The 72,089-nt window shown below is 33.8% G+C and overlaps 4 protein-coding genes and 1 non-coding gene across 6 annotated transcripts; 3 read left to right on the top strand and 2 right to left on the bottom strand.

Moving 5' to 3' along the window:
• The first annotated feature begins 2,574 nt into the window (after nucleotides 1-2,574).
• LOC114165088 (suppressor of disruption of TFIIS-like) lies at nucleotides 2,575-5,796 on the top strand. Its single transcript, XM_028049742.2, has 9 exons — nucleotides 2,575-2,730; nucleotides 3,478-3,549; nucleotides 3,645-3,710; nucleotides 3,805-3,902; nucleotides 3,996-4,033; nucleotides 4,155-4,242; nucleotides 4,350-4,688; nucleotides 5,201-5,266; nucleotides 5,398-5,796. The coding sequence occupies exons 2-9, from the start codon at nucleotides 3,486-3,488 to the stop codon at nucleotides 5,548-5,550; spliced, it is 912 nt and encodes a 303-aa protein (XP_027905543.2). The 5' UTR covers nucleotides 2,575-2,730; nucleotides 3,478-3,485; the 3' UTR covers nucleotides 5,551-5,796.
• An 8,239-nt stretch (nucleotides 5,797-14,035) lies between these two features.
• On the bottom strand, nucleotides 14,036-16,892 carry LOC114165838 (protein FAR-RED ELONGATED HYPOCOTYL 1). Of its 2 annotated transcripts, none has more exons than XM_028050436.2 (3): nucleotides 16,687-16,892; nucleotides 14,681-15,351; nucleotides 14,036-14,340 (listed from the first exon to the last, which is right to left on the bottom strand). In XM_028050436.2, exons 1-3 carry the CDS (start codon nucleotides 16,722-16,724, stop codon nucleotides 14,264-14,266), a joined length of 786 nt encoding a protein of 261 aa, XP_027906237.1. In that variant the 5' UTR covers nucleotides 16,725-16,892; the 3' UTR covers nucleotides 14,036-14,263. The 2 variants fall into 2 exon arrangements, with proteins under 2 accessions (XP_027906237.1, XP_027906238.1); XM_028050437.2 differs by having other exon boundaries at nucleotides 16,693-16,883.
• A 3,033-nt stretch (nucleotides 16,893-19,925) lies between these two features.
• On the top strand, nucleotides 19,926-21,746 carry LOC146882088 (uncharacterized). Its single transcript, XM_085667267.1, has 3 exons — nucleotides 19,926-20,085; nucleotides 20,188-21,062; nucleotides 21,426-21,746. Exons 1-3 carry the CDS (start codon nucleotides 19,926-19,928, stop codon nucleotides 21,744-21,746), a joined length of 1,356 nt encoding a protein of 451 aa, XP_085523393.1.
• A 15,645-nt stretch (nucleotides 21,747-37,391) lies between these two features.
• Nucleotides 37,392-37,498, bottom strand: LOC114167972 (small nucleolar RNA R71). The gene has a single exon (XR_003600571.2). It is a non-coding gene; the product is annotated as a small nucleolar RNA R71 (small nucleolar RNA).
• Nucleotides 37,499-41,065: 3,567 nt separating this feature from the next.
• LOC114165893 (DHHC-type zinc finger family protein) lies at nucleotides 41,066-45,790 on the top strand. The gene is made up of 7 exons (XM_028050517.2): nucleotides 41,066-41,495; nucleotides 43,851-43,943; nucleotides 44,024-44,125; nucleotides 44,436-44,516; nucleotides 44,603-44,701; nucleotides 44,790-44,885; nucleotides 45,185-45,790. Exons 1-7 carry the CDS (start codon nucleotides 41,211-41,213, stop codon nucleotides 45,293-45,295), a joined length of 867 nt encoding a protein of 288 aa, XP_027906318.1. The 5' UTR covers nucleotides 41,066-41,210; the 3' UTR covers nucleotides 45,296-45,790.
• The last annotated feature ends 26,299 nt before the right edge of the window (nucleotides 45,791-72,089 follow it).

Below are 72,089 nucleotides of genomic sequence, written 5' to 3'. Positions count from 1 at the left end.
GGGCACAATAGTACCAACATTTTCCTTTTCCTCCTTGAAATTCATGCGGCTAAGTTATCCTCATATCACTTTTGAGATTGTCAAATTTTCTTAGGAAAATTACACATGGAGAATTTATAAATAATTATATTCACGACTTGCACCAAAAAAATAAAAGAAATGAAAGTGTTTTAGTAAGTTAAAATTAATTCTATACACAAGTAAAAACTAATTTTTTTTATCAAAAAAACACTTTTGAACGACCCTATGGAATATACAAGTAAAATTCATTATAATTAAGTTTCTTTTGTTTAGTTTGAACTTTTTTATACAATGAAATATAAACCCATAGACAATATTACATTTTTCTTATAATAATTATCTAAAGATCATATAAAATTTACACTAACTATGCATAACTATTAAATTTTAAGTACATGTAAATGGATAAATGAAAAAGAAAAAAAGATATGATGCATGAACAAGGTGGGATGAGATTTGTGGGACAACTCAATACCATGGGCTAGGTGTCTTGATTGTTTTCCAACAAATCCACGTGTCCCTTCTTTCAGAAATGTTCAATTATATTAAGAACTTGTGTACAAGAGAGGTACAATAAGCAAGATTGGGAAACTTATTAGTTTTAAATAATGCTAAATTGAGAAAAATAAAACATAGTTGGGTTGAGTGAAATAAATTAAATATAAGTACACAAATTTTGTATTAAAAGTAAATATTGATCATGTATAAAGTTGGTGATGATTCATCAATATCAAAATTTCTTCACTTTAAAAAAAAAAATTCAAATATAAATTCATGATTCATGAACATTCCATCAAGGTGGGGTGGCTCAATTTTTTAGGGACAAGAGTAGGATTAGGTTAGTCTTCCTTCCAAAAATTTTTTGTCCTTAAATTTATTGCTTTTGACGTTTTTCTTTTAAATGTAGAGTGAGGAATCATTCAAGAATGTTGTAGGAAAAAAGGAATTTTAATAGCTTTTATGAAGATTAGACTTTAAAATTGTAATAAATTTAAACATATTATTATGACAAGCTCAAAATTTGGTTACTTGGAGTCTTGATGGATTTTAAGCAAAAGATATGAAGTCTCACAAAAATAAAATTAATTTTTGCATTAATGAGGTTTTGAATGAAAAAATATTAGGACTTGGTCATTGTGGGAAGCAAAAAAGAAGCTAAAAAAGAAGAGCAAAAGTGATGACTTAGGCAACATTTTAAACATCATTGTCTCACCATAATTAGGAGAGCATTATTAAAACTTTCAAAATCTTTACACCTGTATCGCAATCACTATTATTATTTATAATGACATCATTGGTATTTGCATTTTTTTTTATGTGAAAATTCACAATTTTTTCAATCGCAATGGTCTAAATTTAAAATTTTGGAACTAAATTAATGGGATTTGGATCACTTGATGCAATAAGAAGAACAAGGGTTACTATTTTCCACTCTCTATTCAAGAAAGGTATCGACAATTTTGTTAATTTCTCCATATAAATTACTCATTTGGTAAACGTTTAAAATGAGAGAGTAGTTTGTGAATTTTAAATTTCTGTATTGATATGTGAACAAGAAAAGTTTAGACATGATAAAACTATAACATGACAACTCAAGTGTCTAAACTACAATTAAATTAATTATCAAGTGGAAGTTATTAATAAAGACGAGATTATAATCTCCTCAATATAATTAGAGAAGAGAATATTATTTATCAGGGATGGATTAATATTTTGACATTTCATAAATTTTTATATGCATTTTATGTTAATATTTTTTTATAGGTCTTTTACCCTTTCTACAAATACAAGTTATTTTCTTTTTAATTATTATATGGTTTAATATGTTTCTCGATCTTAAATTACTATGCAATATTTCGTTTTTCTATTCGTGTAAAACATTCTTCTCGTCACATTACATGGATGAAATACGTATAATTTAGTTTAGAAAAGAAACACAGTTTCTTATATTAATTTTGTGATTAGAAAATATATTTAACTTACTGTTATGTCTTTAAAAGTGGATTTTCGAATGAATGATAGAATATGAAAACATTATTTCTCGTTATAATGAAAATGTGTTATTGATTTATAAACATTAAAAAAATATAGCTATTTGGTTTATGGAGAAGCTATATTAAAAAAAAACATAGAGTAGTTAATTTGTATATAAATCATGTTTAAAATGTGCATATGATTAGCTAGGAAAATGAAGGTAAATGATTTTGTACCAAAAAAATGGGAAAGAAGAGTGTTGTTTGTTATCTAAGGTGACAACTAGCATGAGCCTCCACCTCTATTTGGTGGTGATGCAGCTGGCACATTCCCCTTTTGTGCTTTATTAATTGGTAATGCAGAAGCAAAGTTAAAGGAAAAATCAGATTTTGGTTCTTAAATTCAGTCAAAAACAAAACACCAAATAAAAAGAAGGAAAAAACCTTAACCAATTATATTAGTTGTCACTTTCTTGGAGAACTGAAAATTTTAATATTCATTGTACATGTTCCATTGGTCATCTAATTTCAATATTAAACGTAATTGTTGAGAAATAATGCACTATTTTATTCACACACCCTGCCACAGAAGCAACCCTTCTCTATATAAACCAACTCTTCCCTCTCTTCTTTCTCCCCCTTCTCCCTCTTGCTTCCTTCAACAACTTTGCATTCTCTTCAAACTTTGCTTCTTCTTCTTCTTTTTCATTTCCCATCATTCATTATACCCTCTTTGGTAAGCTAAAGGCTTCACCTTTTCTTTCATGCAAAGCATTTTATTTTGGTTTTTTTTTTCTGCACCATTGCCCTCAATCATTATTACCCTTTTGATTTTCATTCACCCATGTCTTCGTTAGTACCATGATCATGATTTTGATGTTTGGCCCTGAAATTTACCAGCATGGAACCGGATTTTGGAACAAAGAACAACCTTAAATTAAATCTGTTATTTTGAAATTTATGTGATGATTTTACAAAATATGCATTGCTGTAAAGAGATGTCTTTTCAGCTGGATCATGGAAGTTTGTTGAATGAGCAGATTTTATGCTTTCAAAAGTTTATTCGCTTTTGGAAGTGCTTTGCTCTGTCACATGAACTCTGTTCCAAGGTTTTTTTGATGGGTGTGTTCCCTTTCACACAAGTCCATTTCTTGTGTTGCTTTTAAGTTTTATAATTTAAAGCAAGTTTTCTTTAAGTTGGCACAGTTTCACTGCTTCTTTTGTTAATTCAATCCATTCCACTGGTTGTGGATTGTCCACTCAGAAACTTCACAAAGCCTTATCCTAAATGGTTTGGATTGGCCCTTATTTGTCTCCCCTTATGGACACTTTAACCACTTTTGATGCTAATCAGAGTAAAAAAAGCACCTATTTGTGGTTCCATAAAGCCATGAGAATCAAAATGAATTGTTCTATAAATTTTGATTGGTTCAAATAAAGTTTTCATGGAACTTACACACTTTTTTTCTGATCTATGTTTAAGGCTTTGAAATGGAGTTTGAAGACCGTTTCAGACACCAGGCTCAGAGACCAAAATATGATTGCCTTCTTTTTGGTGAGCCTTGTGTTGCTATCAGAACAACTTTAACATACCAAATTTAATCTCCTTATTCATGTGTGCTGTGTTATAACTATGAGATTCTTCTGCAGATTTAGATGATACTTTGTATCCCCTCAAATCTGGTCTTGCAGAAGCATGTCTCAAAAATATTAAAGGTAAGCCACTGTGCCATACGCTTATTATGTCACAGCATTCTCAGAAATAACTCTGCAATTTGTACTCATATGAGTGGTGTATCATTGATCACAGACTACATGGTTGAGAAGCTTGGCATACACCCAAGCAAAATTGATGACTTGTCCAACCTCCTTTACAAGAACTATGGAACAACTATGGCTGGTCTAAGGGTATGTTTCCTCATCATCATTGGTTTGTTTCCATTATTAAACTCTTGAAACACTAGACACCCCATAATTGTTTTTGTTTCATTTTCTATTCAGGCAATTGGATATGACTTTGACTATGATGAATATCATAGGTAACTTACCCTTTTTCTCTTACCCCCATCACTTTCAAGCTCATAAAAAAGTGTTTTTTCTTTCAAAACTTGTGTTTATTTTGAAATGGTGTGACATTGGTTTCTTAATCACTGCTTGCAGTTTTGTTCATGGGAGATTGCCTTATGAGAACCTAAAACCAGACCCAGTTCTGAGGAACCTCTTGCTGAGCCTACCCTATAGGAAACTTGTAAGTTGTTCTATGACCAATATTGAAGCAGTGAAATAGGTCATACAGAATGGTGCATGCATAATATCTAATGTGACATTTATTGCTTCTCTTGTTTTTGTGAATAGATCTTCACAAATGCAGACAAAGTCCATGCTGCTAAGGCCCTTAACAGGCTTGGATTAGAAGGCTGCTTTGAAGGAATCATATGCTTTGAGACCCTTAATCCAATCCACAAGAGCACTGTTTCTGATGATGAAGATGACATTGAGTTTATTGGTTCAAGGTCAACCAATCCAACCACTAGTAGTAATGCTTCAGCCACTTCTCAAATCTTTGACATCATAGAACATTTTGCCAAGCCCAACCCCTCTTCAGTCTTGCCAAAGACACCAATTATCTGCAAACCATCAGAAAATGCCATTGAATTGGCCCTCAACATAGCCAACCTCAAACCTCAAAGAACAGTAAGAAATTCACCCTTTAACCTTCATGATCTCAAGCTAAAATATACTTTTAAAAGGTTTTAACTTAATCAATAAAATGGTCTTGATCTTGGTCCTGTCCAGATTCTCTACCTGGTTTTTCTTTGTATTGTCTTATGAACATTAACAATACACTGATATTATATTGGTATTTTAAAAATCTTTTTAATATATTTTAAAACATCAAAATGAGTATCCATCCATATATTTTAAAAACACAACAACAGATAAACAGATCAGAAAACCTAATAGAGAATCCAAATTCGTCTTATTCCTGGTCTTGGTCTTCTTGTGGTTTATGACATCAATTTATTCCACTTAGAACACATAATAAATTGTGAAAAATGTCACATCAGATTAACCTTTGTCACCTCAGTCAATTAAGGACAGTTTATTCTTTCTGGTTTAATAAACTAAACAAAGTAAGTAGAGAGACTTAAAATGTTGTTCTTTGCTGCTTGGCTTAATCTTTGTTTGTTGTGTTCTTATATCAGTTGTTCTTTGAGGACAGTACCCGTAACATACAAGCTGGAAAACGTGTGGGGCTTCACACTGTGCTGGTAAGTCATTGGAAATTTGTCATGTAGCAGAAACTGAGTTGCTTCCAGAAGCTATTATTGGTTGCATTTCAGTGTAGATAAACTCTGCATAATTTGATTCTATAGATACTCATTGATTGCTACATATACAGGTTGGTACATCACAGAGATGCAAAGGTGCAGATTATGCTTTGGAAAGCATTCACAACCTTAAGGAAGCTGTGCCAGAACTATGGGAAACTGATATCAAATCAGAAGTTGCATACCCTGGAAAACTAGCTGTGGAAACATCTGTCACAGCTTGAGATTTATTATTATTATTATAAATAATAATAATATTATTATTATTAATAATATTAATATGTCCATCAAATTATGTCCCTTTTCCTTCAATATTGTTCATTTAATCAATTGAAATCCCACCACCAACCAAAGAAAAAAAAAAAAAAAACAAAAGAGAGAAAGAAATGGGAATTCCCCAACTTGAGATGTAGTAGTTGTAGTTGATGTAGATGCTTTGTAAGATTGCAATAAATTAGTCATTAAAATAAGTGCTTCTTTTTGGCCTTACTATGTTAAGCATCTATAACTAATTGTCTTCCTCATTCACCAAAATTTCCTCAAGATTTAGATCATAATTTCCCTTTCTTACATTATGATTATTGTTAAAGAGGGTGTGGCAAAATAAACAATAAAATTGGTATAAAATAAGATATCAAACATTGTGAAAAAGAAAAAATTCCATCCAAGGAAATTATTAAATTTTAAGTTTAGTAGTTTTTTTTTTCATAACTTTTTTTAATTTCATTTTATTATTTTGAATATTCTTTATTTTATTTTAAAAAGGGCAAGAAAAAACTTCCTCAAATACTAAATAATAATATGTTATTAACTTGCCCATAAACAAATATATTATTAACTAAATTAATATATGTTCTTTGATAAAATTAATCTCTTAATGGAGTCAATATACGTTATGAATATCAAGTATCACAACAAGTATCACCATAGTAACACTATAATTATGAACTTAACAAAAGAAATTTAATTAATTAAAAAATATATATCAAATAAAAAAAATTTAACTAAGATAAAATTGAAAATAAAAATACTCAGGTATGCAAATGTCATAGAAAGGAGATATCAAACCGAACTCGTACAAAAATCAACTAATACTTCCAAAGAACAAAACAACCAAGTAAATCTAAACTAAATAAATGAGACAAAACATTAAACCAAGTAAAAAAAATTGTTTATTTCCAATCCCAAAATTAGGTATCCACACATTTATTCTCTTCTCCATAAATGTGTGAAACTTTAAAATACATTTTTCCACATATTTGAATGCACTTCCACTATCTACCTCTCAAACTTCATTTCCACAAATTGTAGTCATACTCACAATTTAGTGACCAAAGAACATTCGAAGAAAATGTGTTCTAAGAGTCTTATCTCAATTAGCACAAATATTACACATAAAACAAAGAGTGGTTCTTTTTTTCTTGAAAATCAATATGAGTGGACAATCTATCGTGTAAAAGTTTCCACAAAACTAAAGTTTTAATTGGAGAAATAACTTTATTCCAAATCAAATCATCCCAAGGAACAAAAAAAATGTATGAGATTGACAAGAGACAATGTAGCTTCTTGACTTAGAATCTCACATTCTTCCAAAACCGAGCTAAGACTATTTTATTGGTAAGAAATACTAAAATTTTGTAAAATCTTCAATTTCAGAAACATTTTGTATAGAATTAAGCAAGCGTCAATTATTACCATTCCAAGTTTGATCCACAATAGCAAAAAGTTTGGTTTTCTCAATACTAGAAATTAATATAGTCGTTAAATTTGGACTTGAAATTGAAATTCGACTTTATCCAAATTTTGAAAAATTTTGCTTCTAAATTTTAAAAATTAATAAATATACGTATTTCAATTCAATTATATTAATTTTGTTACGTGCTAAACGGCGTTTTAGGTTAACATTTGAATTAAGACATGTCAAATAATGTAAACAACTCAAACATCCAAAATATTGTTCAACACGTTAATAAAATTTAACGTAGTTAAGTCACGAGGACTACATATATCCATTTTTTAAGTTTGGATACCAAATTATATCAAAATTTGGAATAAAGATGAATTCTAATTTCATATCAAAATTTAAGGACTAAAACATATTTAACCCTTATAAGATTATAAAAAAATAACTTACTAATTCTAATTGAAAAATTTAAATGAGTTTAAGTCTCACACAAGTAAAAAAAAAGATAAAGTTTAACACCGTAAACGAATGAAAACTCATGAGTTTTTGTTTTTAGATTTTAGATCGAAAGTGAAGATAGTTTTTTACGTTAATGTCTAATAACACACAAGTCTATCTAATAATTTTCTCGAAAAACTCATCGGTCTAAACTTTATTATATAATTCTTTAAATTTGGGAGATAAGGAAAGGTGGTAAAACTCAATTATTTATACTATATAATACATGTTTGAAATAAATTATGGTTGTTGAACCCAATTAAATAAAGTGTGAATGGTGAATATTTTACATTTCACGTGAACTGTGAGGCAATTGGATGATAGCAATCATAAAGCAAAGCTGTGAAATGGTCAAATTCCACATTATTGTCATGCTCTATATTTTTTATATAAAACTAACTTCGAAGTAAAGTGGGTTTGACTCATACAAAGACTTAACATATGTTTAAAGTGCACAGTTTTTAATCTTAAACCATAACTTCTTGTCCCCATCAAGGAAAACAATAATTAATTCAACCCAAAGAGAAACAAAAGGTAAAAGATTGAAACTATTAATGTAAAAACATATTAAACTATTTTTATTACCAAAATAGATAAATAATTAATTTAGTAGAATAAATATTGACATATTTTATTTGTAATATAATAAAAGAAATTATATTATAACAACTTCAATTTTATTTGTTCTATTTGAAGTAATTGAAGACGTGATCTTTAATAATTATCATGTTTTTATTAAAAAAATATTAACATTAATATAAAATTTAATTTAATTTTAAATTTATAAAGTAAAAAACGAATGGTAGAATGGTTTTGTTAAAGTTAATTATGTGACATCCCATTTAAATAGAATAATCTACTCAATAAAATATTGCATAATTATAATAATGAGAAGCAATCAGATGAACATAGAATATAAGGAAGGTAACTATTACAGTCATCCAAGACTATACTGTGAAAGTAAATTTGGGCATACCACCATGCCATAAACACACTCAAAGGAAGTTGACAGTTTTACAAAAAGACAACGCTCCTCAAGAGCTTTGAATTGCAAAAAGTATTGGGAATAGTCCAAGTGTGAGTCAAAAAAGGGTATCAGAGCCGATGGTTCGGAGTGACTGACCGTATAACCATAACCATAACAAAAAAGGGGTCACCTAAGTGACTGACCGCATAACCATAACCAAAAAGGGGTCACTCATACACCTGAAGGGAAAATATATCATATGAAAAAAGAAAAAAAACAAGGGACTCACCCTTGAGGGGAGATGTTGGGAATAGTCCAAGTGTGAGTCAAAAAAAGTTCCACATTGGATAGAATAGACAAAGTTAAACATTATATAAGAATAAAGACCCATAACAACATTGCCTTAAGGTTTTAGTGTAAAAGTGGTGTCTAAGATCTTATATGTGTAAGACTAATGTCCTATAACCATATGGAACCACAATCTCTCAATAACCATAACCATAACCCATATATGAAAAAAATATATAACCTATCAAAAAGGCACTAGGGCCATAGAACTGCTCCTGAGAGTCACACATACAAATCCACTAAGCTGCACCACTGCTACCACCAGGCCTATTTCCAGGATTTCCCCCATCTGCTCCCACCAAGGGTGATCATCGCAAAAGAGAAAACATAACAGGAACATATACAAAAATGCAAGGGTAAGCTAGTGTAATATAAATTTTATCATGGTATAACAGACAAGTACTTAAACAGTCCAAGCATGCAACACAGTAGGCATAAAGAATCATGTTATAGCAAACAAACAGGACACTATGACTCAATTATCCGGATAAATATACTAAGATCGGATTCACTAGACGCTAGTACTTGTGGTGGCCTCTACTGCTCTGCAGAGCCATTGCCAATGGGTTTCACCCTACCACACACAAGGTTAGCCTTTAAGCGTCTAAGGCCATTATCCTGCCAGAGACTAGGGCCTCCCGCCACTGTTACCACTTAGGTCAGTTTGCTCTACCTGAGACTCACTGACCCATTAGAGTTTCGGGATGCGGTCCTTACTTGAATCCATATCTTAACATATACACTACACACCACCATGAGGTCCCCCCACAAGACTCATGGAATTACGCCTATCACACACCAAATTCATGTTTCATATATTGCAACCACCACTTTCATTTCATACATTCAATTCTCATTTCACCAAACCATCATTCCACAATTCCATGCCATAGCTCATGTCAAACATACTACTTCCAGTACATGCAGATCAAACAACCAAGCATATTTAATACATACAGCCAAATCATAAATAAATTCAAGGAACCAAGATCATTTCTGCCTCATTCTCACTTAGGCTAAAAGCCTTCGCTTAAGCCACAACATCTGTCTCGCTTAAGCTAGGCGTTGTCGCCTGAGAAAGTCCTGCAACAGTGGTCCTTCTGCGATCCCTCGCTTAGGCGAGCCTCGCCTGAGCGAGACCACCACTCGCCCAAAACCAAACATCTCGCCTGGACGAGGACGCAAGCAGAGAACATCGGGTTTTCCTCGAGGACTCGCTTAGGTGGGCCATTCTCGCCTGAGCAAGATAATGCGTCGCTCAAAACAATAACTCTTTGCTTGAGCGAGATGCTCAAGCAGAACCAGGGCGAGCTTCTGATACTCTCGCCTAGGCGAGACAGGCTCGCTTAGGCGAGAATGACAGTTCTCACCACTGTTAGCACACATGCAGCAGAGAAACAATTCAAACCAACATCCAACAATGCATACAACCCAGCTTTATTCGATTAAACATGCTACTCAAGCTTATAAACATGGAACAAACCAAAAACACACCAAAATGACCTTGAACTGGTAAATCTAGCTTCCCTTACCTCACTTAGATGCTAACAAACGCAACAGACCCGCAACTAAGGAGTACTTCAGCTCCAAGGGCTAGAGCAGTGAGCTGAAACATAGAACGAAGACCAACCAGGGTATGAGACTAAACCCTAACCAGACCAACACACTTAAACGGTGAAAAGATGAGGAAAACAGATTCAAAACCTTAAGGTTCAACTTACTTGAAGGAGAAATGGTCTTTGCTAGCTCGGAGCTGAACGAGTATGGTGCCCTAACAAAGCACTTACAAGAGATGAAGGGAGGGAACAGAAGCTGGTTTCTTTTTCTGAAAGAGTAAAGTGATATTGTGAGGGGGCTGGACAGAGTATTGGGGTCCCCTGGTGGCTGACCTTAGGCCTACAAAAAGGTCAGGTCCATACACTTAGGAAAAAAAAAGGGGCTTACAAATTATATATTAATACTATTTTTTTCTTTAATGAATATATTTAATAATTATTAAAAAATTATCTTAATTATCATTGAATAAAATTAAAAATTTTGTATTAATACTGTAATTTTTTTTATTATACTAAAAATGAGATATGTTAATATTTATGATAATTAAGTAACACTTTACCTAACAAAATATTACTAACTTAAAAAACATGAGTTGAATGAAACAATTAATATTTTAATGTGTAAATGTAATTCGTTTGCTTTATCATAGTTGTAACTTATTACTTTAGAAAAAGGGTAAATTTATGTATCATGTTAAATTTAGTTTTAGTTCCATTCAACTTTTTTGGTCTTTTGTCCACTAATTTTCAAAAGCACTCCTTTGTTTCTTTTAAACAGTTTAGAAAATGTTGGGAAAAAAGTACTTTAGATAATGCTTAGAAGACTAAACGTAACATATTTCAAATATTGAAAGGACAAAAAATATTGGAAAGAATTCGAAGCGAATTTACAAAACTTTAATATGATAAAAATAATTTTAATATTTTTCTAATGATACTTCATCTTGCGAGGTTCTCTTATAAAATCTTTCAATTTTTGAATCTAAAACTCATATAAACATGAAAATAAAATAACAAATTTTCAATTTCAAAAAATAATTAACTCCCATGTTATGACTACAGAAAATATTTTATGTGCAACAAAGTAAGTTATTATGAAATATATCTTTACATTTTAAAATACTAATACATTTGGGATCTTTTATTTCTTCACTTTATATATAATAAAATGTCAGAATGGCTATTAATATAAATTTTACTTCATTATTAATTAATTTGTATCCTATTAGAAAAGTTAAACAATAACAAATCAATGGTCAAAGTCTCTTTAACACAGTAATAGGAAACTACTTTGTGGAGAATGCATTCCGTGGAAGTTATATAAATTGAGAATCTTTTAAATTCATACGTAGTTATATTCAAGACTAATTTTCTTTGACTGTTATGCTTCCTTTCTTTTCAAAAGTAACTTTTGATATATAATAATATTATTATTAGCGATAATTTCTTCTTTGAGAAATATAGCTAAAAACATTTTTGTTTTCATATATTAATGATAAATTATTTTTATGTAAGTATTATTTATTAAAATAATTTTTTTAAATGTTTAAATTATATATTTTATTAAACTTATAGTTAAAATGTACACATTAACTTTTTTTAGTTTATAATTATAATATATAAAAGCACCCACTTTGTATCTTTTCTCCGCGTTTCTTCATCTACCATTGCGCCACCTCCATAGCCAAAAGGGCAACCCCTGCACTTACGCCACCCCTGTTTGAAGTTGCTTATAATTATTTTTTGTAAATAAATTTATTTTTGGATCTTGACTTCAAGGATTTTTTGACACGATTTCGTTTGCTTGAATTTAATTCTGTAACCGTTAATGTTAATTCTTTATCTATATATATATATATATATATATATATATATATATATATATATATATATATATATTAAAGGGTTACGTATGTTTATGCTCGTTGAACTTTCAACAAATTTAATTTCCAATTTTCGAAATCTAGTCCTTTGAATTTATTTTACATTTAATATATGTTTTACAATAGCATTTTAATTAACACTGAAATGGAGATGTGTCAAATAAATGCTATCATAAAACACATTTGAAATTTATTAACAAAATTTGGTTGAAAAGACTAAATCAACGCATTTATAAAGATAGAGAACTATATTAGATCAAAATTTTCGATAGGAACTAATTTAAATATTGAATAAAAATTAAAAGACAAAAACATATTTAACGACATATTAAACTGTATGGGTGCTACAAACAGTATATTGTCATATAGTTTCTTAATCAAAATACAATTCTTATTTGATGTTTTTGTCAAAATATAAGTGATAAAAAATGAATTTATGAAAATGAGCTACAAAGAATATATTATTTAATTGGATACATTGAATTGATTCTCGATATCAAAAGTCAAATCCTCGAATAGAGTGGCTGATTTGCATTTAGTGAATTGATCTAAATTGACCATTTAGATTGATTTGAACTTATCAAGTTCATACCAATTCATAACTAGCCATATAAACATATGAAGGTTTAACTAAAAAAGAGAGATTTAGTTACAACAAAATGGATATTGAAAATAGCAAAGAAAATAACTACCCTTAACACTCTAAGCCATACCAAATGATCTTTTGCTATGTTTTTTTTTTCTCTTTTCAAAGTCATCCATAAATTCTTTTAGGTCATCTTCAACATAAATCTTCTTCTAGGTTTAAGTGTTCATTCTTACTTTTCATTGTTATGCATATTTAAAAGTAGGCAATTCCTCCCAACACTTTAAAAAAGCTTCTTGAAAATGTTTTCCGTAGAAGGAGGAGTGTAAGAAGAAAAATATTAGTGTGTAGAAAGAAGTAAAAGCCTTAAAAGTAAGGGATTTCTTCCTGCACCTCCAAGATTTCTTTTGCACCCGCAAAAACTTTTCAAATTCCTAAAATATCCTTTGACCATTTGACTAAGTAACATAGATCTCACCTCCAAAGTTGCTTTCGGATGTAGACAGGACATCACTGGATGACATCCGATAAAAGTTGTGGACTTCCAAATATTGAAAAACATATATTTTTATATTATCGGATGTCGACTTTCGGTATATATTTTTTGACATTCAGAAGTCTACAACCTTTACCGAATGTCTACATCCAAAAACATCCTTTATCAGAAGTGTCGACATCTGAAAGCAACTTACGAAGTAAAATCTACATTACTCTGATCAAATGATCAAAGAATATTTTTAGAATTCAAAAATTATTTGGGAGTGCAGAAGAAATCTTGGAGATACAAGAAGAAACCTCGTAAAAGTATTTTTCTCTCTATTCCACTATCTATTTGAATTCTTAACTAGGTCCACCAAAAATTCTTGAACTCATACATTTCATCAATAATTTATAAATTAAGTTATAATTATTTTATTTATGGAATAAATAAAATATAAAGATTAAGAGATTTATTTATATCACTATTTTGCTAAATAGTTTTAAAATACAAAATAAAAATTGCCTAAATTATCGTATAGTATTTATTTTATATTAATGAAATAAGTGTTATGACATTTAACAAAAAATATTGTATAACATTATTTTAAATTATAAAATAACTTAGTTTTCCAAAAATACATGCTATGATCATTAGTTAAACAATTGTGCCTCTAAGACAAAGTAACATGCTAATTAACAAATGGTAATTAAGCCTAAAAAAATGAAACAAGTAAACAAAATAAGCTCCTTTTACAGATAATCCATGGTTGAGGATCAGAAATAAGAAAAGGAAAAAAGCACCCTCACACTACCTTCTTATGATGTTACAAAGCCAGCAGAATTAGAAGTTCAGTAAATCTTCATAAAGCAATACATAGAAGATACCCATTTAAAAAATACATATATACACTTATCTCCTTTGTAAGTAATATATGCTAAAGCATAAGCATAGAAAAGTACTGCTCAAATTCTTGATCAATTGTTGGTGCCCTTGTTGTACCTGATTGAGCCTCTGCAACCAAAAAAATAACACTGTCAACCTAGGAATTATGAACAGAACATTTGATGTTCAGAACACATATTCTAGCGACTAATTTCAATGAACATAAAATGATCCCATCCTCACAAACATTCACCGTCAAGAAGGCACACTAGTACAAAAACAGTTTTTTATGACGACTTATTATGTCAGTTATAATTCATCTGGCAAAATAAGTGATGCGGTGACAGAGTTGTAAATATGATAAAACTTTCTATGTAGATTATCACTAAAACCGGCATAGATGTGGGTGCGATAACATTTTCGTAATATAAAGTAAAAGACGTTCTTAGACGGTTATCACTTTCCATACCTTGGTTTACATCCCATCTTCCGGATGAAAGGACATACTTGTGATGGCTTTCTCTTTTAGTTAAACGATCTTCAAATTCCATATCAGTGGACTCCTCAGTACTGTCTTTAGCATATTCTTGGAGCAAGTTATCTCTGCAGCTTTCTATTTCCAAAATCTTTTCCTCAAGATTCTTCAGAGCCTGTAAATCAGCATAATGATAAGATGGATCACATTCTTTGTCATGAAATGTGTCTGCTTCACCTGTGCATCCCTTATCAGCTGCAGAATCATCTAAAGTGTGGTGATTATCCTTGGCACTGTAATCTTCCCTACCAAGCAAAGTGGAAGGTCTCCCATGTTGGTATGCCATTGCAGATTCGGCAACAAGTTTACCTTCTTCATTTACAGACATGGAAGTAATGGAATCTTCTGATAAACAGTTGCTGTTGCTGTCTTTGACAGAGTCAGCTTCTGAGTTTTCTGCATCTGTTCTACCCTTAAGAACATAAATCTGCATGCTCTCTAGTGCAGGATTTTCATCATCAAACGTTGAAGCATGTTCAGAAGGGGAATTCCCAACCCAGCATTTATGCTTTGGTCTAAGCAGATCCAATTGATTACTTTGGAATTTTCTTTTCTTGTTCCATTCAATAATGTTGACCTTGTGGTGTACTCCATCAACACAAAATCTGAAAGGAACAAATGAATCATTAAGAGAGGTTGGAATTTGAAGCACTCACATTTAGTTAAAAGAAAATGTTTAGTTAGAGCTTAAACATAATGAATCATTACTATTCCATTATGTTTGGTTCTTGTGTATTGGAAGTCCCACATTGATTAGAGATAAAACCAATTTATATTATATAAGTAGATGCAAACTTCACTTTATAAGCATGTTTTGTAAGGTTAAGTTAAGTTTAACTTCCAAACTGTGGAAAAAAATTTCTCATATACAATATTTATCATGTTTAAGTCAATGTTAAGAGTGTGTGTAGTGACACATTAGGTTCAAGAGTACATTGGCCTTATGAAGCATATTTGATTTGAAAAGGAATGTTCTATAATTTCAGTTCAAAAATTACAATTTCTCAACTGATTTGAAAAGGAATGTCTTGTATGCCATAATGATCAATGACATGGAGATTAAACAAAGTTCTTATAGTGTATATGATAAGTCAGATAATACTCATGTATAACCTTATATATTACACTCAATTTGTGTATGAAGTGTACAATATAGTATAGGTCAAATCTTGCATGTAACAGCTTTTTTTACAGGTTCCAACCCTAAAAATTTAACAATTCTTGACAGCAATATCTTCTATTTATGACCATAAATAAATGCAAAAAGAAAACACAATAAAGAGTGGAGGAAGCCATTTTGTGCATCCAATTCATGTGTTTACATAAAAAAGAGAAAAGAAAAAACCTCAATCACTAGTTAAGAACTTCCCAGAATAGCTCTATTCCACATAGTATGCAACAAAATCTAAACACTTCAACATATAATCATCAAAATCACTATCCAAACACGCAGACAACAGAGTTCCATTGTTTGTACACTGCATTGAACTGAATGATTCAAAGTCTTGTTATTCTTTACTGTATTCAACCAAGCCAAAGCCCCAACCCTTTTATCAATTTACAAGCCACAAACATCTGATCTTGATTAGAGGAGTTTTCTCATAAAGATTTCTAAAAAGGTAAAATCAGTTTCCTTATAAACTAAATGCATAATTTAAGCAAAAAATTGAGAAAACTTCATTATAGTTGTACAAATGAGCTTGTTCATACGATAATTTTAATTTATCTCAATTTCTTCTTCGATTTTTTTCTTTTATAGATTCTCAGTACATGTTCCTCAAATCCTTAAAACAAAAAACGTAACAGTAGACAGGTGATTACAGGAACAGTAACATCAAATCTGACATGAAAAGCAGAAAAGGGTTTTAACAATTCAGAGATCAAAAAGGATCACAAAAGAGAAGAAAAACAAAAATTTGGAAAATCCCAGATTGCCAAACCTGTACCCTTGAGATGGGTTGTGAATATCTGCTTCCATCTTTTACTAGAAAATCAAAGAGGGTCTTCACAGCTCAGAAAGAGAAACTGAGAGACGAACCATGCTCGTTTTGACAACTTTCCACACTACTGTCCTTTTCTTATCCTTTTTTCGAGATAAATTAACTAATTTCTATGTACTCATCTTCTAACAAAAAATATGTAAGAACTGTGAAGTGTTGTGAAATTCAATGTATAGAAACAAATTTCATTTAATTTCTACATGTATACAATATCTTAGTTTTAAGAATAAATTTGACACAGAATCTTATGTTTTTTTTTTTTTTGAATAGTAACTACAAGTAACTTATTTCATGTACATTTCGTTTTATTTATTTATTTCGGCTAAATTATTTTTTAATCTTACTATTTATTTTTCTTATTTTGGTTTCGAAGGTAATCAAATGTCAAATCAAATTCTTCAATTTATAAAAAATTAATATTTTGTATTCAATTATAAGTAAAATTAATAACAAAAATTAAAGATTGTAGGGACATGATTTCTTTTAAAGATATGTATTATTATTTTTTTATATTCAGGAACTTTAACTCATTCTATTAATAAAGATCAAATTAAATTAAACAAAAAATTCATAAATAAAAATTAACTGAGCTTTTATATATATATATATATATATATATATATATATATATATATATATATATATATATATATATATATATATATATTTGTGTAGTTCATATAACACAAATAACACATCTAACAATAAGTTATTGAAACAAATGCTTAACTTAAAATTAAGATACATTTAAGTTATATTAATTCACTTTCATTCAAAATCCAACATACAACTAAATAGAATATATATGAGTTTATATGTCAAGGATATTTAAAATGTCAAATATCAACTAACGTCATCTAAAACATCTAAAGTAGGTACATTAATTCTATAAGAGATTAACATTTGATTTAATCCAAAACTCAGATTTATAAATAAATTCAATAATATAATATCAAGATAAGTTTATTACAACTCATATCGCACATGTCGCAATGTGTAAAGCTCTTCCATCAAATTCTTACCACATAATATCTTATATCTGATCACAAACTTTTATACATTTTATCATTCTCTAAAAGCATTGTAAAACAATATAATTTATTTAAATAAAACCATAACTTAGTCAGATATTAAATCTATATTTATTTTACATTCATAAAAACATAAATATATTTAATCAGTTAAAAAGACCATAAGAAGAAGAAAAAAAGATTATTATATGTAGCTTGAGTAAAAATAAGTTTGCTTAAGCAAAAATTTTATTGTTTAAATGAATTTTGGGAAGATCGAAGGGTTAAGTTGTAGTGTGATTTTTGTTTAATTCGAAAAATTCTTCGCTTGAGTGGAAATATGGTCGAAAGAATCCTTACTTTTGACTTTATTCTCATTTGAGAAAAGATGTCTTGTTTAAGTAAAAATATGATAGAGATGAATTTCTATTCTACTTTCATTTGAGCAAAAATTTACTCAATAACAAAATCAAATAAGTTTTTAAGAATAATTTCAAAAATATTTTAATAATACAACTTCTAAACAATTCAATTCAGTAATTCAAAACATGATTGATAATGTTAAATTTTACCATTATCCAAGCTATATTTCATTAGCAAAATCATCTCTTCCAAAACTTTTAACCTACTTAATCCTCAATTTTACCTTACTTTTGTAAATAAATACATTTTGGGTTACATTGATCTAAATATACCACTAATCCCCATTTTTGTGTCCTTTTTGTAGATGGGAAGCTTTGTTCCAAAAATCCAGACTAATGAGTGACCCGGAATAGCAAAGAGAAGAAGAAAAATGTCAACAGGAAGCGCTTGGCGACGCGAAACTAGAGCCAAGCGGAACAGACCGCCAGCCAAGCGCCAGACAGGCGCTACTGTTAGTCACCGCCTGGCGGCACTTGGTCATCGCCAGGCGGTAGCGGGAAGACTTGCCCCCTGTTTGGTGGCTTGCGCCTGGCGGTGAGACCCTTCCGCCAAGCGCCAATGTTCGCTGAGCTCTTGGAGGTCTGCTAGGGCTTGTGGGAACAACTCCATCTTCCTCTTTGTGTGTCCTCCCTATTCCATTTCCATTTTTGTAAGCTTGAGCTCTCCATGACAATGGAGAGCTAAACCTATTTTTGTTGGGGTTAAATGTAGCCACTGAACTTTCATGTATTTTCGAATGGTTTGAATATATATATGCTTCTTCCATTGATTTCTAGTATCTTGTTTATGTATTTAAAGCTTGCTTTGGTTTACCCATTCATTGCATGATATTTGGGTCATTAGGTATTGGAAAATATCTCTTGAAACTTTGAATTGGAGCAAGATACCTAATGGAACTTGTATCTAGGAATGGAACTTGACCCATTAGTTGTCTTAAACCCTAATTTGTAAAGCGGATTTGTTTATTTAGGGATTCAAGGAATTGACTCTAAATAAGGAAACCTAGGCTCATTCAACTAAGGGATTAGAGTTTGAGTAAACTTGTGGGTTGACTTTAGTAATTAATGGAGAAGAGTTTTATTGATTAATATACATGAGAGTGAAGTAGGTGAAGTCTAACTCCAACAATATCAATCCATTGCATTTCTAGTCTTTACCATTTTCTAGAGTCTTCAAATATCCAAGTTCAATTTTAATTATTTATGCAAAATCAAATTTCATACAAAAAACCCAAATTATGAATTTATTCATTAGTTTAAATTAGTCACTAATTACACAATTATTTAGTATACACGAGTCTCTTGGGAAACGATATTCCGGTCTTACCGGTTACTACTTGCGCGACTTGGTACACTTGCCAAAGTTCTAACAAGTTTTTGGCGCCGTTGCCGGGGACCCGTGTCTAATACTTGACTTTTGTGTGATTTTTGACTTATTTAGATTAAATTCTTTTGTTCATATTTATTGCTTTCGGTTTACTTATAGACACACATTATTTGGGTTAACTTGCAGTTCGAGCATGTTTTTGTGGTTGCTTTATAGTTTATGCAGGGTAGGGTCTGTACAAGGAGGACTGCATCTTCAGAACCACTCATTGCCGATCTTGAAATAGAGTAAATCACCCGCAGAAACAATAGTGCCACAAGGAGAAGGCGAGCTCAAGTACAACAAGTCGCCCATCACTCTTCTGCTTCAGACACCCTTTTGTCTACTTCTCAGAATCTCGATTCTTTTCCTGAAGAAGAAATGGCCGAAAAACCTAATGGTGATGGTAGAGGTCGTGAGAGACGCACTTTGGAAGATTATGCAGCGTTCACAGGCCATATCAACTTCAACAGTATTGCTAGGCCAAACGTCAATGCCACCAACATGGAGATGAAGCCAGCTCTCATTCATCTGGTGCAGAGTAATCAGTTCAACGGCTTGTCTCATGAGAATCCTTACACTCATCTGGCCACATTCTTAGAGATATGCAATACTGTGAAGATCCATTAAGTTCCTGATGAAGCCATACGACTGAGTCTCTTCCCGTTCTCACTAGCAGGACCTGCAAAAGCTTGGTTGAATTCCTTTCCTGAAAATAGCCTCACTAACTGGGATGATGTGGTGGCAAAGTTCTTGAGCAAATATTTTCCCCAGTCCAAGGTTAATAAGGGAAAACAGGAAATCTCGGCATTTCAACAAGATATGGATGAGTCCTTGGGCCAAGCATGGGATAGATTCAAGGGACTGTTGAGAAAGACTCCCATTCATGGGTTTGATCAACCTACACAGCTTACTCTTTTCTTGGCAAGTCTTAAATCCCAATCAAAGTTGATGTTAGATGCCTCTGCCGGTGGGAGTATCAAGTGGAAGACGCCAGAGGAAGCTTATGAGTTAATAGAGAATATGGCAGCTAATGATAATGAAGCCTATACTGAGAGAGCCCATTCTCAAAAGAAGGGTATTCTAGAGCTTCAATCTCAAGATGCTTTATTGGCTCAAAACAAGATTATGACTCAGCAGCTGGAGACCCTGATGAAGATATTGTCACAACTTCCTCAAGAGCTTCAAAATGCCTCTGTAGCTCAACTCCAACAAGTGCAAAGTTGTGAGTTATGTGGAGGAAACCATACCAATGGGCAATGTGCTATGCCAAGCACATCTCAAGAGGAAGTTAGTTATATGGGCAATCAAGGCCGACCAGGGAACTATAATCAAGGATGGAAACCTCACCGAAACATGGGCCAAGCAGGACCTTCCAATAGGCCCCCACATCAACAAACTTACCAACATCCCTCTTTGACTGACAGAACCTCAAAGCTTGAGGACATGATGCAACAGTTCTTGCAAATGTCAATTCAAAATCAAAAGAACACTGATGCATCAATAAAAAACTTGGAGGTGCAAGGGGGGCAATTAGCCAAGTAATTGGCTGATCAACGAGGAAGTTCTTTTTCCGCCAACACCGAAGCCAACCCCAAAGAGCAATGTAAGGCCATTTTCACTAGAAGCGGAAAGGAGGTTGGACTAGGTTGTAAAGAAAAGGTGAAGGCTAGAGAAAAGAGTAAGAATGAAGAAAAGATTCAAGAGGAAGAAGTTGATGAAGAGATTGTTGAGGAAGAAGAAAAGAATAAAAGTGAAGAGAAGGATAAAGAGAAAAGACAAAAAGAGAAAGTTGTTGTGAAACCCCTTCCCTATCCTCAAAATCCTTCAAGAAAAGAGAAAGAGAGATAGTTAGCTCGGTTCAAAGACATATTCAAGCAGCTTGAGATCAAGATTCCCTTTTCTGAAGCACTGCAACAAATACCCTCTTATGCAAAGTTCATGAAGGAATTCCTTGGCAAAAAGAAGAAATACATAGAAGAGGAAACCATTGAAGTGCAAGGGAATTGTAGTGCCATTATTCAGAAAAATCTTTCTCCAAAATTCAAGGATCCAGGTAGCTTCAACATCCCCTGCACCATTGGAAATCAAGATATGGGGAAAGCTCTTGTTGACTTAGGGGCTAGCATTAATCTGATGCCCCTATCTATGCTTAAAAAGATTGGTGGTCTCGAAGCCAAGCCAACAAGGATGACCTTGTAGCTAGCAGACAGCTCCGTCAAATACCCCTATGGCGTGGTGGAAGATGTGGTGGTGCAAATAGATAATCTTAAATTCCCAGTTGATTTTGTGGTGATGGAAATGGAGAAAGATGAAGGGGTACCACTCATTCTTGGGAGGCCATTCATGAAGACAGCAAAGGTTGTTATCAATGTGGATGATGGAACGCTAAAATTGAAAGACCAAGATGAGGAGGTGACATTCAATGTTCTTGAAGCTGTGCAAGAACCGACTGATGAACAAACTAGTCTTAAGGTCGTCAATGAAGTCTTATCTGTGACTAGTAGACCTTGGCAAGCTTCAAAGTTGCTTGAAAAGTGCTCCAATTGTTTCTCTGTGAAAGTGAATGAAGAGAAGGAAGAGAAAGATGATGTTCTAGTTCACCACCACTCTTTGATGGGGACTAATGGGCTTAGACCCGGCCAACCAATTGTGATGAGAAAGGAAAATTTGAAGATTTCTCCTAGAAGATTCAAATCAAAATGGTCAAGGTTGTGGGTTATTAGAGACATCAAAGTTGATGAAAGGATTGAAATTGAAGCTCCTTATTCTAGAAGGACTAAATTGGTGACTAGTGATCAATTGAAGTTGTATAGGTGTGAGGTTGGGAAGGAGCACACCAAAAGCAACAACCAAGCTTAAGCGCCTTATCCGTCAGGCTCGTGACGTTAAACAAGCGCTTCCTGGGAGGCAACCCAGTGCTCTAAACTCATTCTAGCTTTTAATTTTCGTTTTTGATATAGCTTTGTGTTTTTATGCATGTGTGAAGTGTGTTAGTATAGATTGTTGCGTTTGATTTGATGTTTGAACTTTGTGCTAATTTTGTTGCATGCATTTGTGAATTTGTGGAAGCATAGTCTTCATGCATAGTTAGTTTTAGGATGTGATAGCATGTGCTTGTGTTCAACCTTTATGCATCATAGAATGTGCTAGTGAGAATAGGAGTAGCATAGTTGTGTAGTGAAATCATGTCTTAAATTAAGTTGTGCATTTGTTAAGTGAATTGAATGTTTTGCTTGAGTGTGAATGCTTGGTTTGAAGTTGAAAAGCTTGAAAAAGTATGTGTGCAAGAGCGAAAGGTTGGTGGGAGCACAATTTAGTCAAAACAAACCCAACCAACAACCCAAAAACTCAAAAAAATCCACCCCTGCAGCTTAACCGTCTGGCGGTGCACTCCGTCCTACCAGGCGCCATCTGTAAAATCAGCCCCTGGAAGCAATTCAGAGCCATCCGCCTGGCGGCTCATTAGCGTCCACCTGGCACCACACCAGAAAAACTGGTCCAATGGCATTTTACTGATATGCCGCCTGGCGGCTCGTGACCTCCCGCCAGGTGGTAGCGTTGCGCGAGCTGTGATTGGGCCTTTTAAAATGTGTTTTGACCTAGCCCAAACCCTTACCCCCTTATTACTCCCGCCTGGCGCCTCTCCACTCTCACACTCTCACACTTACCAAACCCTAACTCTCTAATCTCCAATCCCTAACTTAAACCCCCAATCCTCTCCTAAATTCACAAACCCTAACCTCCAATTTGAACCCATTCTTGTGCCCTTACTCACACTCACTCACATTGCCGCCACACTCTCGCTAGGCGAAGTGCCTTCGCAACTGCTTCCACCACTCAACCTCTCCACGCATCAACCCACTCTCACGGACTCTCTAATCTCACTTCTTACAACATTCTCTCTTGCATTCAACTCAAATGGCATCCTCCTCAAATCCCAAAAGAATGAAGACCACCGTTGGCAACCCTTCAAAAGGGCAAAAGCGAAAGGAGAGAATTTACTCTCACTACTTCCTCACAAAGGATAATGAGGACCGCTTCCAAGTGGTCATGCAACGAAAGTTGGTGGTAGAGAGGAAAGTGATTCTCAAGCTCGGGGAGGTCAACGAATTTCAGCTGGAGTTTATCAAGCGTGGTTGGGAAAGGCTGGGTAGCTACCCTAACACTTTTAGTGTAACCTTGGTAAAAGAATTATATGCTAATGCCAATGTTACCACCTCAGCAGCCCCCACCTTTCTCAGTTATGTGCGGGGGAAAAGGGTGCCCTTTGATGCGAACACGATCAATGAATTTTTGGGTACCCAGCTGGCTGATGATGTGGAGTGCCAGTTTTCAGTGTTGGATGATGAGGGCGTGGCGCCTGGAGAGCTGATCCAAGCACTCTGCTTGGCGGGTGGAGGATTTCACAAGGGCACGATTCAGAAAGGTTCCCTTCACCCTTTGGCCCGCTTTTGGTCAGCATTTGTGCATGCCAACATCTCCCCATGCTCCCATGTGTCTGATCTTATGGAGGGACGCGCCACCATTTTATACACTATCCTGACAGGTCGGGTGATGGATGTAGGGTAGTTTATTGCAAATGAGATCCACCGGTGTGCCAACGCCGCTGGCAAGGCCGCTCTTGGCCATCCCTCTCTCATCACCCATCTTTTCATATTTTCAGAGGTTTTGCTCAATTGCTCCCAGACCCAGGAGGCGCCATCAGCCTCAGGCAGAGCTTGAGCCAGAGCCCGAGCCCGAGGCAACACCCACCATTGACATGCGGTTGCAGGCTTTGGAGGCCAAGCTCGATCACCTTCAGCTCCTAGAACCCCAGATGCAAGCCAATGCTGACATGCTTAGGGGAATCTCCCTAACTATTCCTGAGCTGCACACCCCATCAGCTGAGGAGTTTGCTGCCACTGTTGCTTGGCCTGGGGCCCAGGCCACTACTACTGGGGGAGGTGGAGCCTCAGCTGCTGCAGAGGATGAGGAGGAGGATCTAGACGAAGAGGGCGAGGATGACGCCTGAGCACTTGGAGAGAGTGATTCACTTTTTGCAGGACTTGTTTTGTTGATAGTCCTGATTTATTTTATGCTTTTAGATTTCAGTTTTTTTTAACTTTCTTTTGATAGTATTGAACTTTTTAGCATAGTGTAGAACTTTGTAACTTGGTTGTGGTGAACTAATCTTTTGCATTGAATTACTACTTTTCATGATCATCGTTTGTGCTTGTTATGAAATGATGTTGAATTGGCTTGTGAGCATGAGCTTGTGGTTGTTCTCATTTTGATATAGTGATGCTTGAGTTTAATTGTGATCAATGATTTTGACATATGTTGACAATTGTGGAACCCAAATACCCTATGAGAGGTTGTGCCCCAAAGTTGATTTGTGTGAATGCTATCACTGTGGACTCATAATTGACTTTGCTTGAGTTCAATTGCTATTCATTTACTTGCATACTACAGGTGATCAAGGCCATCTTTCTTTTTCTTGTTACATAATTGAGCCAATCCTTTTTAAGTTGATTTCTTGAGCAAATCCTTTGAGTCTTCTTTGAGCCTTAAAGATAATATGTGCCATTCCTTGAACCCTGAGCATAGTGAAGATGTTGACTACCTTACCTTGAGCTTGAGATAGCAAATGATTGTTAGTCATGAGTATGGTTCAAGTTTGGGGGAATTATTGCTGATACAAGGGAGCATGAGAAAATTTGTAAAGTTTTTGGTCCAATCCAAAAAATAAAATAAAAAAAAAGAAAAGGAAAGAAAATTGGTTCAAGCAAGTTGGGAATTGGTTTCATTGGTTCAATAGAGAAAGGAGAAAAATACTTTCATGATTTGATTAGTTGCTCTCTTAGCTCAAAGTACTTTTGTTATCCTGAAAAACCAAATTTCCTTCTTAGCCTAGCCACGATACAAGCCATAAAAGACCTTGTGATGATAGCATGCTTGTGAAAGTTTTAGAAATTTTGAACAAAAAGCAAAGTTAAATTGTGTGACATTGTGATGGTAGAGAGAATGTTGTTTATATCCATACACTAGTGGGCTTGAGCGAAACACTTGTTCTTGTGAGAAGTGGTACCCATTGATCAAGGAAACATTTTGCCCTGATTGTTGATCCCTTATAAACTGTTGCATGCACTTGTGATATTTTTGTTTTGTGAACACCATAGCTTTAGTTTGCCTTGCTAATGAAACACATGTGCTACACAATCTTTCAAATAAGAGCAAGCACAATTGACATATGTTTTCTTGATTTGCTAGATCATTGCAATTGTGTTGTTCATCTAGGCCAAGTTACCTTTTTGCTTGAGGACAAGCAAGGTTTTAAGTTTGGGGGAGTTGATAATGTTAATTTTTACCATTATCCAAGCTATATTTCATTAGCAAAATCATCTCTTTCAAAGCTTTTAACCTACTTAATCCTCAATTTTACCTTACTTTTGTAAATAAATACATTTTGGGTTACATTGATCTAAATATACCACTAATCCCCATTTTTGTGTCCTTTTTGTAGATGGGAAGCTTTGTTCCAAAAATCCAGACTAATGAGTGACCCGGAATAGCAAAGAGAAGAAGAAAAATGTCAACAGGAAGCGTCTGGCGACGCGAAACCAGTGTCAAGCGGAACAGACCGCTAGCCAAGCGCCAGACAGGCGCTACTGTTAGTCACCGCCTGGCGGCACTTGGTCATCGCTAGGCGGTAGCGGGAAGACTTGCCCCCTGTTTGGTGGCTTGCGCCTGGCGGTGAGACCCTTCCGCTAGGTGCTAGTGTTCGCTGATGTGGCAAGTTGGCTCTTTTTCTTCTGTTTTCGCGAGGGAAAACCTATCTTGGACACTTTGGAGCTCGAACAACACGTCTTGGAGCGCTTGGAGGTCTGCTAGGGCTTGTGGGAATAACTCCATCTTCCTCTTTGTGTCTCCTCCCTCTTCCATTTCCATTTTTGTAAGCTTGAGCCCTCCATGACAATGGAGAGCTAAACCCATTTTTGTTGGGGTTAGATGTAGCCACTGAACTTTCATGTATTTTCGAATGGTTTGAATATATATATATATATATATATATATATATATATATATATATATATATATGCTTCTTCCATTGATTTCTAGTATCTTGTTTATGTATTTAAAGCTTGCTTTGTTTTACCCGTTCATTGCATGATATTTGGGTCATTAGGTATTGGAAAATATCTCTTGAAACTTTGAATTGGAACAAGATACCTAATGGAACTTGTATCTAGGAATGGAACTTGACCCATTAGTTGTTTTAAACCCTAATTTGTAAAGCGGATTTGTTTATTTAGGGATTCAAGGAATTGACTCTAAATAAGGAAACCTAGGCTCATTCAACTAAGGGATTAGAGTTTGAGTAAACTTGTGGGTTGACTTTAGTAATTAATGGAGAAGAGTTTTATTGATTAATATACATGAGAGTGAAGTAGGTGAAGTCTAACTCCAACAATATCAATCCATTGCATTTCTAGTCTTTACCATTTTCTAGAGTCTTCAAATATCCAAGTTCAATTTTAATTATTTATGCAAAATCTAATTTCATACAAAAAACCCAAATTATGAATTTATTCATTAGTTTAAATTAGTCACTAATTACACAATTATTTAGTATACACGAGTCTCTTGGGAAACGATATCCTGGTCTTACCGGTTACTACTTGCGCGACTTAGTACACTTGCCAAAGTTCTAACAATGATTTATCAATCATAATTCTTTACTCATTTCAAATTATTAGTCTTTTTAACTCAAAATATGCATATTTAAGTTTATATCAATATCATAAATTATCTTAAGAAAGTATCTCGAAATCTACTCTATTTAACTAAATCATAATCAAAACTCAATAAAGAAAATTATATACTTAGTCAGTAAAGCTCAAACTAATCTCAACAACATTCAAGTTTAACCAATCAAACATTTTAGTTTTTAGTGTTAGAAAAAAATTGGTTGGCTTATAAAGAAGTAATTTTAGTTTTTTTATTCTATTGTAGTCATTAAGTTTATAACATTGATTGAATCTCCTTTCTTGCAATTTTTAAATTGAGTGTAGTATTGTCATTTTTATCCCATTGTAAATCCATTTAAATATTTGAATACTTGTTATATATAGTATTAGATATGAGTTTTAGGGTTTGGGTCAAGGGGACTCTTCAAAACCTTTCAAATAAATTTTATCTATTAGTTTTCCCTATTTTTTAATTGAATATAGAAACACAATTCTAATAATAAATAAAATATATAAGCTAAATAAAAAAATTAATATATATATATATAACTACTTTTATATGGTTCATTGGTAATTATATTTTCACAGTATAGACTATAGGTTAAGTAAACATGACATCGAAATATATGTTTTAGGTGAGTTAAGACATAAATTATGTTATTACACAAATATTTCTTTCAATATAAAATTATGTTATTCATAATATTATTTTGTTTTAGTCTTAATTTTTACATTGATTTTCTTTTTTGTAAAGGAGTTTCATTAATTTTTCATTATAATATGAATATTGTATGGATTTTGAGAATTAAATGTCATTTTTCCATATGACCCTACACCAAACTAGAACCCTAAGAGAAATGGTTATTTAAAAGGAAAGGAAAGAATTAAAAAAAAAAGAAAAAAAAAAGGAAGTTGAGATTCAAGAACTGCAATGAAAAGATTGATAGGGTTGGAACAAATTCAACCCCATGCTTTGTGTCGCAACTCCACACTTCTTTGGCATTATACTAAAAAAAAATATTTTATTTTATTAATATTATAGACTTATTATATGACAAAGACAGCAATTTGTAAAAGCTACTTCAAATCATAACTGAAAGAGAAACATATTTATAGATGGATTATTTTAATGTTTTAAAGTATACTTTTCACTTTCTTCTACGTCTACGATTTTATTTGTTTTAACGATTTATTTTGGATTTTATTATTTTATTTTAGTTTCCTCCATTTTATCTCTTTGAAATATTTTATTTCCAAGCATTTTACATTCTTTTTCTAGTTTTATCTACTTTAATTTTTGCACAATTTAAAACTTTTGTAATAATATATGTATTTTTAAAAATGTTTTAAATATTCAATAAAAAAAATTTAATCTATAAGATCGTGATCATAAAGATGAAATGATTATAAAGAGGTACACATTTAATGAGTCATTATTTTCTCTTATTCAATTGTTTTTTTTTTTGCCAATCTTGATGATTGTGTAGTGCTTAATTGTTTTTTGTTAGTGCATTTTCATCAATTGAGCTTCATTGAGTCATTATTCCGAATTTTGATTAATTTGGCATTAATTGGTTTAATTTTCGTTTCTATTTATTTTTAGGTATTTTGTGCAGAAATTTTGGAGCATGGATGCTAATCATAAGATGAAGAGAGAGTGGTCACATCATTCCCACATCATTTCCACGTCCAGACCATGTCATTTCTACGTCACTTTAGTGTTTTGGGCTAACATTTTCAACCCATAGTGACATTTTTGTAATTCTTCACCCCATAATGACATTTTTGTAAATTTGTGCATCTATGGTGATGTGACCACATGAGGGATTAAGAATTTTAGGGGCAAAACCCTCATTTTCGTTTATCATCTTCTTTTTTGCGTTTTTGGAGAGCTTGGAAGAGTCATTCATGACAGCCATTCTATTTTGACATTTTGGTGCATTTTGGACAACACCCATGTTAGGGTTTCACATTCTGGTTCGATAGTTTACATTGCAATTTAATTTCCCCTTGTTTATAATGCATTTTCATTCTAGTTTATGCTATAACTCGAGTCCCATGGAGAACTAATTTGGAGTATTGAGTCTTTGATGAGAATGTGATGAAATCTTGAGATTTTTGTGCTTATTTTTTGCTGTTAATGTTGCTCTTCATCATTTTAACGGTGGTTTGTTGTAGGATACGAATTTTGGGCATGCGTAATGTTTGGATTTTCGTTCTTGCATTGAAATAGACATGAATTTGTGCTTAATGTTTATGGGTGATGTTTCTGGATGTTCTCATATATGCTTAATTAGTGGGTACGATTAAATGATGTGATGAAATCATGTTAATCCTCGCTTAGTGGTTTAATTACGATTACACAAGACTTTCTAGATAGCGTGCTTAATTTGGTGATTTGTGATAGGTGGAATTACATTTGAATCAAAGAATCAATGCGTTTTTATCAAATATGTCATTATGTTTTAATTCTGTGTTGAAATTGTGAATCTGCCAACCCTTCCCCCTCCCCCCTTGTTCAATCTGGAAAGCTTTGATTGAAAACAATGATCACTGGGAGACGACCTTGGGTTAACTCCTAAGTACTATATTTATTTGTTTAATTTGGTTAGGTACGACCTCGATCAAATTTGGCGTCGTTGTCAAGGACCAGCGTTTTCGTTCAAAGTTATTTTCAATGTCGTTTTTGTCGTGTGTTATAGTCTGTGTATGTGTTATTTCATGATGTTGGGTTAAGTGTGGTTGAAGTTTGATGTGCATTATTTTGTGTTGTTATTGTTCTATTCAGTGTTTCCATTGCAATGTTTCTGTTTGAGTGTGTGTGTGTTGCTGCTAGAGTCATTGTATTAGTGTTTGTAGTAAAAAAATGTGTAGTTTTTCAGCAAAACTTCAAACGGACATAAATTTTGCTCCGGTTATTGATACAGGGAAAATGCATTTGGGGTAGAATATGATTTTCTTTGCAATGCCTATGCATAAGCGGTTAAGCCATTTCAAAATCTCCAAATAGAGTTATTTTCCTAGTTAACTAATTTTTCTTGGTTTTTCCCTATTTTCAATCAAACTTTGTGTGTTTTTGTTCGTGTAGTTAGGATTTCAATTTGGGCTTCAAATTTTTTGTGATACATATTCATGATTTTAGGATTTTTGTCAAAAAAATTTAGGTCAATCTAAGGTACTTCAATTTATGCCAATTTTATTCCTAGTTGACTTTTTGTTGATTTTTGCTGTTTTGGATTGGTTGGTGCATGACTAAGGGGAATCCTGATATTTTACAAAAGTTAGATCCTAGAATTGATAAAACCTTCCATAGAGGAGTTAGGCATCATAGGAACCCATCTCTGCATCTTGCATATTTTGTAACTTTTCCTTATTCATATGATACTTGTAAGACCCGTGGAATTTAATTAATTAAATAAATAAATAATTAATAAATGCGGGTAGTGGGAGCCTTTATGACATTAAATTCTAACTTGTATAATATGGAAAAGTACCAGCTCAAGTGGTTGAGAGTATTTTAATTGTGTAAGAGGACTTGAGTTTGAGTCTTATGTATGTCAATTATGTGTTATTTATTTGTTATTATATTTTTATACATGTGATCATGTTGTGGGATGATATAATCCTTGAATTATATGTGTTAGCATGAAATATGAATTGGATGAATGGTTGAGCATTGATTTGGCATTGGCATGGTTGTGGGTTCAAGCCTTGGAGAGCCCAAATTAAACTTTATTTTTGCTATTGTTAGTTTTGACTTGAATTTGAAGGGTTAAAGGAAACCCTAGATGCATGGGCAGCCAAGGGTGGCTGAAAAATGGATCATAAAGAATCAATGAATGATAATAAACATTACCATTAAACCTTAAATTCGTTTTTGGTAATTATCCAGTTCTAAAGCACCTTTAAAAGGCAAAAATTAGGTTAGAAGAAGGGTTTTGCAAGGCTGAAATTGCACTCAGAAAATAGGGCACGAATAAGGGAGTTCTATGTAAGATCCGTGAAAATTAAATAACTAAATAAATAATTAATTAATAAATGTGGGTAGTGGGAGCCTTTAAGGCATTAATTATTGATTTATATTATGTGGAAGAGTATTAGTTCAAATAGTTGAGAATACTTGGTTGTGTGAGAGGATTTGGGTTCAAGTTTTATGTATGCTAATTTTGTGTTATTTAATTTATTATTATTTTTAATAATATTCTTGATCATGTTGAGTGATAATATAATAATAGAATTATATTAAATATCATGAAACATGAATTGGGGCGTATTTTAATAATATTCTTGATCATGTTGAGTGATAATATAATAATAGAATTATATTAAATATTCTTAATTTTATTTTAAGTCTGATGGACATGCTAAATAGAGTAACCTTATGCGTTAACTTTATTTTAAATCTGATTCGCATGCTAAATAGAGTAATCTTACACGTTAACTTTATTTTAAATATGATTCGCATGCAAAATAGAGTAACCTTACGCGTTAACTGTATTTTAAATCTAATTCACATGCTAAATAAAGTAATCTTACGCGTTACCTTTATTTTAAATTGGAATGGCATGCTAAATAGGGTAATTTCATGTGTTGATTAATTTAAGTCTAATTGGTATGTTGAATATGGTATGATTATGTATGAATTGTTATATTCCATTTAAAATTTGTGGTTCTGGGAAATTTCCAAAAATAGTCTGGTTGGCGATGAACTGCAGCCAGACGATCCTTTCCTTTTTAGGCCATTTAGGGTTCCTACAGAGGAACCACATGCCAAAAATAGTGTAAAAAATAGCCTGTTTGACCAATGTTGACCACTTGACTGGTTGACTGTCAAGTGAGAGGCTGCCACGTGTCAGCCTGTTTGACCAATGTTGACCACCCTTGCCTAGAGTTGACTGGTTGACTGTCAAGTGAGAGGCTGCCACGTGTCAGAGCAGTCTCTCTCAAGCTAGAGTTCTCTTTCTGCAATTAGGGTTTGGCTGCCGTGAGGGTTGCCGCAAGGGGCGTTTCGTAGGTTCCGATTGTGGCCAGTGGTTCTCTGATGGAGAATGTGTTCAACTGCGTATTCGATCTATTGCATTTTTCCAGTAATGTGCTTCGTGGAAGAGATGCAAGTTGACAGTGACACATTGGTGAACTGGTTGATATAGGGGCTGGCTGCGATAATGGTTCGAACGAGTGCAGGCAGTGTGCCTCACGAGCAGAGGTGGTTTCCGAAGGTCGCAAATGTTAATGGCAGATCTACAATGCTAATTTTAGCTCGTTCATGGACGCGGTGGTGCTTCACTGTTCTCGACTTATGCAGGTTCACGAACTCGAGTATGGTGCAGTGATGGAGGCGCGAAAGTTGTAGAAGATAAAGGTGCGAGAGAAGTGGTAGAAGATGGAGGCGCGGAAGTTGCAGAAGATAGAGGTGCGAGAGAAGTTGCAGAAGATGGAGGCGAGAGGAAGAAGACGCAGCGACTGGATTCATGGCGACGCGAAGTGGCAGGTTCGAGCTTCTGGAGCGCGACGGGTGGCGGCGTTCCGGCGTGAGCACGGCAGTGGTGGCTGCATTTTCCGCGTGGAGCATGGCAAATCCACACGAAAGGATGGTGGCAGCATGGGTGCGGGTGTTGCCGAAGGTGCACAGGCTATTCTGGCAAGTTGGAGGCACAGAGGAGGTGAGTCGATGGCGGTGCGGTGACGGTTGTCGTAAAGTGCGGTGGCTGCGGCATGGAGATGGTGGGAGAAAGGAGAGATTAGGGTTAGGGTTTGTGTTGGGAAGGAGACGATGACGTGGCAAACATTGATTGGTGATTTGAGCTAGTGGAGGATTGATGATATGTCAAACTGTCATTGGTTAATTTAGTAAGTGGAGGATTGCCACGTGGCGAAATCTGGTGAACTAGATTTTAAGTGACATTAGAGGTGCAACTTAGTAAAAATGAAGGGTGCAAAATACATATTAAAAGTCCAATTACAGAAGGGGGTGTAAACCTGAAAATAGGGGTGCAGTTAGCTCCAAAAAATGTCCTTTTTTAGAAATAGATAATCCAATTAGAAAAAGGGGGGTGTAAACATGAGAATAGGGGTGCATTTAGTACCCGAACTATTCATCTCCAAAATTCTTATTTTGGTACTTATTTTATGACTTAAAATATTCACTATTTACAATCTTAAAGACCTAAATTAAATTCTAGTTGCGTTATTTAACTTAAGATTATCCAAACAAATATGATGCAACTAATATCATTTCTTAAGCGCGAAAATAATATTAAATTCCCAAAATTTAAATATTTAATGTGAACAAAGGTTCGACCCATCACACCCTCCAAGCGGTCTGGATGCGTGCAGCATCTGGTGGTACGTGTCCCCCGCCAAGCGATTGTATTGTAGTGGTATTGGTGTTCTTATTCTTGACGTGCGTGATCTACAAAGTTTTAGTGATGCCTTAAAGGTCGACTTGCTGGTGTTCCCTGAGTTGAGCTCCGAACGTATCCCTTGAGTTGAGCTCGGGTTGGCGAGTGTTGCCGGTGTGAGTGTGCTGGTTGTGGCCAGTACGGATGGGTCCAGATGGATTGCCCTCCTTAGTAATTAGCTGACGAGTTTGGTAGTCTTAGGACATTACGAACTATGTTCGTATTTGGGAACTCCACCTAGTGTTATGATGTGTGATCCGTAACATGATTTCCCGCACGTGCTCTATCGATTGTGGTCGATAGGTATGGCAGCAAGACATCTTGGGGTAATCTCTAGAAGACGTAGAACATGATTTTCATGGTTGTGGCCATGTGGTATGGAATCAAAGAAAGGAATTCTTGTGGTGTGATTGTGTGATATATATAATTGTGCCATATTTATATATATGTGTAATTTGTTAGCTCACCCTATCTACTTGTGTTTGTCGATGATCGTGTACGCGGTACACGGGAGCAGATGATATTGCTGGTGGATTTGGTGAGGCCTAGAGACGGAGTGGGGCTAGTATTGGGAGAAGATTTTTTTATCAGAGTTTTTATTATGTTTTGGAACAGTTGTAATATTTTATATTATTAAACTTGGTTTTTATTATGGATTTTTATGTTTGAGTTATAGTAGAGGTTTTAAGATTATTTATTACTACTATAAGGTTTTAATTTTCCCGTGTTTTGAGAATATAAGTTATAATAAATGAAATTTTATTATTTATTTATTTATTTTATTATTTAAATCCGTAATATCCGATCGGGATGTTACATTTTACACGTTACCTGTTTATGTTTAAGCATGAACTGTATGTTGTATGGCATAAGATGCATGATTGTACCCTTTAAATTGTTGAATTTTCGTGTTTCTGGAAATTTTCCAGAAACCGCCTGGAGGACGATGAACTGCCACCAGGCGACACATCCCTTTTTGCTTGTTTCTGGGTTCCTGAAGAGGAATCGCTTCGTCGCATATTCCTGGCCGCCAGGCGACACATGGCAATATACCAATTTTGGGTTTCTAGATGAGGGGCCTGGCGGTATTGGTTGAACCGCCAGGCGACGCGGGTCTATTGCTCGATTTTTGCCATTCTGGGCGTTTTATCATGATTTTGATCGGAGAGAAATCAAGGGTTAGTGGTTAAGAGATGATAAAATGTCATACTTCATTGAATTCCATTATAATTTATGGATAAATTGATGGAACATTGTGAATGAATCTTTAGGGTTTTCATATTGGAGATTTTTGTAGGACTGAACGTAAGGGGTTAATTACAGTATAATGGTTGCTGGAGTGAGTCAAAGTGGTTAGTGTGCCATTTTTTTAATCATGTTCTTGGGGAGCAACAACTGAGATAGGTAGAAGTGATCATCAAAAGGGAGCGAGGGATGATTTCGGAGGCTGAGAGTCTGGGATTTTGCCCAGAAATACATGTACCGCCTGGCGGCACGGGGCCTGCCGCCAGGCGCCATCGCAGAGGTAGTGAGTCTGCGTGGCTGCAAGCTGTAATGCTGGTTTTGGGGTATTTTGATGTCTAGTGAGGGAAGGAAATGGAATTGGAAGATGTTAATTTGAGAATTTGAAATGTGTTAAGTGGAGGGTATAGTTGTGATAGGGAGAATATGGAACTTTAACACCTTAGAAAATGGTGACTAAATCAGTATCAATAAGTGAAATTTGGCTGGGAATGAAAAGGAGAAGGGAGTGAGGCATAAAAATTACGATTGGGTGTCAAATTTACCAGAAAGTAACTAACCTGTCTAGGAGTTGTATAGTGTTATATGAGCTTGAAAGGATAATTGAATATTGGCAAAACCAACTGTGGTAAGGTTTGGGACTGGTATAAAACTACTTAGTGGAAAGTGATAAACCTGAGGGTATGTTTAAATTAACTTGAGGATAGAATGGGAATTGGGAATCATAGAGGATAGAGAGTGGCAATAATATACTATTAAGAGAACTGACTTTCTGGCAATGTGCAAGGACTTTATGGAGGGTTAGCAGTTGCGTAAAGGTGCAGGAAAATCAGAACAATGCTTGTTCTGGTATAGCGCCTGACGGCGTAGTGCGAACCACTAGGCAGGAGGTAAAATTCCAGTGAGGCACTTAACATGTGGCGCCTGGCGGTCATGAGGGTTCTGCCAGGCGGTACTTGGTAGCAGTAGACGTTTTGAGGCACTTGGCGCCTGGTGGTACGCATCACCCGCCAGGCAATCTGGAAGCGGCAGCGCCTGGTGGCACGTGTACCCCCCGCCAAGCGATTTTGCTGCTGCAATGTTGGGTTGCTGGTTTTGTAGGCGTGATCTACAAGGCTTCTGGTGATGCTTCAAAGGTGGGATTGTTGGTGTTCCTTGAGTTGAGCTCAGAACGTATCTCTTGAGTTGTGGCTCGAGATAGGGAATTTAAGCACGTGGTATTCCTTGAGTTGTGGCTCGGAATAACATCTCTTGAGTTGTGGCTCGGGATGACAGATGAACATGAGAAACTCTTGAGTTGTGGCTCGGGTTGGCGAGTATTGCCGGTGTGAGTGTGCTGGTTGTGGCCAGTACGGACGGGTCCAGATAGATTACCCTCCTCAACTGTTGACTGACGAGTTTGGTAGTCTTGGAACGTTGCGAACTATGTTCGTATTTGGGAACTCCACCTGGCGTTACAGTGTGTGATCCGTAGCAATGGTTTCCCGCATGTGCTCTATCGGTTGTGACCGATAGGTATGGCAGCAGGTCATCTTGAAGTACCCACTAGGAGATGTAGAACGCAAATATCATGGTTATGGTCATGCGAGATGGAATCAAAGGAGAGAATTTCCATGATGTATTGGGGTGATTTAGATATATATGTATATTGGTGATTAATATATGTATACGTGTTTTATATGATTAATCTGTTAAGCTCACCCTATCTGCTTGTGTTTGACGATGATCGTGTACACGATACGCGGGAGAAGATGATGTTAATGCAGGTGGTTCTGGTGGAGCTTAGCCACGGAGAGGAGATATCTCGGGAGTTTTATGTTTTATGTTTTATTTCATGGTTTTGGAAATAAACTGTAAAGGCTTATGGTCTGTTTGATAAAACTCCAGTTTTGTAATTATGGATTTCAGAGTACTTTATTTATGTAATAAAATTTTAAATTTTCCTCGTTTTGGGAAATAAGGTATTATTAAATGCAACGTGTTTATTATTTTCTTTATTTTATTAAAAATTAGTAATATCCTGATGGGATGTTACAATACTCCTATTTGTTAGCATTCTGATCATTTTGATTTTGGTTTTGATATTGATAACATGGCTCAGCCTCCATATCCACCTCCACCTCATGAGAGGACAATGAGTGAGCTGACTACACCTAAGTTCACTTATGATTCATTGTGCATTCAGTATCCTGATGAGGAAATCCCTTATGTTTTGAAAACTGGATTAATCCATTTGTTGTCAAAGTTTCATGGCCTTGCAGGTGAGGACTCGTGTAAGCACTTAAAGAAGTTCCATGTTGTGTGATACACCATGATACCCGAGGATGTCCAAGAAGATCATGTGTATTTGAAGGCTATTCCTCATTCCTTGGAGGGCAATGTAAAAGATTGATTGTACTACCTTGCACCTAGGTCCATCAGATGACTTGAGGAGATTGTTTTTGGCCAAATTCTTCCCTACTTCTAAGACCACAATCATAAGAAAAGAGATTTCTGGCATCAATCAGTAGTTTGGAGAGAGCCTCTACGAATACTGGGAGAGGTTCAAGAATTTGTGTTCCAATTGCCCCCACCACCAGATATTTAAGCATTTGCTTCTTCAATATTTTTACGAAGGCTTGCACCATATGGATAGAAGCATTATTTATGACTTAAAATTTTTATTATTAAAATATTATAATATTATCTTTTTATAAAAATCCCCGCTACTCTTAAAGTCATTTTCGATGTTGTACCTCCTTGTTCAAACGAATTTATCACATTTGTTACAATATTTTAAGTATTTATTAATTACTTAACTTATCATATAGTTTGTTAGATACATCCTTCTTCAAACTAATTTGTCACATTTATTATAATATTTTAAGTTATTATCCCAACCCTTAATTCATCCCTCAATTGAATACATTCATTGTATTTAATAATGTAGTTAATGAATTTAATTTGTAATTAATTAAAATAGTAGGACAATTTAATTCCCAAAATACTTCTAAAAAAGGATAAATTAATTATTTTTTGCACAATCTTCCTCCCTCTATGCATATTTATTTATTTATTAAGATATTAACGGAAGTGGTAAAACCACTATAAACTTTTCCTGGAAATAATAAATTATACATACCTAAAGTATTAAAAAATATATCTGTAACGAAATATATCAAGTAAATTATTTATATACCGATAACATTGATATATGAATATATGGTTATTTTTTAAGTTTTTATTCAATGGCCTAAAAATTTATAAATATAGATCTGTGTCATAGAAAGTATTAAGTTGAATGTTGAAAACTTTTTTTGCAAATAAACTCTCTTCTGTGGTGGTTAACAATCTAACAACAAACCATTAGTATTATCAACTATATTTTTAGGAACCTCATCCTTTTCACATCAAAAGCACTTTGTTCAAATTTTGGTAAGAACAAAACCACAACAAAAATATTTCAAAATTTAAAATTTGTAACTGCTTTTAAAATTTAAAACACTAAGAATTCTTGTAACAACAAAATCAATAGTTTAATGGATACTTTCTTTTTAAAAAAATTAGTTAACTACATTTAATTTTATTAATTACTGGTAATTTATTAATAGAGAAGACAAATAATTATTAATGAATTTTATTTAATTTTAAAAAAAAATTCAAGTGATCAAAATAAAATTATTAGTGAAAAATATATTAGCGAAAAATATATTAGTGAAAAATATATTAGTGAAAAATATATTAGTCAAAAAAATTATTCAATGTTTAACATTATGTGATACCCCTTTTAAAAATTTCCTAAAGGCAGAAACCTTACTTCTTTTACCCTCACTTCTCAACTCCTCTATAACCAGCAACCTCCTAATCTCTTTTCTTTGCTGCTGCCACTTCTCACTAATTCATCCTTTCAATACTCAGATTCAAGAAGGAGTGACCTACAGGAACCTCAATGGCTCCCTCCCTCAAACTTCCATTCTCCTAGGTAGGTTTCTTTTAAAATTGGGTTCAGTTCCAGCTAGAATCCTCTAGTTACTCGCTGATTTCTGAATCTAATCACGAAATTCTTTCTTCTCCATGTCGTTGTGATGGATTCCTCTAGGTTAAGCTGAAAACTCTGCTGTCTTGTAAATCTGCTTGAGTCCACCAATTAAAGTCTTGGCAAAAAGGTAAGGGAAGATAACTCTGTAACTCATTTTGATGTGAATTGTGTTTGTGAGTGTTTTAATCGAATGATTGCTTGTTTAATTGGTGTTTGAGACTGCTGGTGTGTAATTGAGTGAGGGATGTTCTTGAGCGAGCTTGCATGTGCAGAATAGGGAGGATTTCCTGGTAGTTTCGCCTAGGCGAGTTGGTCTCGCCTGAGCAAAAATACCAGAAGCTCACCCCTGTCATTGTGCGAAATCTCACTTAGGCGAGCTGGGGTCGCCTGAGCGAGATAACATCTCGTCTAGGCGAGCCAGTTTAGCCTGAGCGAGAGTTCGCCCAGGATTTGTAATTCGTCACTGTATGATGTCTCGCCCAGGCGAGATCAACTCGCCTAAGCGAGATAGACTCTCTAGCTTAGGCGAGACTCTCTAGCCTAAGCGAGATCCCCTGCAGAAGTTAGCTTTCTCACTGTTTGGCTTACATGATGCTATGTTGATTGCTTTAAAATGATGATAGTTGATCTTGTATGTGATCTTTATGCATGATAAACTGTGTGATGGATTTGAGTGTGAATTCGATGTGAATGGGAATATGTTGGAGTTAGGATCTCAAGGGAAGTCCTAAGGAATGTGGTTTTAGTGAATGTAAGGGCATGAGGACTCATATTGGTGACATCCTGACGCTCCTAGTAACCATTAAGACTCACGTAGAGTATGATGGATTACGTCAGGGGGAGTAGCAGGAGGTCCTGGTCTATGATTCTGATCCATCATAAGGTGATGAGATTTACCTTGAGAGTGGTTGGGTGAATACCCCTTGTGCCTAAAACTCTGCAGAGTTTAGGAACCATCTCAAGTGCAAGTCACCAAGAGCTCAAATGCCACTTACATAATCCGGATATCGAGTCTAGAATGATGTGTGGTGTTATGGTCAGGATAAATTGGATGATTTATTGGATTGTGAAATGAAAGTCTGTTTTCTGTCTTAGTATGAAAATTTCATGATTTGCTCCTTGTTCAAGTTAGCTTACCCTTCCAGTTCTATTGTGTTCTGTGTGTCTTTTACTTTTGCAATGATCGTCCTTATTGAATGACGTGAGCAAATAAAAGTGCAGGCGAAGATACACCCTTCCTTGACAGGCGTTGATTGGGTTTCTAGGATGTTTCCAGCAGTATTAGTCACATGTTCCTCCAGTAGATGCTTAGGGTGTTTTGTAACCCTTTGTTTAGTGTAAGCTGTATGTATGATTATTTTGAGGATGACTGTATCATATTTTATTCTGATCCACGTTATCACCTGCTTCTGAATTATTAAAAATTTAAATGTTTTGTTAAATAGTTTAAAAACTATGAAAACGGGATGTTACACATTACATATTTTTTATTTTTTTTATTTAAATTTATGAGATTAAAGTTATTATATAAAAGATTATTTTTTAAAATTTATATTTTGACCCAATTCATTTACATTTGTTTTGTAGAAACACTAAATTCATTTACAATAATATTTTATTAAGTAATTTAATTTAAAATTAATTTTTATCTAAATTTATATTTCAAGAATTTGTTTTTAAATAATTTTACTTAAAATTATAAAAAATATCAATAGATATTTATGGGTACTTATTTAAATGAAAAATTTGTAGATAATTTTATATATACTTAATGAGACATTTTTTTTTTCGGACGAAACAAGGTAGCGGGAACAGATAATAGCTAACCCGACCTCTTGCATATGTTTTTTAAATATCGACCTTATAAAAAGTTAAATAATGCTGTAGTGAAATGCACTCATTAGCTGAAATTAAAATATTTAAAACAAAGTATCATTTGGACGAAAAAACGATAGTTAAATTTGATTGAAATTATATAAATGATTTATTTTTGTTTTGTTAAAATCAAACACCTTAAACCACATATTTTATTAGAAATTGGACAGATATAGAAGAATAGAATAGAGAAACAGAGAGAAGTTATTATATTTGTTTGAATTTATGTATGTATAAATTGACGTTGTTGTTATTGTTGTTGCCCAATCTTTAAACAAGGTAAATTAAAGGCAAAACCAGCGTCTTGAATTCTCTCACAACCCAACCAACCAACCTCCGGCGCGTTCCCGGAGACGCCGTCGTTTTGGCTTAGCCGGCGGCGCCTCCGCCTCTCCCATCGATGGCCGCCGACAAGGGGAAGCCCTTCACCTTCTCGCTCCCTGTGAGCGTCGTCGTTTTGGCCATCGCATACATTTACGTCTCCACCGTCTTCGTCTTCATCGACCGCTGGCTCGGCCTCTTCTCCTCCCCGGGGATCATGAACGCCACGGTCTTCACTGCGCTCGCCGCCGTCTGCGTCGTCACCTACCGCGCCGCCATCACTACGGATCCGGGTCGCGTCCCCGCCACGTACATGCCCGACGTCGAAGACGCCGAGAGCCCCATCCATGAAATCAAACGCAAGGTCTTCTTCGCTTCTTTATCACTTAATTTAAAAAATAAAAATAATGGCTTTTGAGTTTGGGGGTTTCGTTTGTCGTTCATTGTTGCTTGTTTTTGTTTTGTGTTCGACATGTTTGTTTCGATGCTGCATTGTTAGGTGCTTGAATTGAATGGATTCTCTTGCGGTTGAAACTTAGCTTGGTAGCGTAGGGGTTTGTTGTTCGTGTTGTTTTGTGATCTGGTGGTTGCGGAAAGAGTGACATTTTGCAGCTTCGTTTTGAGGCATAGCAAATCGCTTTAGGCGTGTTTGTGTCTGTGTGTGGTGCTGTTACAAGATAGGGTATTATTTGGAGCTTTGTTTTCAGTAGGAGAGTTTGAACACGTACAACGAAGGTCCCCGGAGGCCCCTGTGAAAATTAAATATGGTATAGTTTGTAGTCCTCTTAGAAGAGGGGGAGAGAGAGGTAACAAATGACATTCGGAAAAAGTGATCAATAGAGATCGTATGATGAATAACATTGCTGAAAATTTGAGTTTTAGCCGAGTTGAATAGTGTCTTGTGATTCATGTAGGCAACCTGACCTTGGGATAAACCTTGTTTTGTTTAGCTGGAGAGTTTAGTGGTTTTCTACAACTGTCCCTTGTGTTTGCTTGAGGTTTCAATGTATGTGGCAATTACGATGAATGTTTATATGGTAAAGTTTTTCTGTTTTGTTGTTCTAGATTGAATGTATGCATTCTCATTGTTGTGTTTGTAAAGCAAGAAAGGTTTGGTGTTGTGTTGTGGCAGCAATGTTTTTTTCTGTGTAAAAAGCATGCAAGTTCTGTTGCGATGGTTTGTTGATGTCTAGAATGAATGGTTTTCCTAATCAGCTGTGACTATTGATTTGGAAACAAAATTGGTTTCAAGATGATTAGATTGGGTAGAATCTAACATTTGTAGTCTTTTTCTTATAAACTGATATATATTGTTTAGCAGACTAAGTTTTTTACACTCCACCATTTGGATTTGGTTTCCAAGAGGTTAAATGCTTAAGCTATGGTGCTCTTGCATTCTTTTGAATACTGTATGTAAACTGGCATTATAATTTGAAATATGCTTGAATACTGTATATACATTGGGTAGGAACTAAAATATGTTGTCTTTTTCTTATGAACTTATGCATATAGTTTGGCAGGACAAATTTCTTCCTCCCCTTTTTGGATTTAATTTCCAAGAGGCTAAATGCTTAAGCTATGGTGCTTTTTTCTTGTCTTGAATACTGTATATAGACTGGCATTATAATTTGAAAATAGGCTTGCTTTGGTGTGGAATATAGCACATCAAAACCTACTCATTTTAAAGTATACTATATTGTACATGGTTGTCTTCCTTTGAATGATGCTGTCTCTTACTATTAACCAACATCTCATTAGCATATTCTTCAAACTTTAGTTAACTCCTAGAACTTACAGGTATACAATCTCAGGTCTTAAGATAGGGAATTATTAAATGATTTGTCATAAACTCAGGTAAAGTTGCTGGTTTGAAGGCAGGTTTATGGGTCTGGCTAATTTGAACTAAGTTTCTTTATTTGTTTTCTTTTCTTTGTTGCTTCTAAAGCCAAAAGTTTGGGAGCTTGAGATATAAAAAAAGGGCCTTTGCTGGTTTTCACATTTGTCTGTGAAGCTTATTTTGTTCATTTGAATCATTAACATTTCACTTATGTTAATACTTATGTCAGTTTGAATCTTCTGGTTCTATTTGCTTCTAGCCTGAGTAGTTTGGGACCCTGTCTCCTGGGTTGTTGAATTTGTGTTATACAATTATCCTAGTCAAGGATGTGAAATGTGCACCCACATCTCATGATGCAGCCACACCACGTTGAGGTTGTGGATTGCATCAGTCACAATTGACCCACAGCAATATGCAAGCAACAGCTGCAAGCAACCACAAAATCATGTTTATGTGCATGCTGTTGATATTTTCCAATACCTACTTTCTCTTTACTTCTGAAGTTAAAAAAGCGATCTCTGGAGTCATTAGAACTTGATGGTTTTTCTACTTTGTATGATGATTTTAAGATTGCTTTTATCCTTTGTTGAATTGTCTTGGTCCTGTCTCTCTTGCTCTTTTTTATGATTATTGTATCTGTATAGTGTATGGAACTTGTGTAGTTTTTGAAGTTAGGTTCTTCTGGGTTCTTAAGTGAATTTGTGTACTCAAATTGCTGCATATCATACTATATTACGATGGCTTATTTTATTGAACAAATTTTTTGAATTTGGCTTAAAAGGATGTATTTTCTGATCTGCAAAAGATTCCCATAAATGTTGGAATATTTGAGCATCATGAAAAATAACTTTTCAAGTAATGTGCTTTTGGATCTGCTAGCAGGGTGGAGATTTGCGATATTGCCAAAAGTGTTCTCACTATAAGCCGCCTCGTGCACATCATTGCCGTGTTTGTAAAAGATGTGTTCTACGAATGGTATGAATGATCTAAATTATTAATCAATGTTTAACTTGGATTTCATGATAATGGCTAATCTGTTATCACTTGGTTGTAAGGATCATCACTGCATTTGGATAAATAACTGTGTGGGTCATGCAAACTATAAAGTCTTCTTCAATTTTGTCTTGTACGCTGTAATTTCCTGCATCTACTCCCTGGTATGTTTTAATCTTTTTCATTATCATTATGAGTTGGTTATTATTGTGATTTCCCTGTCGTGCTTATTTGGAAATAGTCATTTTGTTTTTCTTTTTTCAAAATCTCTCTTTAAAAGCTTCCAAAGAAGCAATTATTTATCTACAAAGCTAATCCAAACTTGTTCAAGTTACACTTGCATGAATGAAGTCGGTAGCCTGATTTAATTTTTCTTTCTTTCTTTCTGTATTTGTCAAAGCAAGGAGCTAGATTTGATGGTTCTGCTTGTGCTGACAATCTTTTTTCATTTATTTATTGGTTATTACTATATAGGTCTTACTAGTGGGTAGTCTAGCTTATGATGGCATACAGGATGAAGAAAAAATTGGAAAAAGCTCTTTCCGTACTGTATATGTAAGTTCTGTTAAAAATGACCACATATTTTGCATAAGCAAATTCAACATTTTGTTTTTTCATGATTTTTTTCTCTATTTTTTCAGGTTGTTTCTGGGCTCTTGCTGGTCCCTTTATCCATAGCATTATGTGTGCTTTTTGGTTGGCATATCTGTCTTGTCCTACATAACAAGACCACAATAGAGGTTATACCTGATAAAAGTTTAGTTAAAAACTGCTAGTTTATTTACCAGATTAATGTCAACTTTCTGAAATAAGAAATTGTGTTAGCAGTATCATGAAGGAGTGAGGGCTTTATGGCTTGCAGAGAAAGGTGGGAGTATCTACAAACATCCATACGACCTTGGCCCATATGAGAATTTGACATCTGTAAGAATTGAAGACTATACTGCACTGTCTTTTTTGTTTAGTGGTTTTTCTGGGTTTTCACAAAGAAACATGTAATATGATATTTTGTGTTTACAGTCATTGACTATCGTATGCATTTCCTTAGGTTTACTAAGAAATGCATGTTTTAAATATTGCCTTATATAGTGTTAACTGTTAAGGAAGCTAAGATATCTTATTTATATGTAGATGATCTTAAGATTCTAGCATTGATATCCAGAATTTATTTTGGAAGCTCCATGTATGAACTATGGATTTGAGTTTCTGTTTAATTGCTGCAGGTTTTGGGACCGAATATCCTTAGTTGGCTGTGGCCTTCTTCAAACCATATAGGTTCTGGACTTAGGTACAGCACCATCTATGATCTGGCAAAAGGTTCAACATCCAAATGAGATTTTGGCATTGCTTTGCAGTGGCCATTTGCAATGTTAGTCGTATTAACCCTTGTTATGAATAGTTTGAATGATGACAATACTGAATGACCGGTAATGTTCTATCTCTAGTCCAATACAAAGTTGCTTTTCTTGATGACAATCACCCACAATCGCTGAAGTGTAGGTGGTCAAGAGCTGCTTGCTGCATATAACTGATGAAATTGACTACACAATGTGTGTGCCCTTGTGGATATTTTTCTTTTTCTTTTTCCTTCATTGCTTTGCCCATTTTCTAGGCACAGAATAGACTTTTTTTTTTCTGCTGTTACAGCTGTAGAGTTCTGCGGATAAACCTATTGTACAAATAGAAATTCTGAAACAGGGAAGGAAGTGCCTAAAGGGATTCCTTAACCCCTGTTAGAAGTTGTTCTTCTGTATTCTAGAACTGTATTTCTGTATCTTGGATTAAATATTTGTATTATCCATTTTTTAATACATGTATTATACATTTAATTTTTGCTTTTTGATATTTATACATATGAACTGGGTTCTATTCTAATCCTTGCTTTCTTAGCGGTTGTTGCAACAACAGGTGTATCTACGAATGCAACCTGGTGTAAGACAACCTAAGCACGTGTTAGTTGTATGGTCATTGTTAGGTTTAGTCTTGAAAACATTAATTTCGGTAGTTGCAGTAAAAGAAACTGTAATAACTCATGTCAGATTCAATGTTAACAATCTAAGTGTTTTGCTTTATTTTTGTAATCATTTTACTGAGAGGATGAAGAAACATTTCCATTTCCTATTTAGAGTAGTGTGGCAATTAATCATTCCTTCGTACTACACTAGCAAAACTGTGGCATCCTGAGATGTATTGTTGGACAATATCTTTCGTAAGCACCAGCATAAGCAACCTTGCACTCCCATAAATATTAAAATTCCTGTTTTACCCTTTCTAGATTGTACAATCAAAAGTGACTTCTTGAATGTATAATTGGAATTATTATTTCTTTTCTAAAAAGAAACTTCTGGATTATGCAACCAAGGAGCTGTATTTTAACTCTCTCCGACTTTAAAAAGTTATTTTTGACTTTAGAGTTATACATTTGAAAGTGAAAAATAACTTTTGGATTTGTAATCCGATAATTTTTTCTATTTAAGAAAAAAACTTGAGTTATGCTATTCAAAAGTTATCTTTAACTTTGAATTGCGTAATTTAAAAGTTTTTTTTTTTAAAGGAATGACCTCTAAATTGTGAAATTCAGAAGTCAAAACTCATTTTTAATTTATGTAATTAGTAAGCTTTTTAGATTATACATCGGATGTCTTTTTTGATTTATGGATTACACAATGAAAAAAAGGATAAAAGGGACAATTTTAATATTTATGGGAATTGAGAACGAAAATACAAAGGTGTTTGAAGAATTTGGCTACTTTCCATTGGTTTTCATCACAAATTAATTGAGATTCAACTAGCTTATCCTAACAGAAGAGGGGTACTTTTAGTTTTGGAGTTGATGCCACTTGTACAGAAGGGTGAAGGATATACGTGGAAAGAAATTTTAGCATGAAAATTTCTCTTGTGGCATTAGGCCACGTGATAAAAGAAATAATAGAAATTAGGAAAGAAAAGAGTGCACTAGAAACAACAATAGGGGAATTTTTTGACATGGGTTGTTTATTAGTAAAACTATTTTAGATTTCACAAAATGAGTTTCTTAAAAATTATTTTTTCTAGACATTTACAATGGGATTTCTTAAGTTTCACTTTATTTTTTTGTGTGTGTTTTTACCAAAAAATTGTGGTTTAGAGTGTCATTGTTAATAAATTCTTACATAACTTTGGCTAAAATTGTTTATTTTTGCAGGTATTAATTGAAGATACATGAAAATTCTAAAAGAGAGTTGAGTAAAATATAAAAAAAAATTAAAAAAACACTGGACTGTCTAACAAACGTCTTTTAATAAACAAAAAAAAGGTTTCAGTAATCAAAAGTTAAGTACTAATTGAATGCACAAAACACTCCTTAAAATTATCACGAGAGCACAAGTCATTTTTAATTATTCTTTTTAATCTTGGAAATTAAGAACTACAAGTATTTTTGTTTGTCACTTTTAACTACAATCAAAAGTAAAAGTGGGACATAAGGAATAAATCTCATAGATACATACATAATAAAGCTTCCTTACATAAGTTTTTATAAAGGGTGAAGATCCTACTTATGCAAACACTGAGCTTTATTGTAGGGTAGATTTTAATAGATATTTTCTATCTCTGTATGTATCTTCATTTTCTACATATAAGTGTTCAAAATGTGATCTTGTGGAGCAAATTGTATTATCTTTGTTGTAATTTTTGATAATTTAATATTTGAATTTTGATATGCAATGTCAATTGATTTAGTTTGAGCATACATGTTTAGTTGTTCTTATAAAAGAAAACATTTCTTTTGTTAACACGTTCTCAATAAAAATGAAAATAATACGTAATGTATAATAACATAAATTATATTTGTTTTCCTTTTACCATCACATTTAGTTTTATTGATTAAGATAATATATTTTTTTCATATGTCTATATCGGTTAGGATAATATTTGTTTCATATGGTATAAATATGTAGAAACTCACTTACCAAAGGATTACAGAAACTGTCATGCGGATCTTCAAAGCCGTCAGGCGACGCATGTTGAAATTATCCAGTTTTTGGATTTCTGCTTTTCAACCGTCTGGCAGTAAAGAACTACCGCCAGACGATGTACGTTAGAGTGCACTGTTTTGATTTTCGTATTTTCGCGCAGCAGGGGCTGCTAGATGCTGGTTTTGTACCGCCAAACGCCAAGTTCCTGACTTCTGGACGTTACCAATTTTTCTAGTTTGTGCAGTTTTTTTTAGTCTAAGTGCTACTACTTTATATTTGATATGAGCATGTATTACTCATAACTTGAAATTGAATGCTATCATGAATTTAAATGATGGAGTATGTATACATATATATATATATATATATATATATATATATATATATATATATATATATATATATATATATATATATATATATATATATATATAAGGATTGATACATGAGATATGTGGTGAATTCTATTAATAATTGAGTAATGGTATGAATGTGTTGAATTATGATTTCTAATATGATTGGATAAGTGTGGTTAATGTTTTGGATTACTCTGTGCATTCGTGCATTCAAGAACTCTGCAAATTTTCTCGCACATTTGGTTGGCCTATGCTTCATGAAATCCTCCATAGTTATTGTGTGAGTAGGTGCAACTATGGCCCTGGGTGGCGCTGCAATAGGTTGCATTGCGTTCACCATTCGATGAATCGCTTGAGTAATGTCATCGGCTCCAACATTATTCATCCTCCTCTTGTTAGCCATAGTTTGTGTGCACCACATATTTCAGCTGTTCAAATCACACAACTGAAGTTATAACTGTACAATCAAGATTAGAACAAAACACAACAAACAGTTACGCAAGCGTAACACGATAAGCTCACTCCCCACAGACCCCAAATATCATTTTGAAAACCTTTGCTCTGATACCAAATGTAATATTACGAATTTAAATAATAAAATGAAGAAATATTAAATACGAGTCAATTAATGAAACCTCATTTCCCAAAAACGTGGAAAATTTAAAACTTTATTATGTCATTAAAATACCTCAAATCCATAATTATAAAACTCCATTACAAAATCAAAGTTTAGTAATGCAAAGGACTACAATTTGTTCAAAACCATAATAAAATTTGATAAAAATCTCCTCCCAAGACTAGCCCCGCTCTGGCTCTATGCCTCACCAGATCCACTTGCAACATCATCTGCTCACGTGTACTACGTACACGATCATAACCAAACACAAGCAGATAGGGTGAGCTAACAATAAAATAACATATATATAAGTATATACATATATTCAACTACACCAAAGGAAATCCATCCTTTGATTCCATAATACGTGACCACTACCATGTCAATCGTGTTCTACGTCTTCTAGTGAGTATCTCAAGATGTCTTGCTGCCACACCTATCAACCACAACTGATAGAGCACGTGCGGGAAACCATGCTACGAATCATACACCGTAACACCAGGTGGAGTTCCCAATACAAATAATATTCATAACGTCCCAAGACTACCAAACTCGTCAGCTTAATACTGAGGAGGGCAATCTACTAGACCCAATTGGTACACGCCACAACGTGCACACTCACACCGACAACACTCGCCAACCCGAGCCACAACTCAAGAGTTCCTCGTGTTCATCCGCCATCCCGAGCCACAACTTAAGAGATGCTATTCCGAGCCACAACTCAAGGAATACCACGTGCTTAACCCCTATCTTGAGCCACAACTCAAGGGATATGTTTCGAGCCACAACTCAAGGAACAACAACAAGCTGACCTTTTAGATATCCTAGAATCCTTGTAGACCACACACATCAAAACAAGAAAAACACCTTTGCCTCACGATATCGCCTGACACAACACACTAGGTGCCAGGCGCATCAGGCTTCCAAACCACCTGGCAGGGGACGCATACTGCCAGGCGCAACTGCGCCTCTGATGCCCATGCCTGCAGTTATCGTCTAGCAGATCAACCATTACCGCCAGGTGCCACACCTCTTTGTTGCTCTCTGAAACTACAGCTTTCGCCTAGCGGTTCCAAACCTATCGCCAGGCGCTGCACCAGTAATGCATGGTTATTAGTTTGGCACACTTTTAACTAGATTCCACCACTTTAGTCCTGTAATCGCACACATCCAGGCCACTAACTCCTTTTATATATGTGTCTAATATAGATACATATACCCTTATACAATGTCCATCATGATTCACACTTACTACTACAATATCCTTCAATTTCTCCTAAGGATGCAACCCACTTGTCCTAACCACAAGACTATAGCACTCAGCCAACTCCAATGTTATTTCTGCTCCAATTATGAGTGTTTATCGTACCTTCACAGTAGCATAATTACCCCTTCAACTAAATTATTCCTAAAATCATGTACTTAGACATCCTTATCTACACAGCCTCAAGATATAAAAGGCTTCCCACAACTGATATGAACAATATTTCAACCACTCAGAATCACTATTAACACCAACCCAATCTTCATGTAGTTTGATTTCTCTCATAACTTTGGCCTTTCACTTTGTATAGCTCCATACCATTAAACTCAATATTCGTTTTATTACTCCCTATTACTACACTAATACCACTGTATGATAATTAATTCCACTCCTTCAAAGATCCAACCTTGCAAGCATAGCCAAAAGAAACACACAGAAACCCTCCCTCTGTACTGGTGCCTGGCGGCTCCTAGCCTACCGCTAGGCGATGCATCAATTATGGGAAACCTAGAACGTAGACATGCACTTGCGAGAATTCAACTTCCCCACATCATCCCAATCTCTCAAATTTTCCACCCAATGCGCTATTGTCATACACTTATGATTAATATCAAAACATCATACTTTCAATACACTAAATTAGTTCATGTTAGCTCACATAATTCCCTCCAAAACCCAAAAATCCCAATTGTTCAACCCTAGCACTCATACATAGTTAATTCCACTTAATTCTCTCTCTCACCATCATGAATTTTCCCAACTTAATAATCTCCTTTTCATGAATTCATAATCACAGTACCAATTATACTGACAAAAATGGCCCAGAACCCCGAAAACACCAAAACCGAGCCAACATAGCTCGCGTCACCTAGCGGTTCAATGACCACCGCCAGGCCCTTCATCAGAGAAACCTAGAATTGGGTAAACCACTAATTGTCGCCTGGCGGACAATCTCGTGCCGCCAGGCGGTTCCATCTCTAGAACCCATAATTAGCATAACAATGATGAGTCGCCTAGCGAGAATTCATTACCCGCCAGACGAATTCTGGAAAATTTCTAGAAACCTAACATTTTCGAGTCAATTCAAAGGGAAACATGCAAATTCACATAATACATCAATGCACATAATACAACAGCATAAAATTTCGGGTTCAGCTCCCCTAACCTGGTTTCGTTTGCTCAAATTGGATTAATGTTAAGGTTCTTGATGATCTCCAATGGCCTCCCCTTGACTTTCAAATCAATAACTCTTAATCTCTCTGCAACTCAGCTCTAGTACTCTGAAACTTTGCAGCCCAAAAACCTCACAATAATTACCATCCAATAATTACCCCATTTACTCCCAAAACGAAAATTAATTAGCAATGTGCTTCATTGCTATTCAATGACCATAATTTAGTGGTTTTGCAGCCCTCATTTCTGCCCATCTAAGGTGGCTAGGGTTTCTCTGCCCTTTCACCTTCACGCCAAAAGGAATTTTGGCAAAAATAAAGTTTATTTTGGATTCATCAAGGTTCAAACCCATAACCATGCCAAAGTCAACTCAATACACAACCATAAACCAATTCATGTTTCGCGATAATTCTTAAAACTCTAAGTTTCTATTATCCCGCTTCATGATTAAACATATTATTAAAATAATAATAAATCAAATAACACATAAATGACATACATAGGACTCAAACCCAAGTCCTCTCAACACAACCAAGTACTCTCAACCACTTGAGCTAAAACTTTTCCATGTCATACATGTCAGAATTAAATGCCATAAAGGCTCCCACTACTTGCATTTATTAATTAATTAATTTTTATGGGTCTTGTAATGTGAACGAGGCGCCAAGCGGTTCCAGGTGTTGAATTGGACTGCGTTGAGGATTCTACACGGCTTTGGATGAAGGTCTTGAAGCGTGCTTTGTTGGGGGCCCAGTTACGAGTATAACTTGTATTAGGGTAACACGTGGCCACTCGAGGTTGTAGCCTGGTGGTTTTGGAAGTCCAGTGGAGTGTGCGAGATCGTGACTCGTACGGATGGGTTCTGGAAGATTGCCCTCCTTAGTGATATCCGATGAATTTGGTAGTCTTGGAACAAATACGGACTGCGGTTCGTATTAGGGAACTCCACTTTGTGTTGCGTATTTTGGCCGTGACAAGATTATTACTAGTGTGGACTATATGTGGTAGTTTGTAGTCAGAAAGGCGAGTAGACACCTCATGGCAGCAAAGATCGATCAATGCAATCATCAAATGGTGTAGAATCAAGAGTTCTCCAGGGGAAGATTTGAATGTTGGGTTTGACGGGTGGGGTGTCATTAGAGTTATGGGTTTTAAATTATTAAGTTATCGTGTATGGTATTTCTTTTTATTTGAGCTCACCCTATTTGTGTATGTTTGGCGATGATCATGTAACTCGTTACATGGGAGCAAATGTTGATGCAGGTGAGCACGTGAATACTTAGAGTCATAGTGGGGCCAACATGGGAATTTTTACATGGAAATATTTTATGAATTATTTTTGTAATCAGTACTATGAACCGTTTTATATTTGTAATAGTTGAACGTATTTCTGAATTTTATCTTTTGGCGCTTATATATTAAAGTTTTAATTTTTCCCGCGTTTTTGGAAAAGTACTTCATTAATAAATGTAGTTTATTAATATTTCTATTATTTTAATCTTAAATAAGCAATATCCAGCTAGGATGTTACAGTTACACGGGAGCAGATGATATTGCAGGTAGTACTGGTGAGGCATAGAGCCAAAAAGGGACTATATTTGGGAAAGCTTTTATGGAGTTTTATTTGAGGGTTTTCTTTTATGTTTTTTTAAACAATATTTCGATTGGTTTATGAACTTGTAATGATTAATGAAAATTACAAATTTTAATTATACGAGTTTAGTAAATGTTTAATTTTCCCACGTTTTGGGGGAAGACAATTGAGGTTAATGCGATCTTATTATTTTTTCTATATTATTTCATTAAAATTAGTAATATTCGACCGAGATGTTACAGTTGGTGGTGAAGGTTCTATCGTGGGAGCTTAAGACTTAAGGTGAGTTTGTTATTTTAGTAAATTTGAAACTTATAGAAATGTTGGTCTTTGTCATGTATAAATTTTGCATGCCTTGTAAATTTAGTTTGTCTTTGTTGCCTTTGTAAATTCTAATTTTGTTATCCTCTATAAATTTTTAACTAAGTAATAACTTGGATGTCAAAGTTATTGTAAAATTTTTACTATTCAAGTTTCATTTCTCCTATGAAACAACAAAACTGAGAATTTTTTAACCGTGAACAATTATTTTTCTTAAACTTTAATGCCATAATTTTTGGTACATGTGAACTTTGAATTTCAGACAGTACATAATTCACATTGCCTATCGGTTTTGCAATCAGTAGATCCTAAATCCTAAGCTTTGTATAGATATGGCCGACTTTATAGTGTCCTTGGGTTTTGAGTCATAGTTTGTTTGGATGCTAAGACGACGCTATAGAATTCGTTTTTGTTGGGAATAATCCAAGTGTGAATCAAAGTCTCACATCGGGTAGAAAAGATAAAGTTATACACTACAAAAGAGTAAAGATCCATAACCCCATTGCATTAAGGTTTTAGGTTAAAAGTGGTATCAAATGACTTCTATGTGTAAGACCAATGTCATATATATATATATATATATAGAACCATACTCTCTCAATGACTATAACCATATATGAAAAATATATAAACCCAACAGTGGTACCAGAGCCGATAGTTCAGAGTGACTGACCACATAACCATAACAAAAAGGATCACCAAGGTGATTGACAACATAACCATAACCAAAAAGGGGTCACCATACACTTAAGGGGAAATATACCATATGAAAAAGATAAAAAAGGGGGGGACTCACCCTCAACACTTAAGGGGAAATATACCATATGAAAAAGATAAAAAAAGGGGGGGACTCACCCTTGAGGGATATACCATATGAAAAAGAAAAAAAAAAGGGGAACTCACCCTTGAGGGGAGATTGTTGGGAATAATCCAAGTGTGAGTCAAAGTCCCACATTGAGTTGAAAAAATACAAAATTAAACACTATATAAGAGTAAAGACCCATAACCTCATTATCTTAAAGTTTTGAGTTAAAAGTGGTGTCAAATAACTTTTGTGTGTAAGACTTATGCCATATACATATAAGCTCAATCTCTCACTACAACCCCATATGAAATATATATAAATCCAAGACTCACTTGTATTTCCATCGTCTGCTACCGTAAATATGTAAAAACAAAGGCTCCAAACAACCAAACTTTAACCTTTCTTTTCTCTCAAATCCACTAAAAAACAAACACAAGCTAAAGAAAGGATTGAGTCCAGTATCATTTAACAAGAGCATTTACGTACATTTATTTCAATTTAGTTTCTTTCATTGATAAAAACATATTATTAATATTCTCATGGGTTATATATATATATATATAATTTTATTTATTTCTATAATTAAAGTATTAAAATAATAAAAATATTGTACAAGAATATAACGTTACATGCAGAGAAAAAACACTAATAGATTTTTTTAAGGAAACTGAGTACTAACCAATGTCATTAGGATATTTTTACAAAAGATTAATATAACATATTTTTAAACATTAAAAACATAAAAAATATATAATATTTTTTAATTATTAATATATTTAAAAGAATATTTGCTGCTTTTTAATCTACCCCAAGCCAAGTGGTTGAAGGAACAGAGGCTAGGATGGAATCTGGGCCATTCAGTGTTTTTACTGCAACTCACTATCTTTGACTGATGAGATCTTTGTCTATGTCAGAACCTTATGCATCATACCGATTTAGCATTTACATCAAGAATAAGAACAAACCTGAGTTATAGATATATATCACTTAATCTTGTTCATTTCATTGTATTGAACTGATTTTGATTTATATAATTAATAGTGGAGATTTTTTATTAATATATATTTGTGTGTGTGATAAATTTTCATCTAAGTAGGGGAGAAAATGAGGAAAATAGAATAAGTTCTTTTATAAATTAACATCAATTTATGAATAAGCTAATTGATAGAAATTATCTTATATATTTCCTTTAGTTTTATTCTATATAGTGGAAAAAACTATTTTAACATACAGATAAAATACCATTATTATTTTCTTTTAGTTTTTCTCTTCTAAAAGTATTATGTCTTCACTGTGATTTTTTTTTTCATGTTTAAAAAATATATATCTGAATAAATATTTGACATACTTATACAATAAGATCCCAATATATGTGAATAGTGTATGTTTAAATTTGTAACACCAAACTAAAAAACTTGAATACAATTTAATATGTGTTATCTGAATATCAAAATTTGGTCTTGATGTCTGAACTACTTCAGACGGATGGATGATCATCTTTAAAATCACTTTTACATTCTTTCAATTGAGAGCTAAGGAAGCAATATACGATTTCTCTCGATTTCGAGTCACTTAAGATACATCTACTTATAGTTTTATTACGATTTTGTTCATAAAACACAAATATAAAAGATATATTTAAATTGCTCTTAAAATCTCTTCAAGGGTATGATATTAACACTAATTTTTTTTTAATAAACACATAATAATTATTAAACTCCAAATATGTCTTTAGATATTTCCACATTAATGAAGTTGTTTAAATAAAATTAATGAAATTAAAGTTTTTGTATATTTTTTTATTATTCTAAAAAAATATCATATTACTTATTTCACTAAATTAACTATTTATATATTTTAAGATTTAGGTGAAATTGAACTAGGGACAATGAATAACTTTTTTGGAAGGCCACAAAGAATAGAATGTGCTACTGCTAAAAGACAGTGGGGACTAGAATGTGTAAATGGAAATTCCTTTCTTTTTTCAGTTCATAATCTATTAGAAAGTGAGCATATGAATATGATAGTAGCATCAGAGTAGTAGCTTCAAGCACACTTCAAAAATTGTGTTCCAACTTCATAGCCTTGTTCTTATACATAATCATGAAATTTTGAGTAAGATCTAAGTAAATATTATTATTTTTCTTTATATCATTTTCTAGGGAAAGGAAGAAGGTGAGATTCAATATGTGTCTAACGTGATTTTGATATGAAATTGCTGTATTCATTACAGCATAATATTATTATTTTGATGCTTTCCACAATTGCAGTGTGAAGTTCTTTAGCACAGATTACCGCAATGCATTTGTAATGTAGTTGTAATTAGGGATGACAATGGGGCGGGGCGGGGCGGGACGAGGACGAGTTTTGCTATCTCATATCCATCTCTGTAAAAGAAATTTATCCCCATCCCCATCCCATCCCTAATGGGTATCAAACTTTTGTCTCATCTTCATCCTTACCGGGTAACGGGTATAATCTTGTACCCATACCCGTACCCGTGTTCTAACTACTTCAATATTAATTTTTATAAAAGAAAAAAAAATTACAGTAAAGAAAAAATAATATTATCAAATATTCAATATTAAAACGATGATTGTTTCTTCCATATCAAATACTTTGTAATAAATTAAAATTGTTTATTTTTTAGATTAGAATACCAAATAAAATTTCATGAGAATCAAAACATTTATTAAATTTGCAAATTACAAATATTAATGAAACTTAGTTGATAAAATTAAAAAATATTTTAAAAAAATATAAAAGGAAAACAAATATTCAAATTAAAATATATTTTAAATGTTTGTTTACTTCAATTTTTTAAATTCTAATGAATCTCTTTTTTATACACTAATAAAAGTTATAATACATCACTTGATCGAAATGACACAAAGAACAAATAATAAACATAATAATAAAATTTTGACATAGATTTTGTATCTTTTGAACTCCAATATATGTTGGATGGTGACAAAAAAAAATTCATAGCAATAAAATTAAATTTTTATATTGTAGTAAATAAAAGTTATTTATACAATTAAAGTGAAAAACTTACAGTATGATTAATAATGAGTTAGAAAATAAAAAAATAATTAGATAGAATATATCGAAATATTATTCTGCATGATGAAAATAAACAATAAATAAAAATATTTAAAAATTAGCAAATGTGTGTAACGTCCCAATTAAATAGATAAAACCCATTTAATAAAAACGCCACATATATAATATCCAGAGGGTACGAAGATTTGGGATATGAAATACTCCGTACCCTAACATATCCATAAACATAAAAGAGGCCCCACACGACCCAAAACATAAAATACTAGCGAACTAATAACAATAAGTCTGGTACAAACAAGAAAGCATAGCAAATAAATTCTTCAGTGATGGGCCCCAGAGTGGGCCCAATACTCGTCTAGTCCATCAAGCTGTAGCATTCCTATCATCATTACCACTGCTTGGGGTTCTCCCATCTGCTCACATCAATAAAATCGATGATCATCGCAATAGTAGAAGAACCACATACAAGACAACCAAACACGCAAACATGCAATCTCAAAATCAAACATGAATAACAGACATTCACACATGGATTACCAACATCATTTAAGACTCCCAAGACTTGACTATCCGGATACGCATAATGAGGCACCACCACGTGGCAGTGGAATTATGTCCTAGCAGTGAGGCGTCACCGCGAGGCCTTCGCGAAATTATACCCTTACAAGAGGCACCACCATGTGGCCTTCGTGGAATTACGTCCTGGCCTTGAGGCACCACCACGATACTCGCATGAAATTACGTCCTTATGTTGAGGCACCACCATGAACTCTCACCACGAGGTTCATGGAATTAAGTCCAATAGGCGAGGCACCACTAGGGACTCTCATTAGGAGGGTCCATGGGATTACGTCCAATAGATGAGGCCCCATCATGAGCTCTCACTACGAGAGTCATGGAATTACGCCCTACTCACACATTGTACATGTTTCACCAACCAATCAGAGTTCCCATAATGCTAACATCATGTATAACAATCCCATCATGCAACTCATGCTTTCCAATTCATACAACATAAAGCAACATACCATTCCCACCACAACCTCATATATCAACCATGGCATCATCCCTCAACCCTCATAGTAAAGCATTTAGATCAGATAAGCAATCACACATCAGTGCACCATTCAACAATAGTACCAAAACTTACCCCCCAGTCTCGCTCAGGCTAACAGGTCCCGCTCAGGCGAGGGAGGTCCTCTCGCTCAAGCGAGCCCTGTCTCGCCTAGGCGAGACTCGAGTAGGGGAGCAGCGGACTTTGCAAGGTCTCGCTCAGGCGAGTCCCTTCTCGCTAAGGCGAGACCACTCCTCGCTCAAAAATAAAAACTCGTCGTCTAAGCGACAGTTCGAGCAGCAGGTCCTGGGCGAGCCTCTGCTAATCTCGCCTAGGCGAGGCAAGCTCGCTTGGGTAAGAAAACCAGTGCTCGCCATTGTTCTCTCGTGCAAAACACAGAAACCACATCGAAACCACATTTTTACCAATATCAAACAATTAAATCACGAGCACACCTCAAGAATATAACTTAAACTCAGAAAACATGAGAAAAACATAAGTAAATCGTAAACCCTAGCTTCCCTTACCTGGGAATGAGCTAGCGGGAAGTTCCGACACGTACACAGAGAGCACCACAGTCCTAAAAGTAGGCCAAGGGGCTGAAAACGAAGGGGAGCATAATAGGAACGAAATTACTACAAAGTCCCTACTGTGATCATCAAAAGAAAAGGATGCCTAGAGAATGAGAAGCATGAGCTTGAGATTAACTTACATGGAGTAGAGCTGAGCTTAGAGCTGTCTTGCCAAAGAGCTGGGATCAAACCCTAGAAGAGCTTCCTGTTGCGAAAAAAAAAAGAGTTTGACGGTTGCGAAATCTGTAGAGTAAGAGGAATGGAAGGATGAGGGCAGACTTAGGGTCTCCTTTTCCCCTTTGGGCCAGCCCTTAGGCCCAATAGTTTGGGGCAACCTTTAAAATAAAAGGTAAGAAATAAAGTGGGCCTTACAATGTGTGTCTTAGAAATAATTTGAGAAACTATTGAAAGAAATCGCACAAAGGAAATCAAATATATAATTAAGGGTATGATAAGATGAAAAATACCCTAAAGATCTAAGAAAAATTTTCCAATATCATCATATATACTCAATGGTTGAAAAATAACAAAAATTATTTTAACGAAACAAAAGAGTTCTTCAAATTAAACAAAAATTAATAATAATAAGTAAATAATGGTTTTTATATTACCTTAAATTGAGAGTATAAACATTGTCATGTGAAAGGAAAATATATAATAAATAAAAATATTAAAAATAATATAAATATTCAAATGTGAGGCATAAATTTTTTTTTAATTAACATACATCATTTTAACATAATTACATAAAGGTTATAATAAGATAAAAAATATATTAGAGATACGAATGAGTTTCATGACAAACCAAATAATTAGAAGAAATAAAAAATAGAAAGTATATATATATATATATAGGGTTAATTAATTGTGAATATTTTAATAATTTAAACGGAGACGGAGATATGGTGGGGACGAGTATTATGGTGGAAATATGTACATCCCCATACCCAATTGAAAAAGTCGGGGATTGCCCATACCCATTCCCATACTCAGTCAATGCAGAGATTCTCCGTCAAAACGGGAACGGGTTCGGGCAATACCCATGGGACGGATTTATTTGTCATCTCTAGTTGTAATAAATATTTGATATGGTTATATTTTACATTTTTACTTGAAAAGAATAAATATTTTAATTGTAATATTCCACCTTAGCTCTTAGCTTCTGATTAAGTGTATGTAAAATCATAATGCATCGATCAAAAAATATATGATGCACGGGTCTTGATAAAAATTTTGAAAGAATAAAAATAATATAATTAAAATTTATATATTTAATTATTGTCACCAATATAATAAAAATATATATAATATAGTATTAAAATCTCTTTGTATGTTTTTCTTAGAAAAAAATGACAGTTTTGAAATTATATTTGATATAAAATCCATTATAATAAAATTTTCTAATTTCATCTTTTTCACTCATTGATACTTTCACATTTGAAAACATTTTTCTGGTATAAGTTTCAAAGAATTAATATGAAACTCCCACCTATTATTCTTTGAATCTTAAAAAATTGTTCATCTAATTCAACAATTTAATCCTTATTATCATGGTTGAAGATATGTCAAGAAGTAAATCTATCTTATTTTAATCTTCATGGATATATTCTTTTATCACTCTACCAAAAAGTTTAAGACTAAAAATAATTTATTAAAATTTAATTCAAAATTGATAGACATAATTACCAAAAGAAATATATATATATATATATATATATATGTATATATATATATGTATATATATATATGTATATATATATATATATATGTATATATATATGTATATATATATATATATATATGATAATTAAGTCAGAACTACAAAATAATTATGAAAAAAATACATAGTATATAACTTTTCTTTTTATATTTATAAAACAATAAAGATGCACAAAACTTATGAGACAAAAACAATATTAACTATTAAACCAATATTTCAAGATCAAGAGATAAAATATTTTATTATCATAAAAAATGGGAAAGAATAATGAAAAATGAGAACAAAAAAAATGAATTTGCGTGTAATTTCTTTTTTTAGAAAAACAAAAAACAAAAGAAAACATGCAAGAGTATAAGATAAATAGAATATGTTAGAAACTTAAAAGATAATGAAAGATAATATAAAAAATATCTTAATAATTTTTTTATTCTTTATTATATTTAATTTTATAATTTATTATTTATTAACATTAAATATTATACTTTATAAAAAAAATAAAAATCTTCCTAATTTAATTTCCATTAATATAATATATATTATATATTTTTTTAAAAAAATTAAAATTTTTGGGATATATTTTTAAAAAGATTTAAAATTTTTGGGGTGGTGCAATTTGAAATCATTCATCTCTCTTAATATTACTTTTTGAGCAATATAAATTCCTAAATCGGGTAAATGACCCTCTATTTCTTAACAACAAAAACAATGAATTAAATACATAAAAATGATTCCCGAGACTCAGTGTAATATACAAAAACTCAATCAATGAACAATTGTTCAGATTTCAGAGTTATTAATCGACTCTTATAGTGATATAAAATTATTGTACGTATAAGTGTAATATACAAAAACTCAATCAATGAACAATTGTTCAGATTTCAGAGTTATTAATCAACTCTTATAGTGATATAAAATTATTGGACATATAAGAATAAGTTTCTTAATGAACAACACATCATCTCTTATTTTTGACTTTTGCATATAATGAAAATTTGCAAACTAAGAAAATAGATTATAACAAAAAACAAACCCAATTAACTCAATTTACCATAAGCTATCAGGGTCTTCGTCTATAATAATAACATAATCCAAAAACTATAAAAATAAGGAAAAACCTAGCAAATAAAACAAACCTCAAATGAAGAAAAAAAATCAAATGTGTTAAGCCAAAGCACTTACCTATAGACATCCAAAAACAACACAACTCCTTTTCTCTAATTTTTTCCTAATAAAGAAAAAGTTTGTGGTAGAAAAGTTGCATTTGAACACAAACCAAAGACCTCATTTCGTAATTTCTGCTCCATCATATGTTTCTCAAATTACAAGAAAGGAAAGAAAGGAGTTCAATTTGAGAAAGGAAAGAAAGAAATTGGAATTGAGAAATGGTGCTTTTTGAAAGACCAGAAAAACTACCATAGATAGGGATAGTTAGAGAAAGTTGTGATTCTAATTATTAGAATCAATACCAGAGATATTAGGTCAATAATATTATTTCAATATCCGTGATATTTTTTCTGTGTATTATTTCTCATGTGTGCAGCCATCATTATCAATTATTACCTATATTATTTATTGTATTCAATGATGACTTTATTATAGAGATTATAATTGTAATGTATTGTGTTTATATAAACACAACATCAGCAATACGAATTCATAGAAATGCACGATAATATTCCTCCATTTTATATTTCTTGGTATCAGAGCTCTTAAGCTTGAAGGCTCTCGATCCAATCATGTCTTTCGTAGCTAACACAAATCACAAAAACAACCTACCCACAACTGTTTATGTTAGGTTGGACAAAGATAATTATCTCCTATGGAAGTAACTAGTTCTTCCATTAATAAGAGGTTGCAAACTTGATGGCTACATACTAGGAATAAAAGAATACCCAGAACCATCTGTCACTGCAAGTGACAAAACTCAGAAAACCAATCCTAACTATGAAGAGTGGATTGCACAAGATCAAGCTCTCCTAGGGTGGCTAAGAAATTCAATGTCCATTGATATTGCAACACAGTTGCTGCATTGTGAAATCTCCAAGGAACTTTGGGATGAAACCCAAAGCCTAGTAGGTGCACACACAAAAGCAAGGACAATCTACCTCAAGTCAGAATTTCACAACACTCTCAAAGGAGAAATGAAGATGGATCACTATCTTCTCAAAATGAAGAACTTTGCTGATAAATTAAACTTGGCAGGATCACCAATCTCCAACTCAGATTTGATGATTCAAATGCTGAATGGACTGGATGTTGATTACAATCCAGTGGTGGTCAAATTATCTTATTAAACCAACCTTAGTTGGGTTGATCTATAAGCCCAACTATTGGCTTTTGAAAGCATAATAGAACAGTTGAACAATTTCAATAATCTTTCAATGAATACTTCAACAAACCTTGCAACCAAAACTGATTTTAGAAGCAACAAACCAGGGACATAGGGTAATTGGAGAGGCTCCAACTTTAGAGGAGGTAGAGAAAGAGGTAGATCTAAACCAATGTGTCTGGTATGTAATAAGATCAGACACATAGCAGTGAATTGCTTATATCGTTATGATAAGTCATACACAGGTTCAAATCATAATGCTAAAAATAACAAGAGAGAAAATCACAATGCTTTCATAGTCTCCCCTACCACAATCAAGGCTATGAATTGTACTTTGATAGTGGAGCTAGCAATCATGTGACCCATCAAAATGCGAAACTTTAAGATGTCAATGAAAACAATGGTACGACTTCTTCTCTCTTAGTTGGAAATGGTGAAAGATTGAAAATATTGGCCTCGGGTACAACCAAAATTAATAACCTTAACTTGCATAATGTTCTATATGTTCCATAAAATACAAAAAATTTGTTGAGTGTATATAAGCTAACTGCCGACAATAATGCCCTTGTTGAATTTGATGCAAACTACTGTTATGTGAAGGACAAATTGGCAGGGAAAATACTAGTAAGAGGGAAACTTAGAGATGGATTATACCAACTTTCAAGTGTCAACTCTCAACTCAATAAAGATCCATGTACCTACATGTCGCTAAAGGAGAATTGGAATAGAAAGCTTGGACACCCCAACAATAAAGTCTTAAAAAAGGTGCTGAAGAATTGCAATGTTAAGACATCATCACGTGATCAATTTTCATTTTGTGAAGCTTGTCAATTTGGAAAACTTCACTTGTTACCATTTAAATCTTATTCCTTTCATGCTAAGGAACCTTTAGGATTGATTCACAATGATGTATGGGGACCTGCCCCAATTTTATCTCCCTCTAATTTTAAGTACTATGTTCTTTTATTGATGATTACAACAAATTCACTTGGATTTTTCCTTTAAAAGAAAAATTAGAAACAATACATGCTTTCACTCAATTCAAAAGCCTGGTTGAAAACCAATTTAACAAGAAGATAAAAGCTCTTCAATATGACAGTGAAGGTGACTTTAAACCTGTACAGAAAATAGCCATTGAATCGGGAATTCAATTTAGAATGTCTTGCCTATATGCCTCTCAGCAAAATGGTACAACTGAAAGGAAACACAGACATGTGACTGAACTAGCGCTCACACTTTTGGCACATGCTGAAATGCATTTACACTACTAGTGGGAAGCTTTCTCTACCTCAGTTTATCTCATCAACAAATTGCCTTCATTAGTTAACCCAAATGAAAGTCTTTTTTCATTATTATTTGGAAAGAAACCTGATTATGATGTTCTAAAGTTATTTGGTTGTGCCTACTATCCTTGCCTTAAATCATACAATCAACACAAACTTCAATTCCACACTACACAGTGTGTATTATTGGGATACATCAAATCTCACAAAAGTTATAAGTGCCTAAACTCTCATGGTAGAATTTTCATCTCAAGATATGAGGTCTTCAATGAGAATCACTTTCCTTTCCATGATGGCTTTCTTGACACAAGAAATTCATTAAAAACACTTACTGGAACAATCCATATTGTTCTTCCTTCTTGTCCTGTAGGTACCATTACAAGCCACACAGTTGAATCAACTCACAAGGAGGTGAATCATCAAGAAGGTGACTTAGTTTCCAATGAAGAGCAACCAACTCTTAGTGACTTAGCTATCAATGATGATCAGTCAACGCTCAATGATATCTCTATTCATGCAAATGAGGCAACCTCACATGTAAATGATACACTAGAAAACACACCAAAAGAAAATAACCAACAGACTCAGCAGGACAACACGCACTAGATCAAACCAGAAGCAAGACAGGGATCTACAAGCCAAAACTTCCCTATATAGGGCTGTCAAAAATAGACACAGATGACAAGGAATCAAAAAATGTAAATGAAGCTCTAGTCAGTCCAAAATGGAAAGTATCCATGGATGCATAATTTAAAGCTATAGCAGCTAATCATACTTGGACTTTGGTACCATTTCAGGGGCAAAATAACATCATAGACTCCAAGTGGGTCTTTAAAACTAAATACAAGGCAGATGGCTCAATAGAATGAAGGAGAGCAAGATTGGTTGCCAAAGGTTTTCAACAAACTACGGGTCTTGACTATGATGAAACCTTCAGTCCAGTGGTCAAGTCCAACACGATAAGAATTGTCATATCCGTTACAGTACATTTAAATTGGGGGGTTAGGCAATTAGACATAAATAATGCATTCTTGAATGGCAATCTCAAAGATAATGTGTTCATGCATCAACCTGAAGGATATACAGATTCAACCAAGCTTGGCCACATATGATAATTAAACAAGGCAATTTACGGACTGAAGCAAGCCTCAAGGGCTTGGTATGACAAGTTGAAAGACACTTTATTGAGATGAGGCTTTCAAAACACCAAGAGTGATTTGTCATTGTTTGTTCTTAGGGAAAATGACCATATCATACTCCTTCTCATATATGTTGATGACATAATAATTACAGAGAGCAATAATAAGTCTTTAGAGACTTTCATTACTCAATTAAACATTGCTTTCTCTCTCAAAGACCTTGGCCTTCTACAGTACTTCTTGGGAATTGAAGTACACAAAGATGCTGGTGGAATGTACCTTAAACAAAGTACATTAGAGATCTACTCAAGAAGTTTAATATGGAAAAAAAGTTCATCTTGGCCCACACCAATGGTAACAGGGAAACAATTGACAGGCTATAGGTGCATTACAATATTTGACCAACACTCGACCAGACATAACATTTTCTATCAAGAAACTCAGCCAATATATGAGTTCCCCAACCATGGATCATTAGCAATGAATAAAAAGAATCTTTAGATATCTCCATGGCACAACAAATTTTTGTCTTCATATCAAACCCTCAACTGATCTTGATATAGTTGGATTCTCTGATGCAGATTGGGCCATTAGCATAGATGATAGGAAATCCATAGCAGGGTAGTATGTTTTCCTTGGAGAGACATTAATCTCATGGGCCTCAAGAAAACAAAAAGTGGTGTCATGGTCAAGTACTGAGTCAGAATACAGAGCTTTAGCTGACCTAACACCAGATGTAACTTGGATCAGATCACTTATAGATGAGCTGAAATTTCCCATGCTTAGAAAGTCGGTTTTGTGGTGTGATAACTTAAGTGCTAAGGCACGGGCATCCAATCTAGTGATGCATGCTCAGTCTAAACATATTGAGATAGATTTTCACTACATTCATGATCAAGTGCTTTAGAATCAAGTCACAATAGCCTATGTTCCTACAACAGATCAAATTGCATATTGTTTAACCAAACCTCTCACACACACAAGGTTCAACATTTTGAGAGACAAACTTGGGATGATTGAGTCACCTAAGTTTGAGAGAGGGAGTTAGAGAAAGTTGTGATTCTAATTATTAGAATCAATACCAGAAATATTATGTCAATAATATTATTTCAATATCCCTGATATTTTGTTTGTGTATTATTTCTCTGTGTGCAGCGATCATTATCAATTATTTCCTATATTATTTATTGTATTCAGTGATGACTTTATTATAGAGATTATGATTGTATTTTATTGTGTTTATATAAACACAACATCTACAATACGAATGTATAGAAATGCACGACAATATTCCTCCATTTTATCTTTTTGGTGTCACTAAAATAAACATGGATATTAAGGATATTCGACATTTAAGATTAAAAAAAAATCCCTAAGATTCAATGTATGTGTCAGCACATGAGAATAGGTTAATTTCTTAGTATATTGTTTTCTTTAGTTTATAATTGATAAATCCTACCTAATTTATAAATGTACACTGTCTTAGATAATCTAAAAGGGTATTTGTAAGCCTCTTAACACATTGGACACTGTGTAATGAAATCTTAGGTTGATATCTTAAGTGATGGGAAAAATAACAACACAATCAAAATACTAGAGAATGTAGAAGATATAATTCCCCAAACTTGCAAGAATCTATAAGGAACAAATACCAATGAACAACAACAATATATCACAACACCAAGATTTTTAATGTGGAAATCCCCTTAAAGCAAGGGTAAAAATCACGAGTCGTCCATACCAAAAGAAATAGTTCCCTTATGATCAACAAAGGGTAAAAAAGAGTCTTAATCAATTGCGCAAAATAGTGCTAAAACTTAGCCAACCTCTGACTCTTCTTTTTTTTTTCTGTCTCTCTCTTACTTTTTCAGCCCTTTTCCATTAGGTTAAGTGAGACATCAAGTGAGCTTCTAAACTTTTGGCATTTCCTCCACATGGGAAGGGAGCCCAATACCCAACAAATCTCTGCCTCACAACTATGTGGAGATAACTGCCAAACCGACGATGTCACAACAAACTTCAAACTCCCCTCTTGGCAATGCTTTACTTATCATATCAGTACCATTGTCATTTGTATGAACTTTTTCCAACTCGAAAAACTTATCATTCAAAACATCATGTATCCAATGATACCTTACGTCAATATGTTTGGATCTAGAATGGAAAGTTGGACTCTTACCAAGATGGATAACACGCTGACTCAACAAAGAATGGATAGTTATGCTACACAAAAACCAAGCTATTGCAAGAATTTCTTTAGTCGTATCAACTCCTTGCATGCTTTAGTAATGGCAATGAACTCCGCCCTCTATAATAGACAAGCTACACACTTCTGTAGTCTTGATTGCCAAGCTACAAATCCCCCTACAAACTTAATCAAATAGTTTGAGGTGGACTTCTTGGAATCAATGTCTCTAGTCATATCTAAAGATGAGTAGCCCACCAAATTAGGCTTATCACCTCTAAAACAGAACTTCATGTTAACAGTACCATGAAGATATCTCAAAATCCATTTATCAACATTCCATGCTCTCTATCTGGGTTTGAAAAATAATTTGACTGAATGTACCAACAACATGTGCAATATATGGTCTAATGCACACCATTGCATACATCAAACTACCAATGACAAATGCATAAGGAACTATGCTCATACATTAAGTGACTTAAGGACTCTATTTTATACTCAGTTTAAATTGTGTAGTAAGAGGAGTGCTCACATCCTTAACATTTTCCATCTAGAATCTCTACAACACCCTTTTAATAGAATGTTCCAGTGATAGTCAAAGCTTCTTTTCTTTTCCATCTAGAATGATTCTTATACCAAGAATCTGTTTAGCATCTCCTATGTCTTTCATGGAAAACGACTCGCCCAATTGCTTTTTCAGTCTGTTAATTCTAGAAAGATCTTTCCTAACAATAAGCATTTCATTAACACACATAAGTAGTCTTCTTGTAGCCTAGCTCATACATAAAAGATTCAAACTTCTTATACCATTGCCTCAAAGCTTACTTTAGACTGTATAGACTCTTTCTTAGCCTACACAGATAGTCTTCCTTTCCTTTAATCTGAAAGGCTTCAGGTTGCTTCTTTTAGAGCTCTTTCTCCAAATCACCATGAAGGAAAGTTGTGCTCACATTGATCCGCTCAATCTCCAAATCAAAAGTAGTAGTTAAACTTAGCACAATTATGATGAATGACATTAAATCTCATTGAAATCAATACCTTTTTTTGTTTGAAACCTTTCACCACTAATTTGGCCTTGTACCTTGGAAGTGTAGAATTAACATCTTCTTTCACTCTGAAAACCCACTTGGTTTCCAAAACCCTTTTACATTGCATCTAGCCATTGTTGTTTTTCTTCACTCTCCAAAGCCTCTTCAAAACACTCAAGTTCTCCACCACTAGTCAATTTTATATACTCATTAGAAGAATACCTTGTAGAAGGTTGTCTCTTTTTGAAAGACCTCTTGAGTTGGACTTGAGGTGATTCAGGTGCATCATCAATATTTTCATCATGTGACAAATAATGCTCCTCTTGGTCATCATAATTGGGAATACCTAATCCACCTCCTAGTTGTTGATCATTAACATCATCATGTTGTTCACTAGGTGGAATAGTACTTTCAACATTATCCAAATTGTGAATAGGCAGCCAGATATTCTATCTTTTCAAGTGTCATCTTCTCCACCTAATCAATGTCCTTTTAGGTGTGGCCTTCCATGAATTGTACATCATAGTTTCTAACAAGCTTATTCTCAACATGATCGTAAATTTTATAGCCAAATTCATTCTCACAATAGCCAATAAGGATGCACTACCTTGTCCTCGCATCCAACTTAGATCTTTTCTCCCTTGGAATATGAACAAATGACTTACAACCGAATACACACAAATGATCATAGCTTACATTCCTTATAAACCAAGTTTTATTCAGCACTTCATTGTCTAGAAAAACAGTAGGAGTGAGATTATTAATGTGCACCACTATGTATAGTGCCTCACCCCAAAAATGCTTAGGTAATTTAACATCTGGGAGCATAGATTTCACTTTCTCAAATAATTTTTTTTCATCCTCCCTCTCAACTAAGCCATTCAGCTGAGAAGTTTTAAGAGGATACTTCTCATGTGCAATACTATCCTATTTGTAATAAGCATCAAACGGTCCACAATACTCACCATCATTATCAGTTTAGATACATTTAAGCTTTTTGCTTGATTGTCTCTCAACCAAAGCATGAAATTACTTGAACTTTTTCAAGTACTTAATCTTTTCACTAAAGTGCATAGACCCATAGCTTCCTGAAACAATCATCAATAAAATAACAAATTAAAGTGCATCACTAAATGACTTTACCTTCAACGGGCCATAAACATAAGAATGCACAAATTTTAACAACTTTGACTTCCTTGAGGTTGAATTCTTCTTAAAGGATACCCTAGTTTGCTTACTAGTCATACAATGAGAACATCTCTCCAATTATGCACTTTTTAACCCTTGAAGAACATATTTTTAGCTAAACAGTTCAATCCTTTTTCACATATATGACTAAGCCTTCGGTGCGACAAAGATGCCTCCACATTCGTGGCATTCATAGTGTCTTTAGCAACCAATGCTTTTGTCAAATATAGTTTAATTAATTTTTCTCCTTAAGTCACAACCAAGTTACATTTGGTGAGTTTTGACTTTCCATAACCAAAATGATTATCATTACCACCATCATCAAGGATTTGCACATAGATTAAGTCAAAATTGACATCGAAAACATGTTTGACTCCTCTAAGCAATAACTGCATTCCCATGTTGGTCTGCAAGTAAACATCACCAACTCCAATTACCTTAGACATACTATCATTACCCATCTTCAACACTCCAAAATCACCAAAAGTGTTAGATGTGAAGAACTCCTTTCTCAGTGTAACAAGTAGTGTAACACCACTATAAATAATCCACATGCCTCACCAAATACAAGATTAATTGACTCATAGTCACAAAGAAGAACAATATCACCACCTATAGTAGTATTAGTGACATGATCATCATCATGATCATTCTTTTTATGCTTGTCATTCTTGCCTTTGTTGTCTTTTTTCCACTTAAAACAATATTTCTGAATGAACCCAATTTTATTACAATAATGACACTTTATATTCTTGTATCTTGACTTGGATTTTCTCCTACTCTTCTCTCTACCACATTTTGGTTCCTTTTCCTGACTTCTCTCTCTGATTTATGTGACAAGCATCTCAGATTGAGATGAAGAACCATGTGATTTTCTTCTCATCTTATCATTCAAAAAATTTCTCTTTTCATCTACAACGAAACAATGGCATTCAGGGTTGAGTTTGTAATTGAAACCTAAAATATATCCTAAGACTCTAGTAGAGTATTTAATAGCCATAATCCTGAAACTTTTCACCAAAGTTTATACCCATTCCTGACAATTGATCTAGGAGCCCTTGAAACTCATTTAAATGATCTGAAATGGAAGAATTCTCCATGTACCTCAAATTCATCAAGCAATTCAAAAAATATAGTTTATTATTGCTTGACTTAGAAGCATACAAAGATCCAATCTTCTCCCAAAAAGTTCTAGCATATGTTTAATTAGCAATGTGATTATAAACATTGTCTTCTACATATTGTCGAATAAAACCACACACTTGTTGGTGCTTGATAATTAGTTTTATCACGTTTTGTTTTTTGTTTACTTTTATTTTTTATTGTTATTTGAATATTATCTTTTTTAGATATTTTAGGTTTTATTTAATAAAATTGGAAAAGATAAGTATTTGGTTTACATATTTAATATTTTACAGATAAGTGGAAATATAAAAAAAAATTAAGAATATCAACAAAATTTGATTGTTAAAGTTATTGGCAAGGGGATATATTGATAAATATGGTTACTCCAATACAAAATCAAGTACAAAGTTGCATGACTAGTCGAATTTGAAAAATCTATAAATAAAGAGCTTGTCAAAGGTCAAAAGGAGTAACCCTTCAAGTAGAAAAAAAAACTTTTGGGGAAAAAAACCCCTTCGAGGGACAGATGGAAAAATAAATACTTATAGGGAGAAGGACACTTGACCTAAAAGGAAAAAAGGTAGAGGCACAGTCTGAAGGTTGGAGGCATTCATTTTCATCATTATTCTAGTATTCAGAATCTTAAGGAGTAGCTAACTCCTTTATTCATGGGAGTTATGTGTAATGTACTCTTAACTCTTTGTGAATTTCATTATTCAATATAATTCTTTTCCACCACTTTTGTGTTTTATTCTTATTTTATCTGTATGATAATTATTAATTGCATATTTGTGGGTTTCTAATCATTGGACACGATATTAGAACCTAGACTAGAATAGACAATTAATTGATAGTGCATCTAGACATAGAGTACATCATTGGTCACTTTTAACATCAGAATTTTGATTTTAATTTAAATGTATAATATAAATTGCTAGACATAGGGCTTTTATTATTCAAGTTTAGATATGTCGGTAAGACATTACAGCTTGTTACAAAAGGTGTGGATCCTAGATAAGGAATTAGAAATATATTGTTTGATGTTTTTGCTTTCAATTGAATCATGAAACCCAATACTAGTGAAGCCTTTATAATAAATTGTTGCACACGATATATTTGATAAAAATACAAGAAGAGTCTTATTTTTGTTTTTTGTGAAATTTGTTGTCTAATTGAGTTATGAATTGCAATAGTTGTTAAATGTTTCACAAGTCTATTGGAAAATGATACTTGGATTTTTCACTTTATTACTTGTAAAATTTGATACATTTTCCAATCCCATAACAAGTTTTTTGCGATGTTGTTGGGGACTTGTGTTCAAGGCCAAGGCAATTTAGGCCTTTGTATCTCTTTT

The sequence above is a fragment of the Vigna unguiculata genome, chromosome 10 (assembly GCF_037176805.1).
Source record: "Vigna unguiculata cultivar grain cowpea cultivar isolate G323 ecotype 2 chromosome 10, ASM3717680v1, whole genome shotgun sequence".
Classification (NCBI taxonomy): domain Eukaryota; kingdom Viridiplantae; phylum Streptophyta; class Magnoliopsida; order Fabales; family Fabaceae; genus Vigna; species Vigna unguiculata.
Note: the sequence above shows the minus strand (reverse complement) of the source record. Positions and strands in the feature narration are given on the sequence as shown.

What these genes read in the sequence shown, in the direction of transcription:
- LOC114165088 (XM_028049742.2), top strand. Translation starts at nt 3,486, where the DNA reads ATGGAGTTTGAAGACCGTTTCAGACACCAGGCTCAGAGACCAAAATAT. An exon ending in ATGTCTCAAAAATATTAAAG is followed by an intron (nt 3,711 to 3,804) that starts GTAAGCCACTGT and finishes CATTGATCACAG; the next exon opens with ACTACATGGTTGAGAAGCTT. An exon ending in TGGGGCTTCACACTGTGCTG is followed by an intron (nt 5,267 to 5,397) that starts GTAAGTCATTGG and finishes CTACATATACAG; the next exon opens with GTTGGTACATCACAGAGATG.
- LOC114165838 (XM_028050436.2), bottom strand. Translation starts at nt 16,724, where the DNA reads ATGGAAGCAGATATTCACAACCCATCTCAAGGGTACAG. An exon ending in AACCCATCTCAAGGGTACAG is followed by an intron (nt 15,352 to 16,686) that starts GTTTGGCAATCT and finishes TGTTCCTTTCAG; the next exon opens with ATTTTGTGTTGATGGAGTAC. An exon ending in AAGATGGGATGTAAACCAAG is followed by an intron (nt 14,341 to 14,680) that starts GTATGGAAAGTG and finishes TTTTGGTTGCAG; the next exon opens with AGGCTCAATCAGGTACAACA.
- LOC146882088 (XM_085667267.1), top strand. Translation starts at nt 19,926, where the DNA reads ATGGCCGAAAAACCTAATGGTGATGGTAGAGGTCGTGAGAGACGCACT. An exon ending in TCTCATTCATCTGGTGCAGA is followed by an intron (nt 20,086 to 20,187) that starts GTAATCAGTTCA and finishes TTCCTGATGAAG; the next exon opens with CCATACGACTGAGTCTCTTC. An exon ending in CATCAATAAAAAACTTGGAG is followed by an intron (nt 21,063 to 21,425) that starts GTGCAAGGGGGG and finishes ATATTCAAGCAG; the next exon opens with CTTGAGATCAAGATTCCCTT.
- LOC114165893 (XM_028050517.2), top strand. Translation starts at nt 41,211, where the DNA reads ATGGCCGCCGACAAGGGGAAGCCCTTCACCTTCTCGCTCCCTGTGAGC. An exon ending in TTTCCTGCATCTACTCCCTG is followed by an intron (nt 44,126 to 44,435) that starts GTATGTTTTAAT and finishes ATTACTATATAG; the next exon opens with GTCTTACTAGTGGGTAGTCT. An exon ending in ATAACAAGACCACAATAGAG is followed by an intron (nt 44,702 to 44,789) that starts GTTATACCTGAT and finishes TTGTGTTAGCAG; the next exon opens with TATCATGAAGGAGTGAGGGC.